Below are 54,891 nucleotides of genomic sequence, written 5' to 3' on the forward strand. Positions count from 1 at the left end.
TTTTTTTTTTTTTTTTTTTTTTTAGAGATTTTACAGTAGACTTATGCATTGATAATAGTTTTATTACTTAGAAGAAAAAAATGAGGATTTTGAATGGTTAATAACGTCATTTGAATATATTTGTTGACGGAGGACGAAAAATGATCATGCCACAATTATGTTAGGACCAACGAGGGTGTTTTGAAAAAAAAAAGGACTAAAAGTGGAATGACGTATACAAATCTAGGACAAAAAAAGGAAAATAACTTAACACTTGGAACTAAATAAACTAAAATGCCCTTGTATTTAACGCAATTTAAACGGTTTTATTGACAGATGATAAATAATTATCATGACACAATAATATTAGGACCAAATGAAGATGTTTAAGACAATGGACAAAAATAAAATTACCTTTTTAATAAATATATACTAACCAAAATGCAAGGTGAAACAACACACCTGTGATCTTGATAAATATTTTTAAGTGATTCAGAACAAACAAATGGTTTTGTGGTGTAGTTGGTTATCACGTTAGTCTAACACACTGGAGGTCTCCGGGCGAAGCCAAATCTTCTTTTAAACTTCAAGAAACTCTATTAGCACTTAGCAGAGAGATTATAAAATGTTGGCCATTAAATTCCCTACTCTTCTTTGAATTACTCGCGATAAATAAGCACTAGTTTAATATTTGACATTTTAGTGTACTTTTAGCTTATGCTTAACTCCACCTAGCATTAATTCTTAATATTACAAGAGTTATTCTTAGTGAAATGATATCTAAAACTTATACTGTGATTTGATACTTGATGGAGGTATGAAAATCGTCTCTATTAAAAGATTAATAAAGTAAATAATGGCCATGTTTGGTAAATAATTAGTCTATCAGTCAAATTTGACTTATTTGACCATTATTATTTGTTTGACTTGGTTAAAAAATAAATATAAATGTTTGGTTAATAAGGTTTTTGTAACTCCAAAATTCTAAAATTGAAAATGCTACTCAAAACAACCTTTCCACAATCAAATGTTATCAACTAATTGTACCTTCTAATTCAATAAACTAACAATCATTTACCAAGCAGGGCCGACCCACATAAATATAATTCGCACGAAATAATTATTGTGTCCCACACTCCACTAATAAACTTTTGTCAAATCCCTTTACGCACTTGAACCATGATGCATCCAACACTATACTAAAGTACATTATTTGTATTACCTATGCCTTGTTTTAATTCCCTAATCTTTAGTTTAATATTTGACATCTTAGCTTGAATCAACCAAGTCCCGGTCCTTTGTTGTACTTGTCTTATTTGTTATTTGCTAAATCATATCAGTCTTGGGCACCCCTGGGTAATCATCTCCAATCTTCTGCTCATTGACAATATTTCCTTAATGCAAAACATGGCAAAAAAGTGGCTCTTTTCTATTGTTGTCTAGGTTGTCCAGGATGAGTTTCATAACCACCATGATCATTTTAATCATATCACGCTCATTAATACCTCGTCAAAATAAATGAGAGGAAGAAACTCGTAAAAATAATGAGAGGAAGACACTCGTCAAAAGGAATGAGAGGGAAATACAATCTGCAAAACAACGGAACAAAACAAAAGAGCATAAAGCAAAGTAATACAAAGTCCAGCAAGGTGTGGTGTTTCCAAACAACAAAAGCAAAAAGGGGTATTGGGACAAAAGTGAGTAGCCACTAAGTGCCCACCCAAACCCACTACACGAAGCAAGCACACACCCAAACTTTACCTAGCTACTACACACGTGTCCACACTGTGGGTAGACTTCATTAGAAGACTTGGAGTTTTCCCGTGAAGCTTTAATTTCTGAGTTTCTCTTGAGATAGAGAGATTATATTCTGAGTTTCTTAAACATTTCATTCGCTGTGTTCGATCGATCAATCTTCCTTCAATATAATGGCTATTTCTCTTGTCACTTTACTAAATACAATACACTTCCATTTTCTACAACCTCTTCCTTGTTTGAGTGTTGATGATACAGAAAGAATAATGATCGAATCTTTGTGTAAGAAGCTCCGGTGTTTGCAAGCCTTTTTGGAGCATTCTGAGAAGAACAACATCAACTGCCCGTTACCAAACAGGGCCTTAAGGTTTGTCATGAATTGAAGTAGACTTGTGACTTTTTCAATTGCACTTTTTTTTTTTTTTTTTTTTTAGAGATTTTACAGTAGACTTATGCATTGATAATAGTTTTATTACTTAGAAGAAAAAAATGAGGATTTTGAATGGTTAATAACGTCATTTGAATATATTTGTTGACGGAGGACGAAAAATGATCATGCCACAATTATGTTAGGACCAACGAGGGTGTTTTGAAAAAAAAAAGGACTAAAAGTGGAATGACGTATACAAATCTAGGACAAAAAAAGAAAATAACTTAACACTTGGAACTAAATAAACTAAAATGCCCTTGTATTTAACGCAATTTAAACGGTTTTATTGACAGATGATAAATAATTATCATGACACAATAATATTAGACCAAATGAAGATGTTAAGACAATGGACAAAAATAAAATTACCTTTTTAAAATATATACTAACCAAAATGCAAGGTGAAACAACACACCTGTGATCTTGATAAATATTTTTAAGTGATTCAGAACAAACAAATGGTTTTGTGGTGTAGTTGGTTATCACGTTAGTCTAACACACTGGAGGTCTCCGGGCGAAGCCAAATCTTCTTTTAAACTTCAAGAAACTCTATTAGCACTTAGCAGAGAGATTATAAAATGTTGGCCATTAAATTCCCTACTCTTCTTTGAATTACTCGCGATAAATAAGCACTAGTTTAATATTACTCGGGCGAAGCCAAATCTTTTTTTTTTTTTGAAAACCAAAGGGAAAACTTCATTAAGAAATATTCATGTCTTGAGCTACAACAACTGAAATAAAAGAGGGGCCTGAATCAAACCAAGCCATGCTAGTAGAATAAGAAAAAGCATATCTAGCCGAAAGGTGAGCAACAGACTTGGCAGACCTACGAATATGACGAAAGAAAATATTATGAAAACTTGAAAGCAATAAACTTATGTCCTCTAAAAGCAAACCAAACGGGGAAAGATTTGGACGATGGAGACTAGTAATCAAGAGTTCAGCATCAGTTTCCACAACGACCCCATCCCAACCGTGAGTCTTTAGCCAGCTTAAAGCCTCCGAACTGCCAAAGCTTCAGCCTCACGTGGAGAGAAAATTCCCAGTAAACATGACAGATTGAGCAGCACGAACATACCATGGTCATCACGAATAATCCAGCCCAGCCCTGCATGATTCGTATCTCGCTGAACAGAAGCATCAACATTTAACTTTAATAAACCAGCAGCAGGCTTCGTCCACGCATCCTGCACAGCACGGGTACCGGTAACACAACTATTATAGTCTGGACGAACACGCCTCCAATCCTTTAGATAGGTCAAGGATAATTGCACAACAGTTCGAGGAGGGGTTGTTATTAATCTCCATAGTTTCTGATTCCGCGCTTCCCAAATACCCCAACAAATGGTTATCAAATGAGTAAGCTCAACCTGAGTTAAAGTAGCAAATCTGTTCTGTAACTATTGCAGTAAATCCTCACCAATCAAGTATCCCCAGGAGAATTCATAAGCATTCCATACCTCTTTTGCCAAATCTTCTTTTAAACTTCAAGAAACTCTATTAGCACTTAGCAGAGAGATTATAAAATGTTGGCCATTAAATTCCCTACTCTTCTTTGAATTACTCGCGATAAATAAGCACTAGTTTAATATTTGACATTTTAGTGTACTTTTAGCTTATGCTTAACTCCACCTAGCATTAATTCTTAATATTACAAGAGTTATTCTTAGTGAAATGATATCTAAAACTTATACTGTGATTTGATACTTGATGGAGGTATGAAAATCGTCTCTATTAAAAGATTAATAAAGTAAATAATGGCCATGTTTGGTAAATAATTAGTCTATCAGTCAAATTTGACTTATTTGACCATTATTATTTGTTTGACTTGGTTAAAAAATAAATATAAATGTTTGGTTAATAAGGTTTTTGTAACTCCAAAATTCTAAAATTGAAAATGCTACTCAAAACAACCTTTCCACAATCAAATGTTATCAACTAATTGTACCTTCTAATTCAATAAACTAACAATCATTTACCAAGCAGGGCCGACCCACATAAATATAATTCGCACGAAATAATTATTGTGTCCCACACTCCACTAATAAACTTTTGTCAAATCCCTTTACGCACTTGAACCATGATGCATCCAACACTATACTAAAGTACATTATTTGTATTACCTATGCCTTGTTTTAATTCCCTAATCTTTAGTTTAATATTTGACATCTTAGCTTGAATCAACCAAGTCCCGGTCCTTTGTTGTACTTGTCTTATTTGTTATTTGCTAAATCATATCAGTCTTGGGCACCCCTGGGTAATCATCTCCAATCTTCTGCTCATTGACAATATTTCCTTAATGCAAAACATGGCAAAAAAGTGGCTCTTTTCTATTGTTGTCTAGGTTGTCCAGGATGAGTTTCATAACCACCATGATCATTTTAATCATATCACGCTCATTAATACCTCGTCAAAATAAATGAGAGGAAGAAACTCGTAAAAATAATGAGAGGAAGACACTCGTCAAAAGGAATGAGAGGGAAATACAATCTGCAAAACAACGGAACAAAACAAAAGAGCATAAAGCAAAGTAATACAAAGTCCAGCAAGGTGTGGTGTTTCCAAACAACAAAAGCAAAAAGGGGTATTGGGACAAAAGTGAGTAGCCACTAAGTGCCCACCCAAACCCACTACACGAAGCAAGCACACACCCAAACTTTACCTAGCTACTACACACGTGTCCACACTGTGGGTAGACTTCATTAGAAGACTTGGAGTTTTCCCGTGAAGCTTTAATTTCTGAGTTTCTCTTGAGATAGAGAGATTATATTCTGAGTTTCTTAAACATTTCATTCGCTGTGTTCGATCGATCAATCTTCCTTCAATATAATGGCTATTTCTCTTGTCACTTTACTAAATACAATACACTTCCATTTTCTACAACCTCTTCCTTGTTTGAGTGTTGATGATACAGAAAGAATAATGATCGAATCTTTGTGTAAGAAGCTCCGGTGTTTGCAAGCCTTTTTGGAGCATTCTGAGAAGAACAACATCAACTGCCCGGCATGGATAGGCTTGGAGACAGAGATCAGAGATGTAGCTGCTGAAGCAGAGACCAAAATTGACAACATCAACTGTCCCTCAGCGTCCCACCCAAAGAAGTGCCTACAATTCAGTGAGAGATTTAGTTACTGGATTCAATCGTTGAAATCCTTGGTACACCCAAAAAAAAAATACATCAACTGCCCGGCATGGAGAGGCTTGGAGACAGAGATCAGAGATGTAGCTGCTGAAGTGGAGAGCAAAATTGAATTACAATTATATCAACTCTACAACGAGGAAGATGCCCCTGTTGAGCCTTGTGAGAGTCTTCATCAGACCTTGCAACAAGTAATGGGAGACATTGAATCACTTGAACGGAGGATTCAGCAGATTGAGAGCAATCGCAATCACTCTGTAGAGCCGCCAAGAAGAAACGCAGCAATACAGAATATCAAAGCTGATAGCTCCTCCAAACGTTGTACAGAGCCCGAGAATGTAATGGTAGGATGTGACGATGAGTTTGAAACCATCAAGAACAAGCTCATTTCAGATTCAAATAACCTGGAAGTCATCTCAATCACAGGGATGGGAGGCATCGGCAAGACTACTTTAGCTCAAAGAGTCTACAATGATGAAGCTGCAATTGCTTCTTATTTTGACATTCGAGCATGGACTACTGTATCTCAACAACACAATCTTAGAGAAATGCTCCGTGACCTTCTCGGTTCTAATGACAACAACCCAGATGTCTCTTATCTGGCAAGTCAACTACGCCAAAGGTTGTTGGGTCACAGGTATCTCATTGTTATAGATGATATATGGAGCACTCAAGCATGGGATGGCATTCATAGATGTTTCCCAAAAGATTTCAATGGGAGTCGAATATTGCTGACTACACGGCTCAAACAGGTGGCTGGCTATGTTAGTTCTGGTAACAATCTTTATTCCATGCGATTCTTAAATTTCAATGAAAGTTGGAATTTATTTTACAAGAAAGTATTTGTAGAAAAAAAATTCCCTCTTGAATTTGAGAAAATTGGTAGAGATGTTGTTAAAAAATGTCAAGGATTACCTCTAACAATTATAGTGGTTGCTGGGCTTCTTTCTTCCTCATCCAACAAGCCATCACCAAATCAGTGGGAGAATGTTGTTGCAAATTTGGATCTGTTGCTTGACACTGATCCCGAAAAGAAATGTTCAAAAATGCTCTCACTAAGTTACAACCACTTGCCTCTGCATTTGAAAGTTTGTTTTTTATATTTTGGGGTTTTCCCAGAAGATAGTATTATTAAAGTGAAAAAGTTGATTAGGCTATGGATTGCTGAGGGATTCTTAAAGTTAGAGTTGAATAAGGCCACGGAAGAAGTGGCATATGCTTACTTACAGGATCTTGTGGACAGAGGTCTAGTTCAAATTGATAAGTTGAGTAGTTTTGACAACAAAATAAAGTATTGTAAGGTCCATGATGTGCTGCATAGCTTTAGCTTGAGAGAGGCTGAGAGGGAGAAGCTTTTGTGTGTTATAAATGAGAATAATAATGTGCATGAGCTTGAGCTTGGTGTTGGATTAGCAACAAGCAGCTTGGACCGAAAAGCTTGCCGTCGGGTCGTCAGTTATCAATTAAGCCATATAGATGCTGAGCCAATTACTCAAATTAGTCGATCCCATGAATTGCGTTCTTTTCTACATCTTCCTCGTCATTCTATTGTCGGTGTTTCCTGCAACAATTCCAGAATACTTCCCTATTCTAAACTGCTAAGGGTGTTGAACATGAGTCTATGTTATCTAAATCACCTGCCAAGGGAAATAGTGGATCTTGTTCATTTGAGATACTTGGCCCTATCCATTGACAAGAGGGCGTGTTTTAATGGTTACCAATTGTGTAAGCAATTGTGTAAGCTTCGATGTTTGCAGACTATCATCATTACTAATGAGCCTTGGCATTCTTTTTCACCAAATAATATTTTGGGTATGCCACAAATAAGGCATGTTCACTTCTCCCCCAGGACTCTTTATTACCACCATCTCCCAAAGTTGGTTCAAGGAAATCTACAAACTCTATCTTGGTTGAGTCTACCTCAACGCTTGCAAACTGAGCCAGACTTCAAAGTGATTCCAAACGTGAAGGAACTTGGGATTCACTTAATGGGATTCACTTGGGATTTACAACCACATATTTCAATGGAAGGTCTTCTCAATTTGCATCAGCTAGAGAACTTAAAATTTGAAAGAGATGGAGGTTGTCTGAAATGTGACAGCAAAGTTCTAAAAGCTTTTCCATCAAATCTCAAGAAGTTGACCCTCATAAGAACAAATTTTTCATGGGAGGATATGGCCATTATTAGCACATTGCCTAACCTTGAGGTTCTAAAACTGAGAGAGGATGCTTTCTGTGGTCCAGAGTGGAAAGCAACAGGAAATGGCTTCTGCAAATTAAAGTATTTGGAAGTTAATAGACTTTTAAGTCTCAAGCATTGGAGTGTGGATGCTGATCATTTCCCCATTCTTGAATGCATATTTCTTTATCTCTGTCCTGATTTGGTGGAATTTCCAACTGGTTTTGGTGAGATTAACACATTGCGGTTAATTGATTTAAAGCGTTGTCACTTGAGCCTTGTGACTTCTGCTAAAAAATTGCAAGAAGAGCGGCGGGATCTTGGAGACGATAGACTTGTTCTCCGTGAATTTTATACATACCGTCTCATAGGTAATATTTTCTAATTTAATTTGCAACGGTCTAGCAATGTTTCTGAGCCTGCCTTGTGATTCAGTGGGTTGGTTATTTTCTTCCGACTTTATTCTCATTTATTCCTTTCTTGACTATTAACATTTTCAAATTAGGTGCATAACTATTCAATTTGTATCACATTTAGTCCTGCCGTTAATACATGTATCAATTTGAGTTTGTTTATTATCCTATTATGTTTCTTGACCATTATGTTTTCCCATACATGCGTGTTCTATTAGACTTTAAAGAACTTATTTCAGTGAAATGTATCAGATAAAAAGATATGATGTTGCTTATTTCTGGTTTTATTTATTCTAGAGAATCCTTGTCCTAGAATCATGTTTGCTTGTTAGTTATTATAGATGTCTTAAATGTCTATGATTTCTAGAGGTCTAAGTTTAAATTCTGAATTTTATGCTATTATTGCACAGGTTACTTATTATGCCGAAGTGCCGAACTTATCAATTTGTAGTTTCTTCCATTTGTTGTTTTTATCAGTTTTACTTAATAAGTTCCTTTACAGGCACACACTATGAAGCAATTGGTTCTGAAGTCGGAGCAGTCAATTAGGACAATTGGTGGATATCCTGGGAGGTAATGCACCTTTCTATGATCAGTTTATTTGTGATGAAAAATTGTGAAGATAACCCAAAACTTAGATGTAATTACCGCTGAAATTACAAGAGACCAAAGTTTAGTGCTTCGTTCTCTTTGCTGATGTTCTGAATTTGTTTAGAAGCATTATGATTGTGTTTGGGTACTTGAAATTAATGAAAAGATTTTCAACTTTTTAGGTTGTAGTAATTAGATTTGATGGCTAAGAGATCATTCAAGCAACAACATGAACTTGGTGTTAATTTTCTGAGTGGAATAATTTCAGAGAAGAGGCTGGCCGGATTAGGGAAAAAAATCTGGAGAGAATTATAGTGAGAATATCAAGTTTCTGCCCTAATTTTTGTATTTGAATGCCTGATTTTAACCTAAATTTCTTATCCATAATATTTGCCTCTCTGTTGTCAAATCGTGCCTAAAATGTAAGGGAATTGGATAGAGTTTGAATTTATTGCTTTTTTCTTGAGATATATCAAATCAATTATTGATGGTGGAGTTGGTTTTGCTTTCATCAATGTTGCTGGCAAAAATGATTACCCATTCTATGTGTTCTTTATTCAATCAATTATAAATCCCTCTCTAATGGAATGGGGGATGTTTGAGATGTTCATTGTATAGTCGCTAACATCTAAATAAATATTGCTAAAGGGAGGAATTGAGTATAAATGTATAATTACACTATTAGAGTAGTAAAAGCAGCTCCTTTTACTTGATATTCTTACAGTACACCTTCAAATTGATCAGTTCCACAATGTTCAAATTGATCAGTTCCACAATGTTTTAAAATTCTTTCATCACCTATAATTATCTTTGAAACTTGTGCTGATGAGTGCTACCTTGTAGGTCGAGGACTTTGTATCTGGCGGAAGAATTTTTCACTCCTTATAATCCAAAGTTGCAATGTTCTTCAGTTGGAAAATGGAAAGGAACAACAAATTTACACTAATCTAACCTATTCTAAGCTAACCCTAACTAGAGAAAGATAGGGAAAATGAAAGATGTCTTTTTCGGTGGAAGAAATCCTCTTTAAAGGGGTCAAAATGGTGCTGTCAAAAGTTGTAGAGGTTGGCCACGGGTGTGGGCACATGTGTAGCTATACTCGTGCCCAGAATTGAAGGCACACTGCCTTGTGGCCACGCCAGTGGCCACCAAATAAGCAGTGTTCCTGTGCACATTGTCCATCTTCTAAACTATTTTCACCCCTAAATCCTTTGAGTTCGTGTTTATGATCTTCATCGATCAAAGTTGTAGTCCTTCAAATTAGCTTTTCAATGACATAAAAATAACTTGATTTGGATATTCTTTCACTCCACTTTTTTCTTTGTTTGTCCAAATAATCAAGACCATTGAGCACATCATAATTTGGTTCTTTAAGAGGTGTCAGTGAGTGTCACCCCATCTTCATAGCTTCTCATTGAATTGGATCGCATTGACTCTACATGCATCCAAAATGCTCCAAAAATTATTCAATTCATCTAAATCATCAACAATTACACCTAAACACACAAACGAATCAAATGAGGAACACTTTGGGCAAATTTATAACAAATGACAAAAAAAATGAAGTTAAATGCAAGGTGAAAACATGAACATTTAGGCACTCATTATCATGATACTTTCAACTTGCTCTTTTTAACTTTATTGGCCTCGATCTCATGACTCTTGGAACATATCTTTGTGCCAAGATGACTTTAGAACATCCAATTGATGAGCTCTAAAACATATGCAAAATCTGTCTTTCTTGCTTGAACAAGAGAAATTTTACCTCGTTGAACAAATGAAGCATATGAAGATCCTTTTAAACATAATATCTACAATTAAAACACATCACTTGTCTATTCATGCACCAAATATGTATAACAAAATAACACAAATATATACTTATCAGTTGTCAAGGTCCGGCGCTAATATAAGTTGCTTACTTTCCTAATAGCGAAGGAAAAGGGTAGGGCTTTTTTCTCTCATTTTCATTCCAAGTTAAAGTGTGTATTTGCAAATATTTTTAATTAATGACCTAATTACATGGTTCATTTTTTTTTTTCAAATTGCTTGAAACTTATTTGAACATTCTTCATATATCATTTAAAACAACACTTTTTGTCCCTAAATTATTTTACTTTTGAAAATTTAATTTGGTTCTTGTTAATTGATTTGAACATATTTAGTCCCTTAATTGTCTATTATGTTACAACTTTAGTCCATGTTGTAATTTAGAATCAATATTAATGGTTAAAATTTCACTCTCTCCATGAAATTAAAACATTATTTTTAATAGTGAATATTAATTTTAAATATAAAAATAGCATCATGTTTAGTATCCGTTCATAACTACTAAAGCACAACGAGTCAACAGTTACCTCCACTGAAACTCAAACTCACTCCCATCATCCATGTGGGAGTGTTAATTAGGACACCAAGTGCCACTAGACCACAAAGTCTTTGGCAATAGCATCATTTGTTAATGTAGTTTTATAATTAGATAACAATAGTGACTAAAAGTGTAACATTATGAATAATTGAGAAACTAAATTTGTTCAAACTAATGAAAAAATGACACTTTTTTTCACTGAGTTATATGCTTATAGCACTTTTCCCATGAGTTATTCATATATCCACATTTGTCCTCTCATTTATGTTAAGAGTGACGGTTTTTCCCCCCTTTTATGTTAGATTAACATTTTTACCTTTAAAAATAAGTATTTCATTTATTTTTCTTCTCCAACAAATTTTTACTTATATTTATGGTTGACCACGGTTTGATTCGAACCTAATCGAACACTATAGCCATCGAACCGAAATAGTAGGGACGGTTCTAGTTACGATTTGGAACCATAAAAAAGAATAATAATAAAAAAATATTTGTTGAATTTAGATTATTTTAAAAATAAAAAATAGAATTTACAAAAATAAACAAATAAATAAATTTTGAACTGGCGGTTCAAACCGAAATTGGAAACTTCCTATAAGGTTCACGTTTCGATTTATCATTTCCAAGAACAGTTAACCGAAACCGAACTGGCGGTTCAAACTGAAACTGGAACCTTCCTAAAAGGTTTCCGTTCCGATTTATCATTTCCAAGAATCGTGAACCGGATTCAACAATTATTTTATTTTATTTTATTTCAGTTCTAAATAGTAACCAAAACCGTCCCTAATATTTCGGTTCAATTGTTATAGTGTCTGGTTAGGTTCATATCGAACCGCACACATCCCTACATATAAGCAATAATTTAATTGAGAAGAAAAATAAATGAAATATTAGTGGTGTAAATGTTGCCAAATTGTAATTAATGGGAAAATTGTAATTTATGCCCCTCCATAATATGCCAATTATCAATGCCACTCCTGAATTATTAGTGGTGTAAATGTTGCCCTCAATTTTAAAAAAGGTACATATATTGCTCCTCTCGTGGTGTAAATATTGTCCCTACTTTGGTATGGGAGGAGCAATATATGTACTGTTTTTGAAAATTGAGGGGCAACATATACACCACTAATAATTCATGAGTGACATTGATAATTGACATATTAGGAAGAGGCAAAAATTACAATTTTCTCATTAATTTACAAGGACCAGACTTGTAAAAGTGAAATAATTCAAGACTAAAAGTGTCTTTTTTCTTATTTCAAACTCAAAACAAAAGTTGTGACGACTTATTTATTTGCACAGTTATAAAGATTAATAAATTAAATAATAATGTCACCCACACGAATAATTCGCACGAAATAATTCTTCTGTTCACTACTAAACTTTTGTCAAATCCCTTTACACACTTGAACCATGATGCATCCACCACATTTGCAGGCCTGGCCAGCTGTTAGCATATACTTAATCCCTCTTTAACTACTACACACGTGTCCACACTGTCGGTAGTCTTGGAGTTTTCCCGTCAAGCTTTAATTTATTTTCTGTTGGATGCATCTCTTCATTATATTCTGAGTTTCTTAAACATTTCGTTCGCTGTGTTGGATCAATCTTCCTTCAATATAATGGCTATTTCTCTTGTCAATTTACTAAATACAATACACTTCCATTTTCTACAACCTCTTCCTTGTTTGAGTGTTGATGATAGAGAAAGAATAATGATCCAATCTTTGTGTAAGAAGCTCCGATTTTTGCAAGACTTTTTGGAGGATTCTGAGAAGAACAACATCAACTGCCCGGCATGGAGAGGCTTGGAGACAGAGATCAGAGATGTAGCTGCTGAAGCAGAGAGAAAAATTGAATCAAAATTATATAAACACTATTTGTTCTACAACGAGAAGACAGAGATCAGAGATGTACCTGTTAAGCCTTGTGAGAGTCTTCATCAGACCTTGAAACAAGTAAAGGGAGACATTGAATCACTTCAACGGAGGATTCTGCAGATTGAGAGCAATCGCAATCACTCGTTAGAGCCGCCAACAAGAAACGCAGCAATACAGAATATCAAAGCTGATAGCTCGTCCAAACGTTTTTCAGAGCCCAACAATGTAATGGTAGGATGCGACGATGAGTTTGAAACCATCAAGCGCAAGCTCATTTCAGATTCAAATAACCTGGAAGTCATCTCAATCACAGGTATGGGAGGCATCGGCAAGACTACTTTAGCTCAAAGAGTCTACAATGATAAAGCCGTGATTGCTTCTCATTTTGACATTCGAGCATGGACTACTGTATCTCAACAACACAATCTTAGAGAAATGCTCTGTGACCTTCTCGGTTCTAATGACACCGACCTAGATATCTCTGATCTAGCAAGTCAACTACGCCGAAAGTTGTTGGGTCAGAGGTATCTCATTGTCATAGATGATATATGGAACACTCAAGCATGGGATGACATTCATAGATGTTTCCCAGAAGAAGATTTCAATGGGAGTCGAATATTGCTGACTACACGGCTCAAACAGGTGGCTGACTATGTTAGTTCTGGTAACAATCTTTATTCCATGCGATTCTTAAATCTCAATGAAAGTTGGAGTTTATTTTACAAGAAAGTATTTGTAGAAAAAAAATTCCCCCTTGAATTTGAGAAAATTGGTAGAGATATTGCTGAAAAATGCCAAGGATTACCCCTAACAATTATAGTGGTTGCTGGGCTTCTTTCCTCCTCATTCAACAAGCCATCACTAAATCAGTGGGAGAATGTTGTTGCAAATTTGGATCAGTTGCTTAACACAGATCCCGAAAAGAAATGTTCAAAAATACTCTCACTAAGTTACAACCACTTACCTCTGCATTTGAAAGCTTGTTTTTTATACTTTGGGATTTTCCCAGAAGATAGGGTGATTAAAGTGAAAAAGTTGATTAGGCTATGGATTGCCGAAGGATTCTTAAAGTTAGAGTTGAATAAAACTATGGAAGAAGTGGCATATGCTTACTTAAAGGATCTTGTTGATAGAGGTCTAGTTCAAATTGATAAGTGGAGCCATTCTGATAACAAAATCAAGTATTGTAAGCTCCATGATGTGCTGCATAGCTTTAGCTTGAGAGAGGCTAAGAGGGAGAAGCTTTTGTTTGTTACAAATGAGAATCATAATGTGCCTGAGGTTGTATTAGCAACAAGCAGCTTGGACCGAAAAGTTTGCCGTTGGGTCGTCTGTTGTCGATTAAGGGATAAACATTATGATCCAATTAGTCGATCAAGGTATTATATGGCTCACACATCCCATGAATTGTGTTCTTTTCTATATCTTCCTCGTCATTCTATTGTACGCAATTCCATAATACTTCCCTATTCTAAACTGAAACTGCTAAGGGTGTTGGACATAAGTCATTCTCTAAATCACTACCTACCAAGAGAAATAGTGGATCTTGTTCATTTGAGATACTTAGCCCTACGCATTTACCAGGAGGCATCTATTAATGATTACCAGTGGTGTAAGCTTAGATGTTTGCAGACTATCATTATTTTTGGTTATTTGGCATCTTTTACACCAAATAATATTTTGGGTATGCCACAAATAAGGCATGTTCATATCTCTCAAGGGATTCTTAATTACCTCCATCTCCCAAAATTGGTTCAAGGAAATCTACAAACTCTATCTTGGTTGAATCTACCTCAACGTTTGCAAACTGAGCCAGACTTCAAAGGGATTCCAAACCTGAAGGAACTTGGGATTCGTTTAATGGGCTATGACCCTTATTACAAAATGCATTCTTTAAGTGAAAAACCTTGGGGTTTACTACCACATATTTCAATGGAAGGTCTTCTCAATTTGCATCAGCTGGAGAACTTAAAATTTGAAACAAATCAATGGTCTCTGAAATGTGACCTCAAACTTCTAAAAGCTTTTCCACCAAATCTCAAGAAGTTGACCCTTAGAGGAACACATTTTTCATGGGAGGATATGGCCATTATTAACACATTGCCTAACCTTGAGGCTCTAAAATTGAGAGAGGATGCTTTCTGTGGCCCAGAGTGGAAAGCAACAGGAAATGGCTTCTGCAAATTAAAGTATTTGGAAGTTACTGCACATTCAAGTCTCAAGCATTGGAGTGTGGATGCTGATCATTTCCCCATTCTTGAATGCATATTTCTTAATCAGTGTCATCTTTTGGTGGAATTTCCAACTGGTTTTGGTGAGATTAACACATTGCAGTTAATTGATTTAAAGAATTGTCCTTCCCGCCTTGTGACTTCTGCTAAAAATTTTCAAGAAGAGCGGCAGGATCTTGGAGACGATAAACTTGTTCTCCGTGAATTTTATACTGCCTCAGAGGTAATATTTTCTAATTTAATTTTGATTTAATCACCATTTTGGTCCTTCAATTGTTTTTCAACTGTTTTATTTCAACCAATTTAACCATAGAATTGTTTAAAATTTCGTCAATTAAACCTTTTAGGGATCAAAATGACACTAAAACAAACTGATTGTTTAGCGATATATACTTAGTAGCGGTTATATATAACCGCCTCTAAATGACTATTTGAGGCGGTTATAAAAATCACCACTAATTTAATATGGAAACGTAAATAATTAATTGTTAGCAATAATTATTTGCGGTGGTTCATCATAACCACCACTAAAACACTACTGACAAAGATGGGTAAATAGGAATTCCTTCAATGTTCTCGGCTTGTCTCTCTTTCTAAACTCTATGGTTATTTTCAAGATATTTTGGTGTTGAGAGAATATGGATTTTCCAGGGAAAGCTAAAAGAGATCGATTGTTTGGTTGTCTATCCAACCATATGGCCAATAAGTTTTCAACAGTTTTTGAAGTCACTTTAATTTTTCTATAGGGTCGCTGGGTGGGCTATGATACTTGAGTACATTACTCTTGGTGCAGCTGCTGCTCATGGCATATCTCCGAATTTGGTGAGTTGAAATTTGTTTATTATTCTATTATGTTTCTTGACCATTATGTTTTCCCATACATGGGTGTTCCATTAGACTTTAAAGAACTCATTTCACTGAAATGTATCAGATAAAAAGATATGATGTTGCTTATGAATTCTGATTTTATTTATTCTAGGCAATCCTAGTCCTAGAATAATCATGTTTACTTGTTAGTTATTATAGATGTCTTAAATGTATGTCTATGATTTGTAGAGGTCTAAGTTTAAATTCTGAATTTTATGCTATTATTGCACAGGTTACTTATTATGCCGAAGTGCCGAACTTATCAATTTGTTGTTTCTTCCATTTGTTGTTTTTATCAGTTTTACTTAATAAGTTCCTTTACAGGCACACACTATGAAGCAATTGGTTCTGAATTCGGAGCAGTCAATTAGGACAATTGGTGGATATCCTGGGAGGTAATACACCTTTCTATGATCAGTTTATTTGTGATGAAAAATTGTGAAGATAACCCAAAACTTAGATGTAATTACCGCCGAAATTACAAGAGACCAAAGTTTAGTGCTTCGTTCTCTTTGCTGATGTTCTGAATTTGTTTAGAAGCATTATGATTGTGTTTGGGTACTTGAAATTAATGAAAAGATTTTCAACTTTTTAGGTTGTAGTAATTAGATTTGATGGCTAAGAGTTCATTTAAGCAACAACATGAACTTGGTGTTAATTTTCTGAGTGGAATAATTTCAGAGAAGAGGCTGGCCGGATTAGGGAAAAATCCAGAGAGAATTATAGTGAGAATATCAAGTTTCTGCCCTAATTTTTGTATTTGAATGATTGATTTTTAACCTAAATTTCTTATCCATAATATTTGCGCCTCTGTTGTCAAATCGTGCCTAAAATGTAAGGGAATTGGATAGAGTTTGAATTTATTGCTTTTTTCTTGAGATATATCAAATCAATTATTGATGGTGGAGTTGGTTTTGCTTTCATCAATGTTGCTGGCAAAAATGATTACCCATTCTATGTGTTCTTTATTCAATCAATTATAAATCCCTCTCTAATGGAATGGGGGATGTTTGAGATGTTCATTGTATAGTCGCTAACATCTAAATAAATATTGCTAAAGGGAGGAATTGAGTATAAATGTATAATTACACTATTAGAGTAGTAAAAGCAGCTCCTTTTACTTGATATTCTTACAGTACACTTTCAAATTGATCAGTTCCACAATGTTTTAAAATTCTTTCATCACCTATAATTAACTTTGAAACTTGTGCTGATGAGTGCTACCTTGTAGGTCGAGGACTTTGTATCTGGCGGAAGAATTTTTCACTCCTTAGACTGTGATGGTGAATTTGCAGTTCCCTTGGGGGAAGGTGGAAACTTTGCTTCATTGAAGGCTGTTTTGAAACTTTGGCTGGGTGAATTTAATGCCACTAGTTTCCAATTGAGCAACAGCTCCTGCATCAGCTCAACTTCAATTCGTGTATTCATTCATTGTGTTGTATTCATTATCATGTTTCATGCATCGATCTGCTCAGCTTCTTGTATTTTGAGAATAGTGTTTTATGAATACAAATATTATTTGAATGTTATTATTTCACAAATATTAGTTACAATTGATTTTCTTTCCAATTATTTGTGATTGCAATACGCATTTTGACTTGGAGGAGTGTGATGATGCATTCGCTGAAAGGACATATCAATGACGCAAAGCAGCTGCATAACCAGTTTCATCAGGCTATTTATATCAATAATTTTTGAATTTGTTATGATTTCCTATTTCTTTGCAAGTTACCATTTATGACTGTTGCTTTTTTTTTTAGTATTTAAAGTTTAGGATTTAGATTGTTTTTCATAAGCATTTTGAGATTTGAATTAATGATAATTGGGAGAGGAAGAACTCCAAAACTTCTTCAACTTTGTTTTATTATCCTTATTTTGTCAGTAGCAATTATAGGTAGAAAAAGTTCCAAAACTTCCCCGTACCCCCGGCTAGGCCCTCGAGCCCTGTACATCGCCCAGTGACGCGTTCTCAGGTCTCTAAGCCCGCAACATAAACACACTTTCAAGTGTGGAGGCAAGTGGTAGTAACTTAGTGAAAGTATTTTTGAACATCTTTCTTCCGTATCCATGCTGAGCAATAATTTCAAATTTTCAGTAACAATACCCCCCTGGTTTAGGGATTCCTTGTTGATTGAGGTGATTAGCCCAGCAACCACAATTATTGTTAGAGGTAATCCTTGACATTTTTCAACAATACTTCTACAAATCCTTTTAAATTGGGCAAGAAATTTTTTTTCCTCAAATACTTTCTTGTAAAATAAATTCTTACTTTCATTGAAATTTAGAAATCGCATGTAATGAGAATTGTTACTTACACTAGCATAGTCGGCCACCTGTTTTAGCCTTGTAGTTAACAATATTCGACTCCCGTTGAAATCCTCTTTTGGAAAGCATCTATGGATGTTGTCCTATGCCTTGGTGCTCCATATATCATCCATAACAATTAGATACCTCTTATCCATCAATGCTTTAAGCAGTCGAGTTGCTGGAGGATCATTAGAGATGGCTCTTTCATTGATGCTAATTGCTGGAAGATCAGTAAGGTCAATTGCTGGAGGATCATCATTAGAGGTGTCTCCTTCAATGGTACTGCCAACAGTGCTCCTTTTACCAATACAACCCAGAAGGTCAAGAAGTATTTCTTCAAAGTTATACTCTTGAGATACAGTAGTCCATACTCGAACGTGAAAATGAGAAATAATTGATGTATTTTCATAGACTCTTTGAACTAAGAGAATCCTCCAAAAAGGCTTGCAAAAATCGAATCTTCTTACACAAAGATTCCACCATTTCTGTATCATCAAGAATCAAACATGGAAGAGGCTGTTGGAAATGGAAGTGTAGTGTATTTAGTAGACAAGTGATAAGAGCGAACGCAGTCATTGAAGATGGAGTGGACCAAAATTTTTAAGACTCAGAATGTGAAAGAGATGAATTGAAGCAATAATGAAAATTTTCTTTCACCAATAGTTTTATACTTTTCTTTGAGCCATTATGACTTCATGAGGATCTAGGATTGGCTGTAACCGAGTGTGCTATGTTAATAATTTTTTTATTAAAAAAAAAAACTATTTTGTTTCAAATATACTATCAAACTATGTGCTAAACAATAATTATATTCCTAAATTATAAAAAATTATAATTAAACATTTTAATTTTCAAATTGGTATAATTGAATAATAACTTGTCAAATATAATTGATGCAATTAAGCTAGTAAGCTCTAGGTAAAAAATTGGTTAAAAGAGACGTGGATCTTAACTGACGTTGATGAATACAAATATATAAATTAGAAAAAAGTGTCAAACAGAGTATCGAACTTCTTTAACGGTTATACAATAAAATGTCAACATCAAATTTTTGTGTGAGTGAGTAAAAGTAAAGAGTAGAATCTGGGAGTCCAAGTAGTATTTTTCTTTGTATTTACTTCAACACCTGTAAAAATTAATAAAATAGATAACATAACCCACATGAATAATTCACCAATCATTATTTAATGGACCATGGTCCACACATTTATGTGAACCATAAATAAAAGGCAAATTATACCGTGCATCACGGTGCACACAACAATGTGCACCACGTACGTAAACGACGTCGTTTTGAGCATTGTAAATTAACCGTCCCTTTTTTTGAAAATCATGTTTCCCGTTTCGGCCGGTCTGTGTATTTATGTTAATATCATGTGTATTCTAAGTAATCGTTCTGTGTATTCCAGGCAATCATTCTGTGTGTTCCAGGCAACTGTTCTGTGTATTCATGTTAGTAACACATGTTGTGATGTGTCTGTGCATTCTAATGTTTAGGAGGATGAGTTCTGTGTATTTTGTGTCAATATTCTGTGTATTCATGTTATTAACACAGGTTGTGATGTGTTTGTGCATTCGAATGTTAGGAGAGGTTTCTAATATTATAGAAGAGAAATAATAGAGTCGGGTGGGACAGAGTCCTAGTACAGCGTGCTAGCCTGTGAAACTGCCGCAGAAGTTAACGAATGAGCAATCACATTTTGTGACCTCAGAACGAAACAAAAACGACAAGAAATAAACTCTGAAACAAACTTCCTGCATTCGTCCATAAATAAGCCTGCATAAGATAAATAGGGAGATAGAACTGAGTTTAAACCACTGCAGAGCTGGATGCAATCGGTATGAACGTCAATTAGTTTGAAACTTATTTCAACATTATTCACATATTATTTCAACTCAAAACAAAAGTTGTGACCTCTGATCTATTTGAACACCTGTAAAGATTAATAAAGTAAATAATGTGACCCACATGACATGAATTGAATAATTCTTGTGTAGTTGTGTGTCCCACACTCCACTAATATACTTTTGTCAAATATCTTTACACACTTAAACCAAGATGCATCCACCACATTTACAGGCCAGCTGCTAGCACATATATACATCATTTACAATTTGATCTCTCTTAACCTACCACACACGTGTCCACATTGGGATAAGTGAGGTTTTTGGATTGGTTTTTGAAGTGTCAACTAGAAAAGAGAAGAAAAAAAAACAGTAATGAGCGTAATCTGACATTTAAAAAAAAAAAGACAATTAAAACGCGCCAGCCGGTGCGTGTATTGCACGCGCCCACCTTGTTGTTGGTTGTGCATGAAACACGCACAACTGCCAACTTTCTCTACCTTTTCTCTCTCTTGATAGGACCCACTAAAACCTCACTTGCAGGGGAGCTTATTTCTTCTCTCTTCACTACTCATCAAATCATGATGGGTAAAAAAGAAAAAAAATCCGTTATATTTTTAATATAATAATGTAACTTTTAATATGAAAAGAAGTTGTATATATAGTGTATTTTGGTTATTATGACAAAATAACACTAAACAAACATTATATTTTAAGGGTCACACTTGTGTGAGACCTTAAGACGGGTCGGGTCGAATCAACATGTAAATGTCATATTTATATACTCAAATGTAATACTAATCAGGAATAAAATAGAGATAAGGGAAAATGTAATACTTTTGAGAGAAAATATAATACTTTTGCATTTTGATGTAAAAGTATTATATTTTTCATCAAAAGTATTACATTTTTCATAATAAGTAATGCTGGCAAGTGCCCCTTATTTATAAGGGAAAATATAATACTTTTGCGGAAAAATATAATGTAATACTTTTAAATCGAAATGTAAAAGTATTACATTTACTCTTATAAGTAACAAAAATTTATATTCTTGATTAGTATCACATTTGAGCATATAAGTATGACATTTGTGCGTATAAATATTACATTTTCATATTGACCGATCTCATCTCACAGTGAGGCGGTCTCGCACAAGCTTTTGCCTTTTCCATACATGTTCCCCCCCCCCCCCCCCCATATTGTCGCCTCCCGTCGTGACCTTAGGTCACACTTGTGTGCGACCATTTCACGGATCCTTATTCGGGCGGGTTGAGCGGGGTCAATATGAAAATGTAATACTAATTAAGAATATAGTGTTCGTTACTTATAAGGTAAATGTAATACTTTTAATCAAAATGTAAAAGTATTAAATTTTTCTTCACAAATATTATATTTTTCCATATAAGTAATAAACATTTTATTTGTTATTAGTATTACATTTTCTAGTATAAGTATTATGTTTGATCTTGACCCAACTCGACCCGTCTTACGTACAAGGAAATGTGATAGGCTCTCTCACAAATTTTTGCTAATTACCTTTTAAGTTAGGTTATAAACCAATTAGGCTAGGTGAAAGTAATTAATTGTAGAGATGGGAAGTGCATATATGATATATATAGTATTTTCCATACTATTTAAATGGGTCACTTCATGTCTAGCTTTAATTTATCTTCAAAGTGACCTTTAATTTCTGTCCGCAAACTTTGTTGGAAGAAGACAGTACAGTTTTGTTCGATCACACTCATGAATAATTCATGATGGTTCCAAGAAAAGTATAAACAAACTACTTGGATGTATCTCTTGAGATAGAGAGATTATATTCTGAGTTTCTTAAACATTTCCTTCGCTGTGTTCGATCAATCTTCATTCAATATAATGGCTATTTCTCTTGTCAATTTACTAAATACAATACACTTCCATTTTCTACAACCTCTTCCTTGCTTGAGTGTTGACGATACAGAAAGAATAATGATCGAATCTTTGTGTAAGAAGCTCCGATTTTTGCAAGCCTTTGTGGAGGATTCTCAGAAGAACAACATCAACTGCCCGGCATGGAGAGACTTGGAGACAGAGATCAGAGATGTAGCTGCTGAAGCAGAGACCAAAATTGACAACATCAACTACCCCTCAGGCCTGCTATCTCACTCAGAGAGGTACTTACAATTCAGTGAGAGGATTAGTCACTGTGTTGGGCTGTGGAAATCCTGGCTACACCCAAAAAAAGAACTCATCAACTGCCGGGCAGGGAGAAGCTTGGAGACAGAGATCAGAGATGTAGCTGCTGGAGCGGAAAGCAAAATTGAACTAGAATTATATAAACTCTACAGCGAGGAAGAAGCCCCTGTTGAGCCTTGTGAGAGTCTTCATCAGACCTTGCAACAAGTAACGGGAGACATTGAATCACTTGAACGGAGAATTCTGCAGATTGAGAGCAATGACTCTGTAGAGCCGCCAAGAACAAACGCAGCAATACAGAATATCAAAGCTGATAGCTCCTCAAAACGTTCTACAGAGCCCGAGAATGAAATGGTAGGATGCGACGATGAGTTTGAAACCATCAAGAACAAGCTCATTTCAGATTCAAATAACCTGGAAGTCATCTCAATCACAGGGATGGGAGGCATTGGCAAGACTACTTTAGCTCAAAGAGTCTACAATGGTGAAGCAGCAATGGCTCATTTTGACATTCGAACATGGACTACTGTATCTCAAGAACACAATCTTGGAGAAATGCTCTGTCGCCTTCTCGGCAATAATGACACCAATCCAGATGTCTCTAATCTAGCAAGTCAACTACGCCAAAAGTTGTTGGGTCACAGGTATCTCATTGTCATAGATGATATATGGAGCACTCAAGCATGGGATGACATTCATAGATGTTTCCCAGAAGATTTCAATGGGAGTCGAATATTGCTGACTACACGGCTCAAACAAGTGGCTGACTATGTTAGTTCTGGTAACAATCTTTATTCCATGCGATTCTTAAATCTCAATGAAAGTTGGGATTTATTTTACAAGAAAGTATTTGTAGAAAAAAAATTTCCCCTTGAATTTGAGAAAGTTGGTAGACGAATTGTTGAAAAATGCCAAGGATTACCTCTAACAATTATAGTGGTTGGTGGGCTTCTTTCCTCCTCATCCAACAAGCCATCACTAAATCAGTGGGAGAATGTTGTTGCAAATTTGGATCCATTGCTTAACATTGATCCCGAAATGAAATGTTCAAAAATACTCTCACTAAGTTACAACCACTTGCCTCCACATTTGAAAGCTTGTTTTTTATACTTTGGAATTTTTTCAGAAGATAGGGTGATTAAAGTGAAAGAGTTGATTAGGCTATGGATTGCAGAGGGATTCTTAAAGTTAGAGTTGAATAAAACCATGGAAGAAGTGGCATATGATTACTTGCAGGATCTTGTGGATAGATGTCTGGTTCAAATTGATAAGTGGAGTGTTACTGGTAACAAAATCAAGTATTGTAAGCTCCATGATGTGCTGCATAGCTTTAGCTTGAGAGAGGCTCGGAGGGAGAAGCTTTTGTGTGTTATAAATGAGAAAAACAATGTTGGATTAGCAACAAGCAGCTTGGACCGAAAAGCTTGCCGTTGGGTCGTCAGTGATCATTTAAACCATATATATGATGAGCCAATTAGTCAATCAAGGAATATGACTCACACATCCCATGAATTGCGTTCTTTTATATATCTTCCTCATTCTATTATCTTTGAACGCTTTAATTCCAGAATACTTCCCTATTCTAAACTGCTAAGGGTGTTGAACATGAGTCAATCTGATCTAATTCACGTACCAAAGGAAATAGTGGATCTTGTTCATTTGAGATACTTAGCCCTAAGAATTCAGTCGATAACATCTATTGATTATTACCCATGGTTTAAGCTTCGATGTTTGCAGAGTCTGATTATTTCTCAACACTTGGCTTATTTTTTACCAAACTATATTTTGGGTATGCCACAAATAAGGCATGTTCATTTCTTCCACGGGAGTCTTAATTACCTCCATCTCCCAAAGTTGGTTCAAAGAAATCTACAAACTCTATATTGGTTGAGTCTACCTCATCGTTTACATACTGAGCCAGACTTCAAAGGGATTCCAAACGTGAAGGAACTTGGGATTTACTTAATGGGCTATAAGTACTCTTATTTCAAAATGTCTTATTTAAGTAAAGAAACTTGGGATTTACTACCACCTATTTCATTGGAAGGTCTTCTCAATTTGCATCAGCTGGAGAACTTAAAATTTGAAAGAAATCAATCTTCTCCGAAATGTGACAGCAAACTTCTAAAAGCTTTTCCACCAAATCTCAAGAAGTTGACCCTCACAAGAACAAATTTTTCATGGGAGGATATGGTCATTATTAACACATTGCCTAACCTTGAGGTTCTAAAATTGAGAAAGGATGCTTTCTGTGGCCCTGAGTGGAAAGCAACAGGAAATGGCTTCTGCAAATTAAAGTATTTGGAAGTTACTAAACATTCAACCCTCAAGCATTGGAGTGTGGATGCTGATCATTTCCCCATTCTGGAATGCATATCTCTTAATTCTTGTCATCTTTTGGTGGAATTTCCAACTGGTTTTGGTGACATTAACACATTGCAGTTAATTGATTTAAAGCATTGTCCCTCCAGCCTTGTGACTTCTGCTAAAAATATTCAAGAAGAGCGGCGGGATTTTGGAGACGATAAACTTGTTCTCCGTGAATTGTATACTTTCCCAGAGCCAGAGGTAAAATTTTCTAATTTAATTGCAACCTAGCAATGTTTCTGAGCATGCCTTGTGATTCAGTGGGTTGGTTATTTTCTTCCAACTTTATTCTCATTTATTCCCTTCATGTTTCTTCTACTTCCAAAAATGTTGAATCTCTAATCCTAAGCGCTCCTCATGCCCCACCCACGATAAAACATGTGGGAGGAGGTAAATCATGGTAACTTAATGGCTAACAATAATCATTATGTTTCTTATTTCTAAGAAAGTATAGATGAAGCTGATTTTGCTTGATGGATGGAACCTGATACCTCTACTAAATGGAGCGCATGCGACCCTTACCCCAATTGGTTAGACATTTGGTTCAAGAACTAGTTTTAATTTTTCTTGATTTAAATCGATCAGTTACATTGGTGGTGCATATACTTCCTTATGAACTCAAGAACTGAATGACTTCAACATGTTAGATTTTGGAATAACGACGGTTTTAATTTGTTTTGATCTGCTTCAATTGGCAAGTCTTCTTTAATTTTGTACTTAGCTTGTTGTATCCCTTGCATTTCATCTCATGACTAATTTTGTAATATACATTCGGCCTCAATTTTGTTTCTGCTAGGGATATATAGTACCATGCATATGATTTCTTATGACAGAAATATATAAGTCAATGTTGTGAGAAAACAAAAACACAAATCTCCTCCACATTCATTCAACTTAGTTATTATTTAATATTTCAATTTCTTTTTTATTACCTTCATTTATACTCCGATCCGTATATATTTTATTAATATACTAATAGATTTTTATTGTTAATGTTATAGGTTGAAATTGAGAGGTGAAGATCAGAGGGTGACAAAACAGGTACTGTATATATGAGTGTGATGTATTTGTGAACATAAAAGTTTGGAAAATAAATTACGGACTATATTCATTATTTAAGTTTTGTTTTTATGATGTAAACAAAACCTATGCACAATAAAGTGTACCAATTTAATTGTTATAATAATATAAAAATAAAATGTTGTTGTTGTTATTATTATTAAAATGTTAGAAAATATTTTGCAATGAGTCTAGTTGATAATAATAATAATAATTTGTGTAGACTTTAGTCATGTATGTATTGTCGTAGCAGATCAGAGTCGTTAATCTTACTAATAAAAGGTTTGGTGAAGTTGTGCGTGCGTGTGTGTGTGTATATATATATATATATATATATATATATATTTATTTATTTATTTATTTATTTATTTATTGATTGATTGATTTATTTATTTGTTTATGAAGAGGTACACAACATTTGGATTAATTTTACCAGGTGATGCCATGATCCCAACAAATGACCTTTGGGCTTTATTTGCACTGTGCGTGTGGAATTGCAATTTGGAAAGATAGCTACATACCTATATAGTTTCTGCTTTACTTGTTTGGTGTGCAATATTATTACTTTTTCTTCCTTTAACTTGTATCTCCTTTTAAGTCATGTTTATGTTATGTTTGTACACGTATATGTTTTTTAATTTTGAAATGTTTGGTTTGTAATATCACTATTTTTTCATAATTTGTATCTTATCTTAAGTCAAATTTATGTTCGGTTTGTTAGTTTGTACACGTATATATGCATCCGTGCATGTGCACATGCTTGTTTGTTTCTTAACTTTTGAAATAATTTTTTTGAAAAAAACTTTTGAAATAATGTTTGTTGTTATCTTAAAAAGTGTAACAACAAATACTCATGATTAACCCACATTTAGCTTTCTCCAGTTATAATAATAATAATAATAATAATAATAATAATAATAATAATAATAATAATAATAATAAAACTTTCATTTGAAGTTTTATATATATATATATATAAGAAAAGAATTCTAGATTAAATAGGTAAATGTTAAATTCAAATGAAAAGAATTCTAGATTAAATAAGTAATGTTAAATTCAAATGATTACCTATCCTATTTTGCCTTGTGTTACTTTTTTTTTAATGAGTTGATCAAATTTTCATTTTAATTATTTAAATAATTTATGCATATGATTTATAATTTAGGGTGTGTTTGGTTCGCACATTGAAATCGAAATCGGAATGGGAATCAAATACTGGATAATGGTAATGGGTTTTGGTGAAAGTATTTTGCATGTTTAATTTGGTAGTAGGGTGGAATTAGAATGATTACCAATATTGTTGTTTTGTTATATATGATCCTATAATGAGAATAAATGTTTTAAAAATACAAGAAATAAAAATAAAAATAAAAATCTAAAAGTACTAAACCAAACTTAAAAATCAAATTACCAATTAGGAGGGAGAATAATGGAATGAAACCCTTATTTTATTAGGAATGAGTTTTCTAATTAGGGGGGTAATCAGATCACATAGTAGTTTTCTAGAAACCTATCAACCAAACATTGATTCTCATTCATAATAGCTAAACTCATGAACCAAACACATCCTTTAATATTTATTAAGTACTCCGTATATACTAACCAAAACGCACAACACACCTCTGAACTCATCTTGATGGTATAAATATCTGTAACGAAACAAAACAAATGGTTTCGTGGTGTAGTTGGTTATCACGTCAGTCTAACACACTGAAGCTAGGTCTCCGGTTTGAGTCCGGGCGAAGCCAATATTAATTTTATTAGAGTAACGATTCATTTAAACTGATCTTCGACTACAAGAAACTTTATTAGCGGAGAGATAATTAAGTTCTAGACTAGCAGTATACTTGATAATTTGCAATTTGATCCATACTGTCCCTAGACTTCATTGGAATTTTGTTCACACTCACAATGGTGGCTCAAGGAAAAGTAGTATTAGGATTGATGAAAGAAAATCCATTCTTAGCTTGCTTTATCTCTTTGAGATTCTGAGTTTTTGAAACATCTATCTATCTTCAATGGCTTTCGCTCATATCATTTCTCTACTAAATACAATACAGTTCCATTTTCTACAACCTCTTCCGTGTTTGATTTTTGATGATACAGAAATGGTGGAATCTTTGTGTGAAAAGATTCGAAATTTGCAAGGCTTTTTGGAGGAATCTCACAAGAACAACATCATCAGCAACCAGGCAAGGCTTTAGTAAGTCATCCCTATATCTTCCATGCGGAGTTCGAACAAAACTGGAAGCTATATCTTGCTTATATCACCGTCCTGAGCTTTGGCCAAGCAGTCAAAACATCATAAATATTCCAAATGTGAAGAAACTTGGATTTACATTGACATCACCCCTGTTTCGGATCCTAAGCTTTTACCTAAGGATGCTTCACAGCAACATAGTTCGCTTAATGATCTTGTCGATTTGCAATGGTTGCAGAACTTGAAAATTAATGTGCCACAAATAATTCATTTTCAAGATGCCTTCCGACTTCCAACATTGTTTCCACCAAATCTCAAGAAGTTACACTTCAAGGAACTGTTGGGTCCCTCCATGTGGAAGGACAAAACGCAACAAAACAAAAACAATAAAATATGAAATATAAAAAAAAAATGTTGGTGAAAGGCTCAAGACACCTTTTTTCAACTCAAATTAATTCCATGTTTGTGTTTGTGTGTCTCGGCAGTTGTGAGCAAGAAAAGGGGAATTATTTTGTTTTCCCATTCATTCATTTTTACTCATCTTTTCGGCAGCAGAGTAAAGTAGAAGACAGTGGAAGAAAATTCACTTTTGTCTCATTCCATTTCGGCAGTACGCAGCAGTTGAAGGAGCATCCTTCTTTCTTCTTCATTTTGGTGCTATTTTGCCATGGAGTTTGCCTAAGATCTTGGGTACCATCTTCATCAAATATTTGAGGTCAGCTTGTATTTATTCCAGGCATCTTTTGGATATTCTCGTACTACTTGTATTCATTTTTATCATATTAGTGGTGGTTGAATATTTTGAGTACGAGATATTATTATGTTTAGCCTGTGAATGTGGAAGAATGTTTTGGCCTAGGAGTTGATATATTTGATGATTTGTGGATGTATGGCTCATGTGGTAGCCTAAAACTTTGTACCCAAGATTTGTGATAGTGAAATTGTTTGTTGTTGGTGGCCCGTGGTTTTTCCCCGTGGTTTTGGGGTTTTCCACGTAAATCTTGTGTTCCTTGTGTTCATATTTATTTTTGGGCTATTGTGTATTATCTCGTATTTGTGTACCGTGTCGGGTCTGTGATTTTGATTGTCACAGGAAGTGGGATTTTTCCCAACAAAGTGGTATCAGAGCCCTGGTTGTTAATTTGGTATATTTGAAATGGAGGCAAATACGAGTAATATGGTACGATTGAATGGTAAAAATTATCACATTTGGAAGGCCAAAATGAAGGATCTCCTGTTTGTGAAAAAGTTACATCTACCTGTGTTTGCAAGTGCAAAGCCTGAAAATATGTCAGATGAGGAGTGGGACTTTGAACACCAACAAGTTTGTGGTTATATTCGACAGTGGGTTGAAGATAATGTTTTGAACCACATTATTAATGAGACACATGCCAGGAGCCTATGGAATAAACTTGAGACCCTGTATGCTTCTAAGACAGGCAATAACAAATTGTTTTTGCTGAAACAGATGATGAATATAAGATACAGGGAAGGTACATTGATCAATGATCATGTTAATGATTTTCAGGGCGTTCTTGATCAGTTGTCTGGTATGGGCATCAAATTTGAGGATGAGGTACTTGGTCTCTGGTTGCTTAATACTCTACCAGATTCTTGGGAAACATTTCGGGTTTCTTTGACCAATTCAGCTCCCAACGGTGTTGTAACCATGGAATATGTAAAGAGTGGTATCTTGAATGAAGAAGCAAGAAGAAGATCTCAAGACACTTCTACTTCGCAGTCAGATATTTTGGTTACAGATGATAGGGAGAGAAACAAGCAAAAGGGTCAGAGGGGTAGAGATAAAAGTAGAAGCAAGTCAAGGTCAAGGTACAAGGATCTTGAATGTCATTATTGTGGTAAGAAAGGACACATCAAGAAATATTGCTTCAAATGGAAAAGGGAAAAGAAGCAAGACAATAAAGATGGTGACACCGGGAATCATGTTGCAACAGTTAGAACAGATTTACTTGTTGCTTGTGATGATAACGCCATCAACGTTGCATGCCATGAGACAACTTGGATTGTGGATTCAGGTGCAGCCTACCATGTTACACCAAGGAAGGAATTTTTCACTTCATATACTCCAGGTGACTTTGGAGAGCTCAGAATGGGTGATGATGGTCAGGTGAAGGTGACGGGTACCGGTACGGTTTGTTTGGAGACAAGCAATGGCACAAAGTTGGTACTTAAAGATGTCAAGCATGCACCAGATATCAGACTGAATCTTATTTCTACAGGAAAACTTGATGATGATGGTTTCTGTTGTTTCTTTGGTGATGGGCATTGGAAGATCACCAAAGGCTCACTGGTTGTTGCACGAGGTAACAAGTCTTCTAACTTGTACTCTTTGCAAAGTTCTGTTTCTGATGATTCAGTGAATGTTGTAGAAAAAGAATGTGCATCAGAATTGTGGCATAAACGACTTGGTCACATGAGTGTGAAGGGGATTGATTACCTTGCCAAGAAGAGTAAGCTTTCTGGGGTTAAAGAAGCTAGATTGGACAAGTGTGTTCACTGCTTGGCTGGAAAACAGAGAAGGGTTTCTTTCATGAGCCATCCTCCTTCAAGAAAGTCAGAGCCACTTGAGTTGATACATTCTGATGTGTGTGGACCAATGAAGGTTAGGTCACTCGGAGGTGCAGTTTACTTTGTAACCTTTATTGATGACTATTCTAGGAAACTCTGGGTCTACACTTTGAAGCACAAAAGTGATGTGCTTGGTGTATTTAAAGAGTTTCATGCCCTTGTTGAGAGACAGACAGGGAAGAAATTGAAGTGCATCCGTACTGATAATGGCGGTGAATATTGTGGACCGTTTGATGAGTACTGCAGAAGGTACGGTATTAGGCATCAGAAAACTCCTCCTAAGACTCCTCAATTAAATGGCTTAGCAGAAAGGATGAACCGGACAATTATGGAGAGAGTCAGATGTATGCTTGATGATGCAAAGTTGCCTAGTTCCTTTTGGGCTGAGGCAGTTTCCACAGCTGTTCATGTTATCAACTTATCTCCTGTTATTGCTTTGAAAAATGAAGTTCCTGATAAAGTTTGGTGTGGAAATGATGTTTCTTATGATCACCTCAGAGTCTTCGGTTGCAAGGCATTTGTGCATGTTCCAAGAGATGAGAGATCTAAGTTGGATTCGAAGACTAGACAGTGCATCTTCATTGGTTATGGATTTGATGAATTTGGCTACAGGCTGTATGATCCAGTTGAGAAGAAGCTAGTCAGAAGCCGTGATGTAGTGTTCTTTGAAAATCAAACCATTGAAGATATTGACAAAGTGAAAAAGCCAGAATCTCGTGATAGTGGAAGTTTGGTTGACATTGAGCCAGTTTCCCGCAGAGATACAGATGATGTTTATGAGGTTCAGGAAAATGGTCAGAATGGTGATCCTGTACCGGACTATCAGGGTGATACAGTTGATGCAGATGGTCATGTTGATGGTGTTGTGCACCAGGAACAAGAAGTTCCTTCGCAGGTTCCAGTTGATCTTCCGAGAAGGTCTGATAGGGAACGGAGACCATCTACTCGTTATTCTCCCAGTCAGTATGTGCTTTTGACTGACGGGGGAGAACCTGAGTCTTATGAAGAAGCTATGGAGAGTGAGCAAAAGAGGCAATGGCTTGAGGCTATGCAGGATGAGATGAACTCCTTATATGCAAATGATACATTTGAGTTGGTGAGGGCACCAAAGAACAGGAAAGCTTTGAAAAACAGGTGGGTCTACAGAGTGAAACATGAAGAGGGCACTTCAGTTCCACGGTTCAAAGCTAGATTGGTGGTGAAGGGTTTCAGCCAGAAGAAAGGTATTGATTTTGATGAGATTTTCTCTCCTGTTGTGAAATTCTCTTCCATCAGAGTTGTGTTGGGACTAGCAGCTCGTTTGGATATAGAAATTGAGCAGATGGATGTGAAGACAGCTTTTCTCCATGGTGATTTGGATGAGGAGATATATATGGAGCAGCCTGAGGGTTTCAAGGTCAAAGGAAAAGAGGATTATGTTTGCAGATTGAAGAAGAGTTTGTATGGTTTGAAGCAAGCTCCGAGGCAGTGGTACAAAAAGTTTACTTCTGTTATGAGTAAGCATGGGTACAAGAAGACTTCTTCAGACCACTGTGTTTTTGTGAACAGGTATTCTGATGATGACTTTGTTATACTGCTGCTTTATGTTGATGATATGTTGATTGTTGGTCGCAATACCTCAAGAATTCAAGAGTTGAAACAAGAGTTGAGTAAGTCCTTTTCTATGAAGGACATGGGGCCAGCAAAGCAAATTCTTAGGATGAAGATCATCCGTGACAGGCAGAACAAGAAGTTGTGGTTATCTCAAGAGAAATACATTGAGAAAGTTCTTGAGAGATTTAGTATGAATGAAGCTAAATCAGTCAGTACACTTCTTGATATGCATTTCAAGTTGTGCAAGAAGCAATGTGCTTCTAGTGAGAAAGACAAGGAAGAAATGCAAAGAGTTCCTTATTCTTCAGCTGTTGGTAGTTTGATGTATGCCATGGTATGTACGAGACCAGATATTGCTCATGCAGTGGGTGTTGTTAGCAGATTTCTCTCAAATCCAGGGAGAGAACATTGGGATGCTGTTAAGTGGATTCTAAGATATCTTCGGGGTACTTCAAGTTTGAGTTTGTGTTTTGGTATAGGGAAACCTATTCTTACCGGGTACACTGATTCAGATATGGCCGGAGACATTGACACCAGGAAATCTACTTCAGGTTATTTGATTACCTATGCAGGGGGAGCAGTTTCATGGCAATCAAGGTTGCAAAAGTGTGTTGCTTTGTCTACCACTGAAGCTGAGTTCATAGCATCTGTTGAGGCCAGTAAAGAAATGCTATGGATGAAGAAGTTTCTTCAGGAGCTCGGGTTTGTTCAAGACAGGTATGTGCTCTATTGTGATAGTCAGAGTGCAGTTCATCTTACAAAGAACTCTACGTTTCATTACAGGTCAAAACATATTGACACAAGATATCATTGGATTAGAGATATCTTGGAATGCAAGATGCTTGAACTTGAAAAGATTCATACTGATGATAATGGGTCAGACATGATGACTAAAGCTTTGCCAAGAGGGAAGTTTGAGGTTTGTTGCTCTATCGCTGGGATGGCGATGTCTTCCACATAGTCGGTTGGGGGAGATTTGTTGGGTCCCTCCATGTGGAAGGACAAAACGCAACAAAACAAAAACAATAAAATATAAAATATAAAAAAAAATGTTGGTGAAAGGCTCAAGACACCTTTTTTCAAGAAAAGGGGAATTATTTTGTTTTCCCATTCATTCATTTTTACTCATCTTTTCGGCAGCAGAGTAAAGTAGAAGACAGTGGAAGAAAATTCACTTTTCTCTCATTCCATTTCGACAGTACGCAGTAGTTGAAGGAGCATCCTTCTTTCTTCTTCATTTTGGTGCTATTTTGCCATGGAGTTTGCCTAAGATCTTGGGTACCATCTTCATCAAATATTTGAGGTCAGCTTGTATTTATTCCAGGCATCTTTTGGATATTCTCGTACTACTTGTATTCATTTTTATCATATTAGTGGTGGTTGAATATTTTGAGTACGAGATATTATTATGTTTAGCCTGTGAATGTGGAAGAATGTTTTGGCCTAGGAGTTGATATATTTGATGATTTGTGGATGTATGGCTCATGTGGTAGCCTAAAACTTTGTACCCAAGATTTGTGATAGTGAAATTGTTTGTTGTTGGTGGCCCGTGGTTTTTCCCCGTGGTTTTGGGGTTTTCCACGTAAATCTTGTGTTCCTTGTGTTCATATTTATTTTTGGGCTATTGTGTATTATCTCGTATTTGTGTACCATGTCGGGTCTGTGATTTTGATTGTCACAGGAAGTGGGATTTTTCCCAGCAGGAACATGCCTTCCATGGGATGACATGACCATTATTGCCACATTGCCTAACCTTGAGGCTCTAAAATTGAAACATAAAGCCTTCTGTGGCTCGGTGTGGAAAACAACGGAGAATGAATTTTACAAATTAAAGTACTTGAAAATTGCTGTGTTAGATTTCGAGCATTGGAGTGTTAGTTTTCTAGTTCTTGAATGCCTAATACTTGATTTCTGTAGGAAATTTATTTCTTATTGGATTTGCTTATATTACAACATTGCAGTTAATTATTGAGTTAACTCGATGTGATTCTTCCCTTGTTACTTTTGCTAAACAAATTCATGAAGAGAAATTGGAGTGCCTTGATACACTAAACTTGTTATCCGTGATTATTGCACCCTTCCTTGAAGGTAATATTTTATAATTTAATTTGTGTATTTTGTAACCTATATTCTGAGCCGTATGATTCAATGAAGTATTTTCTTCAAATTAAAGTTTATTCTCTTCAAGTTTCTTATTTGGTTTCCATTTTTGAGGATGAAAGCTCAGAGGAATAGAGCATCACACATCTGAGCGTGGACGACATGGGGTCATTACTCAGATTCAACAACAAAAACATGAAACCACCGCCAGTTAATACTCTAAAATGCAATGTGGACGCTGCAGTTTTTGCAGATGGGGCGGGCTATGGAGTGGTGTTGCGTGATCACGGTGGTCGGTTTGTAGCAGCCCGTCGGTGTGGTTTTTTGATGTGTGGTCGGGATCCGTATCTGGCAGAAGCAATGGCGATTAAGGAAGCGCTAGCCTAGCTAAAGGATTGTGCTGACAACAATATTATAATAGAGTCGGGTTGTTTAAATTTTTATGTCAATTATAATCCGGTTTCATCGGACTTGTGGGTTTAATTATTAGGCAATATCGTATGATTGCTAGGGACATTAGGAACGTGTCTGTTCACCATGTGAAGAGGTCAGCAAATCAAGTAGCTCACGTGCTAATACCGGCAACTAGTTTCTCGTCTGCCCTTGAGTCGTGTGTTCTTGAATGGGCAACTTTGGGTTGAATTGCCATGAGAGTGGAGTTCAAGGTGAGGTTGCAAGTCCAAATAGCTAGGATAGTGGTATTTAGACACTTTTGTGCATCTCACTTACCCTATATCTTGTTTTAATTCATTGATCTTTAGTTTAATATTTGGCATTTTAGCTTGAATCAACTAAGTCTCGGTCCTTTGTTTTACTTGTCTTATTTGCTATTTGTTAAATCATATCAGCCAAACTCATTAACAATAGGCCTAGTTAGCTTCTAAAAGAGTAGTTTTAACTTATGCTTAACTCTACCAAGCATCAATTCCTGTCATTATAAGAGTCATCCTCAGTGAAACAATAATTAAAACTTATACTGTGATTTGATACTCTATGGATGCTTGAAAATCATTACTTTCAAAAGATTAATAAAGTAAATAATATTTTTTCAAAAAATAAAAAATAAAGTAAATAATATGACTCACATGAATAATTGGCACGAAATAATTATTGTGTCCAACACTCCACTAATAAACTTTTGTCTAATCCCTTTACACATACACTTAAGTACTTAACCATGATGCATCCTCCACATTTACAGGCCAGCTGTCCACACTTAATCATTTACGGAGTATAATTTAATATACTTAATCATTTATAATTTAATCCCTCTTTAATTATTACCTACTACACACGTGTCCACACTGTCGGTAGACTTCATTAGAAAACTTGGAGTTTACCCGTCAAGCTTTAATTTATCTTCTGTTGGATGCATCTCTTGAGATAGATTATATTCTGAGTTTCTCTTGAGATAGAGAGATTATATTCTGAGTTTCTTAAACATTATTTCCTTCGCTGTGTTCGATCAATCTTCCTTCAAAATAATGGCTATTTCTCTTGTCACTTTACTAAATACAATAGACTTCCATTTTCTACAACCCCTTCCTTGTTTGAATGTCGATGATAGACAAATAATAACCATCCAATCTTTGTGTAAGAAGCTCCGATTTTTGCAAGCCTTTTTGGAGGATTCTCCAGATAACAGCATCAACTGCCCGGCATGGAATCGCTTGGAGACAGAGATCAGAGATGTAGCTGCTGAAGCAGAGAGCAAAATTGAATCAGACTTATATCAACTCTACAACGAGGAGGAGGCCCCTGTTGAGCTTTGTGAGAGTCTTCACCAGACCTTGCAACAAGTAACTGGAGACATTGAATCACTTGAACGGAGGATTCTGCAGATTCAGAGCTATCGCAATCGCAATCACTCTGTAGAGCCGCCAACAAGAAACCCAGCAATACAGAATATCAACGCTGATAGCTCCTTCAAACGTTCTTCAGAGCCCAAGAATGCAATGGTAGGATGCGACGATGAGTTTGAAACCATCAAGAACAAGCTCATTTCAGATTCAAATAACCTGAAAATCATCTCAATCACAGGGATGGGAGGCATCGGCAAGACTACTTTAGCTCAAAGAGTCTACAATGATGAAGCAGCAATTGCTTATTTTGACAGTCGAGCATGGACTACTGTATCTCAACAACACAATCTTAGAGAAATGCTCCGTGAGCTTCTCGGTTCTAATGACAACAACCCAGATGTCTCTTATCTGGCAAGTCAACTACGCCAAAAATTGTTGGGTCACAGGTATCTCATTGTCATAGATGATATATGGAGCACTCAAGCGTGGGATGGCATTCAAAGATGTTTTCCAGAAGATTTCAATAGGAGTCGAATATTGGTGACTACACGGCTCAAACAGGTGGCTGGCTATGTTAGTTCTGGTAACAATCTTTATTCCATGCGATTCTTAAATTTCAATGAAAGTTGGAATTTATTTTACAACAAAGTATTTGTAGAAAAAAAATTCCCTCTTGAATTTGAAAAAATTGGTAGAGATATTGTTAAAAAATGTCAAGGATTACCTCTAACAATTATAGTGGTTGCTGGGCTTCTTTCTTCCTCATCCAACAAGCCATCACCAAATCAGTGGGAGAATGTTATTGCAAATTTGGATCTATTGCTTAACACTGATTCCAAAAAGAAATGTTCAAAAATGCTCTCACTAAGTTACAACCACTTGCCTCCGCATTTGAAAGTTTGTTTTTTATATTTTGGTGTTTTCCCAGAAGATAGTGTGATTAAAGTGAAAAAGTTGATTAGGCTATGGATTGCAGAGGGATTCTTAAAGTTTGAGTTGAATAAGACCATGGAAGAAGTGGCATATGCTTACTTACAGGATCTTGTGGACAGAGGTCTAGTTCAAATTGATAAGTGGAGTAGTTTTGACAACAAAATCAAGTATTGTAAGCTCCATGATGTGCTGCATAGCTTTAGCTTGAGAGAGGCTCAGAGGGAGAAGCTTTTGTGTGTTATAAATGAGAAAAACAATGTTGGATTAGCAACAAGCAGCTTGGACCGAAAAGCTTGCCGTCGGGTCGTCAGTTATCAATTAATACATATACAGGCTGAGCCAATTACTCCAATTAGTCGATCCCATGAATTGCGTTCTTTTCTACATCTTCCTCATCATTCTATTCTCGGTGTTTCCTGCAACAATTCCAGAATACTTCCCTATTCTAAACTGCTAAGGGTGTTGAACATAAGGAAATGTAATCTAAATCACCTACCAAGGGAAATAGAGGATCTTGTTCATTTGAGATACTTAGCCCTATCCCTTTACCAGAGGGCATCTATTAATGATTACCAATGGTGTAAGCTTCGATGTTTGCAGACTGTCATCATTACTAATAGTCATTGGCCTTCTTTTTCACCAAATAATATTTTGGATATGCCACAAATAAGGCATGTTCATTTCTCCCCCGAGACTCTTTATTACCACCATCTCCCAAAGTTGGTTCAAGGAAATCTACAAACTCTATTTTGGTTGAGTCTACCCAAACGTTTGCAAACTGAGCCAGACTTCAAAGCGATTCCAAATATTAAGGAACTTGGGATTCACTTAATGGGCTATGACGGTCATTATAAAATGCCTTCTTTAAGTAAAAAAACTTGGGATTTACGACCACCTATTTCAATGGAAGGTCTTCTCAATTTGCATCAGCTGGAGAACTTAAAATTTGCAAGAGATCGATGGTCTCCGAAATGTGACAACAAAGTTCTAAAAGCTTTTCCACCAAATCTCAAGAAGTTGACCCTCATAAGAACAAATTTTTCATGGGAGGATATGCCCATTATTAGCACATTGCCTAACCTTGAGGTTCTAAAATTAAGAGAGGATGCTTTCTGTGGCCCAGAGTGGAAAACAACAGGAAATGGCTTCTGCAAATTAAAGTATTTGGAAGTTAATAGCCTTTTAAGTCTCAAGCATTGGAGTGTGGATGCTGATCATTTCCCCATTCTTGAATGCATATTTCTTTATCTCTGTCCTGATTTGGTGGAATTTCCAACTGGTTTTGGTGAGATTGACACATTGCAGTTAATTGATCTAAAGAGTTGTTGCTCCAGCCTTGTGAATTCTGCTAAAAAAATTCAAGAAGAGCGGCGAGATCTTGGGGACGATAAACTTGTTCTCCGTGAAATTTATACATACTGTCCCAAAGGTAATATTTTCTAATTTAATTTGCAACGGCCTTGTAATATTTCTGAGCCTGCCTTGTGATTTAGTGGGTTGGTTATTTTCTTTCAACTTTATTTTCATTTATTCCTTTCATGTTTCTTTTACTCCCAAAATGTTGAATTTATAACTCTAACGGTCCTCACGTCCCGTCTCGACTGAGCATGTGAGAGGAGGTAAATTACGACAATTTTAGTGACTAACAATCATATATGTTTCTTATTTCTAGGAACATAACTATAGATGAGCTAGGCTGCTTTTGTTTGATGGATGGAAACCTTACAGCTGTACTAAATGGAGCGCAACCCCTATCCCAATTGGTTAGTATATTTGACTCGAGAACTAGATTTAATTTTTGCTGATTTAAGTCGATATGATCAACAACATTGGTGCATATATTTCCTTATGAACTCAAGAACTAAATGGCTTCAACATGTTATATATGGGAAGAACTTATGGGGTATGACGTTTTTAATTTGTTTTGATAAGTCCTCTTTAATTTTGTACTTAGCTTGTTGTATCCCTTGCATGCCATCTCATGATGACTAATTCAGGCTCGGATATGATTCAGCGGTTAGGTTTTTGTTTTGTCTATTGGGGGCTTCAATTCATTTTCTACTGTGGATTCATTTTGCAATTCAATTAGGGTGTGTTTGGAAATCCGGAAATTGATTTACGGAAATTATTTTCCCAGTTTCCTTTGTTTGAGAGTGCTTGGAAAATGTGTATCATTTTCCCGGTTTCCTTTGTTTGGAAGTGCTTGGAAAATGTGGTCAATGGAAAACAATTTCCCTTGACCAAGGAAAATGGTGCCAATTTTCCGGAAAACAACTTCTGGAAAAATTTTCCAGAAGTCGTTTTCTGAAAATGAGTTACACGCCGCAAAACTGTGGAACCATGGCTAGTGGCCGGAAATGGACCACTGGCCAGGATGGAAAACTGATTTCCGGTGGAAACCTGTAGGTACGGGTCGGTGCCTACATATATTGTCTCTCCCGTGGTGTAAATATTGCCCCTCCGGTCGGTACGGGATGGGCAATATATGTACCATTTTTTAAAATTGAGGGGCAACATTTACACCACTAATAATTCAGGGGTGACATTGATAATTGGCATATTATGGAGGGGCAAAAATTACAATTTTCCCTTTATTTTTCTTCTCCAACAAATTATTGCTTATATGTATAGATGGTCACGGTTTGATTCGAACTTAATCGAACACTATAGCAATCGAATCGAAACATTAGGGATGGTTCTGGTTACGATTTAGAGCCGTAAAAAAGAATACTAATAAATAATTGTTAAATTTAGATTATTTTAAAAATAAAAAATAGAATTTACATAAATAAATAAATTTTGAACTGGCGCTTCAAACCGAAATTGGAGCCTTCCTATAAGGTTCCCATTCTGATTTATCATTTCCAAGAACAGTGAACCGGAATCGAACTGGCGCTTCAAACTGAAACTGGAACCTTCCTAAAAGGTTCCCGTTCCGATTTTTCATTTCCAAGAATGGTGAACCGGATTCAACAATTATTTTATTTTATTTTATATCAGTTCTGAATCGTAACCAAAACCGTCACTAATATTTCGGTTCGATTAGGTTTGTATCGAACCATACACATACCTACATATAAGCAATAATTTATTGGAGAAGAAAAATAAATGAAATACTTTTTTTAAGAGTAAAAATGTCCTTTTAACAATAAAATGAATAAAAACCGTCACTTTTAATATAATTGAGAAGGCAAATATTGATACATGAATAATTTAAGAGAAAAAGTGTTATAAGCATATAGTTCAGGAGAAAAAGTGTATTTTTTCCAAATTAAATTATAAGACCGAACTTACAAGTGAAATAATTCAAGACTAAAAGTATCTTTTTCCTTATTTCAACTCAAAACAAAAGTTGTGACCACTTATTTATTTACACAGCTATAAAGATTAATAAATTAAATAATAATGTCACCCACATGAATAAGTCGCACGAAATAATTCTTGTGTTTCTTACTCCACTAATAAACTTTTGTCAAATCCCTTTACACCATGATGCATCCACCGCATTTACAGGCCTGGCCAGCTGTTACCATATACTTCATCATATATAATTTAATCCCTCTTTACCTACTACACACGTGTCCACACTGTCGGTAGACTTCATTAGAAGACTAGAGTTTTCCCTTCTAAGCTTTAATTTCTGAGTTTCTTAAACATTTCCTTCGCTGTGTTCGATCGATCAATCTTCCTTCAGTATAATGTCTATTTCTCTTGTCAATTTACTAAATACAATACACTTCTATTTTCTACAACCTCTTCCTTGTTTTAGTGTTGATGACAGAGAAAGAATAATGATCGAATCTTTGTGTAAGAAGCTCCGATTCTTGCAAACCTTTTTGGAGCATTCTCAGAAGAACAACATCAACTGCCCATCATGGAGAGGCTTGGAGACAGAGATCAGAGATGTAGCTGCTGAAGCGGAGAGCAAAATTGAATTACAATTATATCAACTCTACAACGAGGAAGATGCCCCTGTTGAGCCTTGTGAGAGTCTTCATCAGACCTTGCAACAAGTAACGGGAGACATTGAATCACTTCAACGGAGGATTCGGCAGATTGAGAGCAATCTCAATCGCAATCACTCCGTAGAGCAGCCAACAAGAAACTCAGCAATACAGAATATCAAAGCTGATAGCTCCTCCAAACGTTCTTCAGAGCCCAACAATGTAATGGTAGGATGCGACGATGAGTTTGAAACCATCAAGCGCAAGCTCATTTCAGATTCAGAAAACCTGGAAGTCATCTCAATCACAGGGATGGGAGGCATTGGCAAGACTACTTTAGCTCAAAGAGTCTACAATGATGAAGCCGTAATTGCTTATTTTGACATTCTAGAATGGACCACTGTATCTCAGCAACACAATCTTAGAGAAATGCTATGTGGCCTTCTCGGTTCTAATGACACCAACCAAGATGTCTATTATCTAGCAAGTCAACTACGCAAAAAGTTGTTGGGTCAAAGGTATCTCATTGTCATAGATGATATATGGAGCACTCAAGCATGGGATGACATTCATAGATGTTTCTCAGAAGATTTCAATGGAAGTCGAATATTGCTGACTACACGGCTCAAACAGGTGGCTGACTATGTTAGTTCTGCTGGTAACAATCTTCATTCCATGCGATTCTTAAATTTCAATGAAAGTTGGGATTTATTTTACAAGAAAGTATTTGTAGAAAAAAAAAATTTCCTCTTGAATTTGAGAAAGTTGGTAGACTTATTGTTGAAAAATGCCAAGGATTACCTCTAACAATTATAGTGGTTGCTGGGCTTCTTTCCTCCTCATCCAACAAGCCATCACTAAATCAGTGGGAGGATGTTGCAAATTTGGATCTATTGCTTAATACTGATCCCGAAAAGAAACTTTCAAAAATGCTCTCACTGAGTTACAATAACTTGTCTCCGCATTTGAAAGCTTGTTTTTTGTACTTTGGGGGTTTCCCAGAAGATATTGTGATTATAGCTAAAAAGTTGATTAAGTTATGGATTGCAGAGGGATTCTTAAAGTTAGAATTGAATAAAAGCATGGAAAAAGTGGCATATGATTACTTACAGGATCTTGTGGACAGAGGTCTAGTTCAAGTTGATAAGTGGAGTAGTTTTGGCAACAAAATCAAGTATTGTAAGGTCCATGATGTGCTGCATAGCTTTAGCTTAAGAGAGGCTGAGAAGGAGAAGCTTTTGGGTGTTATAAATGAGAATAATAATGTGCATGAGCTTGGTGTTGGATTAGCAGCAAGCAGCTTGGACCGAAAAGCTTGCCGTTGGGCCGTCAGTCGATCAAGGTATATGACTTACACATCCCATGAATGGCGTTCTTTTGTTCTTTTCTATATTTTCCTCGTAATTCTGGCTTTAGTGCTTACGGCAATTCCGTAATACCTCCCTATTCTAAACTGCTAAGGGTGTTGAGCATAAGGTACCATATTCTAAATTACCTACCAAAGGAAATAGTGAATCTTGTTCATTTGAGATACTTAGCCCTAAAGATTAGTCTGGAATCTATATTTACTATTGATTACCAGTGGCGGAAGCTTCGATGCTTGCAAACTATCATTCTTGATAGTCCTTGTGATTCTTTTTCACCAAATAATATTTTGGGTATGCCACAAATAAGGCATGTTTATTTCTCCCCCGGGAGTCTTGGGTACCTCGATCTCCCAAAGTTGGTTCAAGGAAATCTGCAAACTCTATTTTGGTTGGGTCTACCTCTACGTTTGCAAACTGAGCCAGACTTCAAAGGGATTCCGAACGTGAAGGAACTTGGGATTCACTTAATGGATTATGACCCTTATTACAAAATGCATTCAAGTGAAAAACCTTGGGGTTTACTACCACATATTTCAATGGAAGGTCTTCTCAATTTGCATCAGTTGGAGAACTTAAAATTTGAAAGAGATCAATGGTTTCCGAAATGTGACAGCAAAGTTCTAAAAGCTTTTCCACCAAATCTCAAGAAGTTGACCCTTAGAAGAACAAATTTTTCATGGGAGGATATGGCCATTATTAACACATTGCCTAACCTTGAGGTTCTAAAATTGAGAGGGGATGCTTTCTGTGGCCCAGAGTGGAAAGCAACAGGAAATGGCTTCTGCAAATTAAAGTATTTGCAAGTTACTGACCATCCAACCCTCAAGCATTGGAGTGTGGATGCTGATCATTTCCCCATTCTTGAACGCATATCTCTTCATTACTGTCCTCGTTTGGTGGAATTTCCAACTGGTTTTGGTGACATTAACACATTACAGTTAATTGAATTAATGGATTGTCCCTCCCGCCTTGTGGCTTCTGTTAAAAGTTTTCAAGAAGAGTGGCGAGATCTTGGGAACGATAAACTTGTTCTCCGTGAATTTTATACTCTCCCAAAGGTAATATTTTATAATTTAATTTGCAACATATATAGCAATGTTTCTGAGCCTGCCTTGTGATTGAGTGGGTTGGTTATTTTCTTCCAACTTTATTCTCATTTATCCCCTTCATGTTTCTTCTACTCCCAAAATGTTGAATCTCCAATCATAAGGCCTCCTCACGCCCCTCCCCAACATAGCATGTAAGAGGAGGTAAATCATGGTAACTTAATGCCTAACAATAATCATTATGTTTCTTATTTCTAGGAAAGTATAGATGAAGCTGATTTTGCTTGATGGATGGAACCTGATACCTCTATTAAATGGAGCGCAACCCCTACCCTAATTGGTTAGACATTTGGCTCGAGAACTAATATATATATATATATATATATATATATATATATATATATATATATATATATTTTTTTTTTTTTATTTAAGTCAATCAGTTACATTGGTGCATCATGCCATCACATGACTAATTTTGTAATACATAAGGCCTCAATTAAGTTTTTGCTAGGGATAGTACCATGCATATATGATTTCCTATGACAAAAATATACAAGTAAATGTTGTGAGAAAACAAAAACACAAATCTCCTCCACATTGATTCAACTTAGTTATTTAATATTTCAAATAATTGTTTACCTTCATTTATACTCCGTTCAGTAGTTATTTTATTAATATACTAATAGATTTTTATTGTTAGTGTTATAGGTTGAAATTGAGATGTGAAGATCAGAGGGTGACAAAACAGGTACTGTATGAGTGTATGGATTATTTAAGTTTTGTTTTTATGATGTAAACAAACGTATGCGCAATATATAAAAGTTTTTGTGTGCACTAATTTAATTGTTATAATAATATAAAAATAAAATGTTTTCGTTGTTTTTATTATTAAAATGTTAAAAAATATTTTGCAATGAGTCCAATTGATGATGATAATAATAATAATAATAATAATAATAATAATAACAACAACAACAACAACAACAACAATAATAATAAGTTAAAAAGGAATATTTTGTTACCAAAGTTTATACATAAAATGAAAAGCTGAAAAACAAATATGGTAAGTTGGGATTTACATTGACATCATCTCTGTTTCAAAGCCTGAGCTCTTAAGTAAGGGCCGTTTCTCGCCCCATCATTGGCTCGATTTTCTTTACTATTTGCGTCAATTCAAGAACTTGAAAATTGATTTACCGCAAAAAAAAATTATTTTCAGGATGCTTTTCGACTTCCGACATCTTTTCCACCAAATCTCAGAAGTTGACACTTGAAGGAGCATGCCTTCCATGGGATGGCATGGCCATTATTGCCACATTGCCTAATCTTGAGGCTCTAAAATTGAAACATAAAGCCTTCTGTGGCTCGGAATGGAAAAAACGGAGAATGAGTTTTGCAAACTAAAGTACTTGAAAATTGCAGTGTTAGATTTTGAGCATTGGAGTGCTAGTTTTTCAGTTCTTGAATGCCTAATACTTGATTTCTGTAGGAAATTGAAAAAATTTCTTATTGGATTTGCTGATATTACAACATTGGAATTAATTAGGTTGACTCGATGTGATTCTTTCTTGGTTACTTCTGCTAAACAAATTTATGAAGAGCAATTGGAGTACCTTGGATACACTAAACTTGTTATACGTGATTATTGCACTCTTCCTTCTTGAAGGTAATAATTTATAATTCAATTTGTGGATTTTGCAACCTATATATATTCTGAGCCTTATGATTCAATGATGTATTTACTTCAAATTAAAGTTTATTCTCTTCATGTTTCTTATTTGGTTTCCATTTTTGAGGATGAAAGCTCAGAGGAATAGAGCATCACACATTTGAGCGTGGACGACATGGGGTCATTATTCGGATTCAGCAACAAAAACATGAAACCAAACTTTATAATTTGTATGGATCGGAGCTACATTCTGATGTAATATATATGTGGGTAGTTGTGAATGTTGTATGTATCCAACTTTTGTTGAAGTAGTTGATGGACAGTATATTGTGCTCTCCCAGTGTGAATCAAGCGATACAATTGTTGAAGTAGTTTGTATTATATCTAATAGACTAATAGTCTAATACACTACTGAATCTTTTTAGTTTGACATTCAGAATTTTAAAGAGTAATATAATTTTAGAGAATAAATTTTGAGTTTGAACCAAAACTAATAGATTTTAGCTACCAGACATGGGCTTCGGCTATTAGATGTAAATGCCAAATTTATTTAAACTTTTAAGACTTCAAATCATTACTTATTCAAAAAAATAATTTAAATTCATGTAAAAATAATAATATAATTCACAAGCACTTAATAGCACCCGTTACGAAATAAGAACATCAAATATATATAAAGCAATAGGATTCACAAGCACTTATATACCCATTTTATCTTTTCACCGTAGAGTAACCTCTCATTGCCAATCAAGATCGATAAGGGACTCCTTATTTCCTCTCACCCTCTCACCATAAACTACTTTCAGCACCACCTTCCCTCCCAACTCTACTAAGACATTATAAATCCCCCATTCGTTGAAAACTTGGAGCCCATTCTATGTCCCAAAGTTTTGTAGTGAAATTGTTTGTTAGCCTGATTTTGCATGGACTACTACTTTTGAAAGTTGAGTTTTAGTGATAGGTTTAGTGTGTGACCAAGTATCATTACACCGGATCTCGTCTTAGAGGAGTGAAACGAAAGGGAGCGAATAATAAGTGGTTAATCACAAAAGTATCAAGCTAGTTCAAATAGTTGATGAGTTACAAGACATTCAAGAAACATTTAAGTATAACGCAAAATAGCAAAGCAATAAACAAATGATAGATAAAAGGGGCTTGGATCAAACCATTCTTGCCTAGATGCTATATAGTTTTCCTATGATAGGGATTATGTTATGAATTAACAAGGATCATGGAAGATTCTACTAAATATCATTGCAGTTCTCATGGCCATTGAACTTCCAAATAGGATTAGAGATCTCATTCTCATGGCAAATTATTCCAATTGGTGCATTTTATAAAACATGTAGTGTTCACATCTTCTTCCAACCTTTTCTGAAAGCAGGATTGGTAATGTGAGTAGTGTGACTGTACTATAGTGTTGTCCTATTCTCATAACAACAACACACATCCATATGATCCTCTTGTATAATCAAATCACTCTTGCTTAGATGCTATATATTTTTCCTATGATAGGGATAATGTTATGAATTAACAAGGATCATGGAAAATGCTACTAAATGTCAATGTCGTTCTCATGGCCATTGAATTTCCAATTAGGATTAGATCTCATTCTCATGGCAAGTTAACCCAATTGATGCACTTTATCAAATACAAAGTGTTCACATCTTCTTCCAACCTCTTTTTTTGAAAGCAAGATTGAAAATGTGAGTAGTGTGGCTATAATGTTGTCATATTCTTATAGAAAAAACACACCTCCATGATCCTCTTGTATAATTGGGCCCTAATTATACAGGAGTCCATTCAAAGCACTTACTCAACACAAGAACCCTAGCTAATGCATCATCTTATCCCAATTTGCAATTTAATTCACTCAAACATCCATAACAAGAGAGCTCAATCCAAATTCCTATGTGAATCTAGCTACTCGTACTTTGAATGGAAAAACAAACACAAATTGATAAATTGGAAGCCATTGCAAGCACAATTGAGTTGCAGAAAAATGTAAAGTAAGTAAAGGAAACTTAGCTTTGATCAATTGAGATACGATCTTGAATTTGAAAGTACGTAAATTGGAATTAAAAGCTATAAATCACTTCAAATCTTCATCAAATGTAGATTTATGACAAGGACAAATGTTGTTTGAGAGGTGTTTATCCAAGTAAATCCGAGAATGAAAAAATAGAAAATGATTTGAAAATAACCGCCTAGACTTATTTATACCTCCAGTTTGCACTAAAACAAATAGGTTTTAAACTTTCTGGATGCGCTTTCACGACCTCATGCCATTGAGGTTGAATCAAAGATAAATTTTCATTACTTACATTTTAATTTCTTTAATTTCATATATGCTTCTATATGCAATTTCATTATGCTTTTACTTTACAAATCTAAGCATGAGTAGTTAGACTTTCTATGGGATTCATATTAAGCTTGCTCTGGTTATAAATGCTTCAATTGAATCAAACTGCATAAAGAAATCTAATATGAACGAACTAGCAATATAGCTCGAGTTTTTAATTTATTGCATTGTGATAGTATTTTACTTGAATGCGTTTATAATTTTAGATACAATAATGCTTGAGATATTATGTAATTGAGTTAAATATCATGAGAATGTGACACACCTAAGGCACACTACTCACAATCTTTAACTTACTTTTTTTTTTTTTAGTACATCTTTAACTTAACTTAAGAAAGGAAGGGATAGAGGAGATACTTGCATGATATGTAGTGTTTGGCAAAATTCTCCAACTAGTATTAAACTACTATGAGAGTGGAGTCCAAGGCTAGTTGGCTAGTCCAATAGCTATCAAAATAGCATTATTTTGTCGCCATTGTTGCATACTTGCATCTCCCATGACTTACTAGGTAATTGCATGATCTCCAATCCTAAAACACCCCCATAGCCCGAGTCTAGAGAAGGGTTAGCCTAATTCAAACCCCTCATTTACCTTTGATTGCTATTTTCATTGTTTGATTACATGATGTTTGATTGTTTAATTTCCATAATATTTACATATCAACTTATGAGAATTAGTTTCCAATTACTTGACATGTTTTGTGCTTAGCTTAACTTGCTTCCTAATTGACATTCTAAAGAGAAATATCTCGTATGAGATTCCATCCACACTCATACTACTAAATACATCTTCTCAATTTGATTCCCTTTAAAAATATTCTCAAGTTCAAACTTCAGAAATGAAGTAACATTTTGAACCAACAGTGAAATATAAACTCTTTAAAACATCTACAATAATGTATATACATGCACACATAGTCAAAGAAAGAATCCTGTAGAAATGGCCCAAAAAGATCAGATTACCTTTTTTTTCTTGCATATTTGTAACATAATTAATTAAGTAGGCTCATACATGTGTATGGATAGCATATTACCAGCGCTCCTAAATACTCACCAAACTTAACTTTTCAGCATTGTACGCCGCAGACGTATCTCGGAGATAATCATTTAATCCCTTGACTCAACTTGTGGTATTTGTTGGAACCAAGTTTCTAGTAAGTATAACATTATATTCATTTCATCACTAACACTATTAGGATTTAGTAAAGCCACCAAAACTATAACTCAACATTACTAATTTGTCTAATTAATTTTGTAGTGAAATTGACAATAAATTATTAAATTTGACACTACCTTTTCTTCTTCAATTATGCCCCTACAATTTTAGCGATCATTATACTGTGGACCATGGTCTAAATTGTAATGTGACTACTAACATTAATTTTCTTTTCCTTTTTTGTGTTCTGAATTTTCATTTTCTTAATGTTCATTTTTAATATACTGAAAGTTAAAATAATATTTAATATATTAAAAATACATTTATCAACGTCTATTTTACTGGATGGACCACAAATTTTCCGATATAATTTGCACAATTCATTATTCATGCATGGATGGGATTGCTTTTTGTTCTTCTCTCTCAATTCATTCTCGGAGACTTAAGGGAACGTTGAAACCAGCCGACATGACAAATTAAGAACATGGAGAAAATGGCAAAAAACTAAAATCATGCACGTAAATTTTAATATAAAAAAATTATTATATAATTCGGTTTATCTGTTGCATGCCTGCCGTAAAAGTTGATTAATTATTTAATTGAATGCATTATGTTTTTACAGAGCATACATGCATTTGTCAAGATTCACATTAAGGTGCAGAGAAACGATAAAATTGATGAGAAATATAAATACTTACGTAATTGTCATTTATCATTTTAATCTTTTGGAAAGGGCCAGTTCAATAAAGCTATTTTAAAAGACAAATAAGGAACTAGCACGACCTTAAGAGGTTAAATCATTCTCCACCGAATTAACCTCCCTTAGCTTAAAATATACAAAAGTGTAACCTTATACTTTTCGAAAGGAAGTGTAACCCTATACTAGTTCAAATAATCTTGAATATCTCTTAAAGTATTGGTCTAGTAGATAAGAAATATCACTTAAAACTTATTTTAAGCAGAAGGGTAGGGGTTTGATTCCTACCACGAACCTTGGGAGTTTGATTTTTTAATGTAAGCAAATTTCACGTGTAGCCATAGACTATTATGTCATTACTATATTTAGTCATACTCTTTTAATTTTGTATAATTACATCATTGACTTTTATTTGTTTGTCACAATTAATCTCATGTTTAAATTTTTGTCATTCTATCATTGAATAAAAAGGACTAAAATGTACTTTTATCATTCAAATTAAAATGTTCTTAATTACATGTTAGCCATCTTTATTAATGAAAAAAATTAAACGTGAGACTAATGCGGTAAGTAAATGAAAGTCAATGATCTAATGTGACAAAATTAATAGAGTATGACTAAATGTGGCAATGTAACAATAATTAAAGGCTAAAAATTAATTGAAATTTTCTCTTTTAAAGTTAATGATTAAACGTCGTATTTTTAAAAAAAAAAAACCAAGAATTGAGGTAGTTTTAGAGGATTTAACTTTTTTTTTTGAGTACTATTGACTCTATTACAATGTAGTATCTGTTCATAACTACTTTCTCAACCTACTGAAGCAGAAAGAGTCAATATCACCTCCACTGAGGCTACAACCCATATGGGAGGATTTAACTTTTAATTTAACTAGTATTTTATATGTGCATCTACATTATATTCTCATATAAATATTGAAAAAAAAACTTTTTATAAATAAAGAATTTAAAATTTAAAAAAAAAAGAAAAAAAAAAGTCAAATGTTCACAATATAGAATGTCCATTTTATCAATAATATTGCAAGTACATCAATAAAAAATTCAAAAAAAAAACATTAATATGGGTATCATTTAAAAGTTCTCAATGAAATATTATTTATAATAATATATTTGTAACATTGATTTTATTTATACAAAAAGTAAAGAATAATATGCATAAATAATAATATGTAAATTGATGTAATCTTAATGAACCTACAATATTATAATAATGAACCATGGTCCATGATATAATTTGGCATATTTTAATCAACCATTGAAAAATGAAATAAGTCTAAACTAAAGGACTTGATGAAAGACAAACTTAAATATTTTTAATCTTTATGGCTATTTACCTGCAGGTAAAATCAAAATTTCTATTGTTCGGTTCAATCCTACTATTAAGCACTTATTTATCATGTCATCGTAAGTGCTTGATAAGTTAATTTGGTGCTTAATTTGATTCATTTTATTATGTAAGATAATAGGAGAACAAAGTTATATATATTTCAATTAATTATATATTCGCTTAATAATTTTGAAATTAAATTTTGGAGTTTTAATTGTTTATCATCTGTGGTGTCTTAGCTTTAGTTATAATTAGTTATATTAGTGTGTTTGTTCCTACGTGTTAATTGAAGTTCAAATTGATTAGCTTAATTATTTCCCTATTATTAGTAAGCAATTTTAAAGCAAGGCACATGATCGAGGAGCAATTGAATTTTAATTTGGCCGTGGGCCGTGGCACACTGGCATGTGATGAGTTAATCCATGGAATTATATAAGTGGACTTGTCACTAACCATTATCCAATTATATAAGGAGCAATTGAATTTTAAGTTGAATAAATCAATTATATTTAAGTGATCTCAGCTTGATTGGACTAATTTTAATTTTAAGTCTATAGGACGTCAGGACCCCGTTTCTAGAGTCACTACAAAAGCGAATTAGGAGTTGCACAATTAGCTCACCAGTTAGACCCTAATCTTCATACACGCACAAAAAATTCAATCCACACCTTTCATTATCTTGAGCGTAATACATTATTATTATTATTATTATTATTATTATTATTATTGGATCAAATTAGAAGTGCGATAATTAGAAGAAGGAGCTATTAAAGAGCTTGATAACAGAGTTACTAAACAAATGTGTAGCTAATTATATTGGAGTATTCACAATGACTCTAGGGACAGAGTCTTGTGGACTTATACTTAATCCAGTATGCGAGGTTGGAATTACCTAATTATATATATATATATATATATATATATATATATAGTGGTGGGATGGAGTGTTTGACAAAGTCGTAATTGGATGTTGGTTTTCCCCAATCTCCACTGCACGGTGCTGGCCTGGTGGGACCGTGTGGGTCATTCTCTTATTTTCCACCATGCAATGCAATGTATTTGCGTAATAATGTTGTCGGACGTACTACAATTATCAAATTCAATGTATTTTTATTTCCTTAACTTTTCCCTGAAATTTTTGCAAAATTATCTCATCAGCCAGCCTGCTCGCAGTTATTGTTACAATATCATAATGTTATCAACGATGTTAAATTGGGCAAATTTTATTTTGGATCATGTCCATGTACGGTGTAGCAACGTAGAGAATGAAGTAAAACGGCATCATATCATTTTAATTGTACTTCAATTTCATTTGATAATATTATTTTACTTTTTAGTTTCATTTTTCACACGCACTAGTTTCATTATATATAGCAACACGAAAATACAATTTTAATTATACAATAGTTTAATAGTTTAATATGACAATATATGTATGTTATTACATGAATTATGTTTTTTAGTTTAATTTTTCACATACTAGTTTAATTGTAGTAACGCTGAAACATAATTTTAATTACACTTCATGTTCATTTGACAATATATGTTATTGTATAAGTTTTGTTTTTTAGTTTCATTTTCCACGCACGCACTAGTTTAATTATCATAACGCTAAAGGTATCATTTTAATTCTACTACAATTTTAATTTGACAGTGTACATTATTATATTGCATGAGCTATGTTTTTCAACTACATTTTAACAACACTCAAATATTATTTTAATCATATTACACTCAAATATTATTTTAACATAATATGAATAATGTTAAATATATGTACATTTTAGAAACTGTAGAAAAGTACAAACCAAAAACTCTAAATAAAAATTAACTTTGAACTTCTAAAGCGGTTAATCTATCTCTGATTCTGAAAAATTATAAAAGTTGTCACCGAAAAGAAAAGAATAAAATGAAATTGTACCACATCACATACATGAAGGGAGTTCGTATATTATTCAAGTGACACATACATTAAGACGGTAGTTATTGGTGAAACTAAATTAAAAGAGATTGTTGTTAATTTTGAACCGCGTTCTTGATGGGTCGAACATGCATGAACTGAATGGCTGACCGGCCTAATGAATCTCGCAGAGTATTACCCAACTTTATGCATATTCATTCATGATTCATGATTCATCCATATATGCTGTCAGATCATGATTACGTAATGGGGGTTCATTTTTTTTGTTAGACGTAAATGAAGTGTTCTAAGCAGACTCTAACACGTACTAATCCATGTTCACACTGGATCTGTCTAATTAAGGGACAAAGTGCTAGTCAAATTGATTTTTCATACAAAAAATAGAATTCGAACTTTCGAATTCTTTTATGAAACAAGAGTGCACGGTCACCCACGTCAACCAAACTGGTTGTAACGGAATTCATTAATAATATATTATATATGTTGAACGTTCAGTGTTTCAATATATGCATACACCGGTCCGCATCATATCATTCAATAAAATTCTGCGGTTAGGTGTATTAATGCTGACACAAATAAGCCATCTATCTGCATTCATTCAATGGATTCAAGTTTTCAAAAGGATCAAACTTTGAGAATTTGATCATATATGACGTCCGATCCTATTAAAGATTTTCTTTTTAAATGCTATGTGCGTTTCATATTTCTTCCAAGTGGAAATCAAATTTGAATTCATCGTAATGTTGCTTGCAATATGATGAATATAATATGATTAATTATATCTTCTTTTTGTACGTGGAAAAGTGGATTCGTGCATGAACAAAGTCTTTCTAAAATTTAAAATAAATAAATAAAAACCTATTTTTGGAGACTTTTCTTAAACATTTTAATGTAATAAGAGCAAACCCATCTTAAACTTCATGATGATCTTCTCTTATTTTCATGATAATTAAATTGATCTCCATGCATGATTTGCCAACTTCAATATCTTCCAAAACTATAAAACTAACATATATGATATATACAATATATAATCAATACAATTTTCTAATTTAAGTTAGTTTTACTAAAAATAGATCACTACAATATTATATATACTTGCAATAAACTAAATATAAGCTACCATATATACTTAAGCTAGAAGACTGGGGATCTAAAACTAATAATTTATAGTAAAATAGGACTAAAAAATGTATAGGTACTAATTAAGCTTATACTTTAAGAATCCCTTACAAAAATCATTAATATTACATTTTTATCATTACATGATGTGATAAATTTTTTCTTCTTTTTTTTTTCTTTTTAAACCTAAATCTATTATAAAAATGTAATGATTTTTGTAAATAATAAGTCTAACATAATTCTATAGGAAAAAATTTGTGTGAGACCGTCACACAAATCCTTGTCCGTGAGACGGGTCGGACCAAGATGAAATGTAATACTTATATTAGCAAATGTAATACTATATCCGAAATAAAATGTTTATTACTTCTATGGAAAAATATAATACTTTTGAAGAATAATGTAATATTTTTTATGTAAAAATATTACATTTTTCATCAAAAGTATTACATTTAAACTTTAAAGTACAACATTACTTATAAGGAAAAATATAATATTTTTTTATAAAAAATAATATTTTTACATCAAAATATAAAAGTATTACATTTTTCCTTATATATAAATAACAAATATTTTATTCCTAATTTAGTATTACATTTGTTAGTATAAGTATCACATTTACCTATCGACCCGACCCCATTCCTTATTCGTGACACGGTCTCACACAAGTGTGACCCTATAAGGGTACGGCCTAGAGGCCGCAAATACATTAAAATAAGCTCCAAAAACTTTGAAATTTCAAGATGTACTTTGCAAAATCTAATGTTTTTTTTTTAATTCTAATTTTTTAAAATTAATTTGTTGGTTTAAGCATCAATTTTCCTTCTACATTTTATCTTATATGACCCAGGTCCCAGTACACTAATTCTAGAATAATCTATATATATGTCATATGTGGGTGTGTGTGAACTGGGCAGGATTAAGACACAGAGGTTGACCGGCGTTGAAAAAGTCAGATTCATAGGAATCCACAAAATTCAAAGGTTCACTTAACTGAGACGAATACGTATGGATACACCGTTGTGTATATGCAGAGCCCATCCATTTTGAATCCAATTATATTGGCATAAGGTTTTAGAAAAATAATGCTCCACTGCACCCTCCATCCCACAAATTAAATTCTAATCCTTAATTACCTAATTAATTTATTTAAATCTTCTATTTACATACAAATAAAATAGAATCACATTCATTAACACTGATTTATTATTTTTGATATATTAGATTTCTCAGCTTACGTTAGATTAATACTAAGCCCCCATATGCCAGAATTCTTGCCCAATAGTCGCTGGATGAGGTAAATCACGAGTCACCTAAGTAACATCGCAGTCAGTCTCTATCATTGGTTCGACGCAACAAGAGATCCATCTCCACACTTCCGCATGATTTATAATTTATTACTATTAAGTTCAACTAAGTTTTGTCTTTTTTTTTTTTTTTTTTTTTTTTATTAGTAAA

At 34.6% G+C, this 54,891-nt stretch overlaps 5 protein-coding genes, 1 non-coding gene and 1 pseudogene across 22 annotated transcripts; 6 read left to right on the plus strand and 1 right to left on the minus strand.

Moving 5' to 3' along the window:
* Positions 1-1,859: 1,859 nt before the first annotated feature.
* On the plus strand, positions 1,860-9,785 carry LOC116012466 (disease resistance protein RPP13-like). Of its 5 annotated transcripts, none has more exons than XM_031252005.1 (3): positions 1,860-2,069; positions 5,156-7,853; positions 8,398-8,956. In XM_031252005.1, the coding sequence occupies exons 1-3, from the start codon at positions 1,908-1,910 to the stop codon at positions 8,442-8,444; spliced, it is 2,907 nt and encodes a 968-aa protein (XP_031107865.1). In that variant the 5' UTR covers positions 1,860-1,907; the 3' UTR covers positions 8,445-8,956. The 5 variants fall into 5 exon arrangements, 4 of the variants coding, with proteins under 4 accessions (XP_031107865.1, XP_031107863.1, XP_031107864.1 ...); XR_004097143.1 differs by lacking the exon at positions 1,860-2,069 and adding an exon at positions 9,330-9,785 and having other exon boundaries at positions 4,946-7,853; positions 8,398-8,800; XM_031252003.1 differs by lacking the exon at positions 1,860-2,069 and adding an exon at positions 9,330-9,785 and having other exon boundaries at positions 4,946-7,853; positions 8,398-8,468.
* A 2,653-nt stretch (positions 9,786-12,438) lies between these two features.
* Positions 12,439-17,404, plus strand: LOC116012467 (putative late blight resistance protein homolog R1B-23). The gene is made up of 4 exons (XM_031252006.1): positions 12,439-15,188; positions 15,712-15,787; positions 16,157-16,227; positions 17,064-17,404. Exons 1-2 carry the CDS (start codon positions 12,477-12,479, stop codon positions 15,736-15,738), a joined length of 2,739 nt encoding a protein of 912 aa, XP_031107866.1. The 5' UTR covers positions 12,439-12,476; the 3' UTR covers positions 15,739-15,787; positions 16,157-16,227; positions 17,064-17,404.
* A 592-nt stretch (positions 17,405-17,996) lies between these two features.
* On the minus strand, positions 17,997-18,633 carry LOC116013029 (annotated as a pseudogene).
* A 3,173-nt stretch (positions 18,634-21,806) lies between these two features.
* LOC116011972 (putative late blight resistance protein homolog R1A-10) lies at positions 21,807-26,287 on the plus strand. Of its 7 annotated transcripts, none has more exons than XR_004097114.1 (4): positions 21,807-24,727; positions 24,972-25,056; positions 25,528-25,567; positions 25,991-26,287. XR_004097114.1 is itself a non-coding variant. In XM_031251420.1 (3 exons), the coding sequence occupies exons 1-2, from the start codon at positions 21,860-21,862 to the stop codon at positions 25,543-25,545; spliced, it is 2,886 nt and encodes a 961-aa protein (XP_031107280.1). In that variant the 5' UTR covers positions 21,807-21,859; the 3' UTR covers positions 25,546-25,567; positions 25,991-26,287. The 7 variants fall into 7 exon arrangements, 2 of the variants coding, with proteins under 2 accessions (XP_031107280.1, XP_031107281.1); XR_004097115.1 differs by having other exon boundaries at positions 24,976-25,056; XR_004097111.1 differs by having other exon boundaries at positions 21,807-25,056.
* Positions 26,288-27,255: 968 nt separating this feature from the next.
* Positions 27,256-27,333, plus strand: TRNAV-AAC. Its single transcript has one exon. It is a non-coding gene; the product is annotated as a tRNA-Val (tRNA).
* An 8,132-nt stretch (positions 27,334-35,465) lies between these two features.
* LOC116013761 (putative late blight resistance protein homolog R1A-10) lies at positions 35,466-38,565 on the plus strand. Its single transcript, XM_031253681.1, has 2 exons — positions 35,466-38,231; positions 38,475-38,565. Exons 1-2 carry the CDS (start codon positions 35,552-35,554, stop codon positions 38,480-38,482), a joined length of 2,688 nt encoding a protein of 895 aa, XP_031109541.1. The 5' UTR covers positions 35,466-35,551; the 3' UTR covers positions 38,483-38,565.
* A 1,856-nt stretch (positions 38,566-40,421) lies between these two features.
* On the plus strand, positions 40,422-45,302 carry LOC116013762 (putative late blight resistance protein homolog R1A-3). 7 transcript variants are annotated; one of them, XM_031253690.1, is made up of 5 exons: positions 40,422-43,171; positions 43,418-43,499; positions 43,863-43,910; positions 44,709-44,828; positions 44,967-45,302. In XM_031253690.1, exon 1 carries the CDS (start codon positions 40,501-40,503, stop codon positions 41,551-41,553), a length of 1,053 nt encoding a protein of 350 aa, XP_031109550.1. In that variant the 5' UTR covers positions 40,422-40,500; the 3' UTR covers positions 41,554-43,171; positions 43,418-43,499; positions 43,863-43,910; positions 44,709-44,828; positions 44,967-45,302. The 7 variants fall into 7 exon arrangements, with proteins under 7 accessions (XP_031109550.1, XP_031109544.1, XP_031109545.1 ...); XM_031253684.1 differs by having other exon boundaries at positions 41,558-43,171; positions 44,382-44,828; XM_031253685.1 differs by having other exon boundaries at positions 41,558-43,171; positions 44,959-45,302.
* Positions 45,303-54,891: the final 9,589 nt, after the last annotated feature.

The sequence above is a fragment of the Ipomoea triloba genome, chromosome 3 (assembly GCF_003576645.1).
Source record: "Ipomoea triloba cultivar NCNSP0323 chromosome 3, ASM357664v1".
NCBI classification, from domain to species: domain Eukaryota; kingdom Viridiplantae; phylum Streptophyta; class Magnoliopsida; order Solanales; family Convolvulaceae; genus Ipomoea; species Ipomoea triloba.

Coding starts and splice junctions, on each gene's coding strand:
- LOC116012466 (XM_031252005.1), top strand. CDS start 1,908: ATGGCTATTTCTCTTGTCACTTTACTAAATACAATACACTTCCATTTT. Junction 2,070..5,155: donor AGCATTCTGAGAAGAACAAC/ATCAACTGCCCG, acceptor GAGAAGAACAAC/ATCAACTGCCCGGCATGGAT. Junction 7,854..8,397: donor TTATACATACCGTCTCATAG/GTAATATTTTCT, acceptor GTTCCTTTACAG/GCACACACTATGAAGCAATT.
- LOC116012467 (XM_031252006.1), top strand. CDS start 12,477: ATGGCTATTTCTCTTGTCAATTTACTAAATACAATACACTTCCATTTT. Junction 15,189..15,711: donor AATTTTATACTGCCTCAGAG/GTAATATTTTCT, acceptor ATTTTTCTATAG/GGTCGCTGGGTGGGCTATGA.
- LOC116013762 (XM_031253684.1), top strand. CDS start 42,113: ATGGCGTTCTTTTGTTCTTTTCTATATTTTCCTCGTAATTCTGGCTTT. Junction 43,172..43,417: donor AATTTTATACTCTCCCAAAG/GTAATATTTTAT, acceptor TCTTATTTCTAG/GAAAGTATAGATGAAGCTGA.
- LOC116011972 (XM_031251420.1), top strand. CDS start 21,860: ATGGCTATTTCTCTTGTCAATTTACTAAATACAATACACTTCCATTTT.
- LOC116013761 (XM_031253681.1), top strand. CDS start 35,552: ATGGCTATTTCTCTTGTCACTTTACTAAATACAATAGACTTCCATTTT.